Genomic DNA, 60948 nt, shown 5'->3' on the forward strand with positions numbered 1-60948 from the left:
TCAGCTTTCTGATATCGGCTTGATAGCAACGCTCGTGATCCCTCCACTTTATCGCGTTTTCTCTTGCCTCCGCTTTCTCTTGTTCTGCTCGATGATGATAAGCTCTCCCGATGGCGTTGGATATCACCAACCCCTGAACCCCCTGGGTGCAAGCAATGTATTAGAAGACCAACAACCAAGTCAGACGGCAAATACAACATATAGGCACAATAAAGGCATCCTACCTCAATAATCTTTTGCTCAGGAGAGTTGGCAACGCTAGGCCAATTGCCAAAAAAATTCTGCTCATCTTGAGGGAGCACGGTAGCATACATCATCCTGGCGCCCACCCCCGGGTCCCTTATAGAGTCTGAATCAATCAGCCCGGGCTGCACCTGGAAGTGGTCACCCCTCACTCTAGTGCTGTTAGGAATTGGCACGGAATTCCGTCTAGGTTCAGCAATGGGAGGAAGAATAGGCCTAAAGTCTGGGAGCTCAGCCTTTAGCTTTCGTCGTTCCCTACGAAAAGGGACAAAAGGTTGGCGACTCTCCTCCCTGATTCTATCAAGCTCGCTGCCAAAAGAAGAGCGAGAGCTGCCGGTCCCCTTCCTTCGTGAGCCAGAGGCATCGGTTAGATGTGGTTCCCCGAGGGCGACTTCGGGGACAGAAAGGTCTGACATGGAAAGGCCTGAAGTGGGAACCGAGGGTTCAGGACAAGAAAGGCTGGGCAAGACACTCACCTCGGACCTCTTCACTTTTAGACGCCTTCGAGACGAGCTAGGAACTGGCGGAGGAAGAAGGCTAGGATCGGGAATGTCAGACGGAGGCCCCTGCGACAAGTCATGGAGCGCTTGAGGAGGAGGTTGTTGATCTTGCTCACCAGCCTGTTGAGAATTCCTACCACGTCGTCTGAGCGTCTGTTCCTTGAATATGTTCATATCGTCTACAAAACAAGAGATAAAAGTCAACCACTTGCATGGATAATCTCTACAATTTCGGGGGTCTACCCTCAGAAGAAGAATAACCAAGAAAGACCATACTCCCTAGAGATCTTCCCTCTTCCTCGGGGCCCTCGTCCTCTTCCTCGCCGCCCTCTTCCTCCTCAACTTGTAAGGCGTCCTCGGGCATAGCCAGTGGTGGCACAAAAGCGAGAGTGGAGGTCCCGGGCATGTCTTCAAGCCGAACACCCCACCCTGTGGCAGCAATATTTTCTGAGGTAAGCAGGTCGGGTAGATTACAAGTGCCAAGGGCACATAATCTCTCAATTACTCGGCGATAGACAGCCCGAGAAATCCCGATGTCATCAAGCTTCTCCGACCAAAAGTCCCGCTCGTTATCCCAACACCAACGAAGCGGTGCTTTCCAGCTAGGAGGAGGCTCGACCACAATCCATCGGGACTCGAAGTCCACCTTATTTTGGAGCTTTTGAAAGAGAGGAGATAAACCCACAATCCTTTGAAGTGTGAAAAAGACGCCCCTCCGTTCGACCCTCCTCAACCTATAGAAGCAACCGAACAACTCTACGGAAGGAGGCACTTGGATCATATGGCAAAGGATGGTGAATCCTACTAACTGACCCCAACCGTTAGGATGAAGTTGAGCAGGGACAATGCAATGATAATCGAGCCACTCCATGCCAAAGCTAGACAAGGGGAAACGAAGACCTGCTCTTAAAGAAGCTAAATATACCCCGAAGCCATGACCCCCTACCATAGCGGTACTTGTCTCCTCAGGCGTAGGAAGTCTAATATGATGATCAATTGGGATATGGAAACGAGACTGTATCCCAGCTAATTCTCTCCCCTTCACCGAAGACCGTCGTCCCAAAGATATATATACATTGGGAGCAGGAGGTGGAGGTGGTAAAGCATTCTTAAAACGGCCCATGTTGAGTGCTTAAATCCTAAGGCGCGGCTGCGAAAAGCAAATTTTTCGAGCTAGTTATGACTCCTGGGGGTCACAAAAGACTAAGGGCAGGACCCATGGGTGAGGGTCACGCCCAGATGGTAAAGAGACCCATGAGAAGACTCGCGCATGGTTAAGGCCAATAATTAAACCTATGGGTGAGGTCACGAAAGACTAAGGGCAAGACCCATGGGTGAGGGTCACGCTTAGATGGTAAAGAGACCCATGAGAAGACTCGCGCATGGATAAGGCCAATAATTAAACCTATGGGTGAGGTCACATAAGACTAAAGGCAAGACCCATGGGTGAGGGTCACGCTTAGATAATGAAGAAAACCACGAGTAGACTCACGCATGGATGAGGTAAATAACAAGACCCATGGATGAGGGTTACGAGAAGCTACGACCAGCAATTGGACCCATGGATGAAGAAGTATACCGTGAAGAAGCTTGGGACGCTGAGAGGATCCTTATGAGACAGTAGTTGAACAATGAAAAAAGTGAAAGACCAAGTCATCCTTTTATAGTGGTCCTGAGAAGGCATTGTAGAAAGAATAAAGCCGAAAGACTTAGAAGAGGCGGATACGGAAGAGAGCCTCCTCCTCAAAATGAAATGAAAGTGGTCTCTTGTAAGAAGAGTTGCAGCATAAGCAAAATACTCTTTCTCCTGAGATTTTCTACAGAAAGAGTAGGGAGCAATTGTTATGCGTAAAGATACTGAAGAGCAATGCAAGCATGGCAGCCTGAAAAAAATGCCACGTGGCGGCTTGAGGAAGCGCCACGTGGCGGCCTGAGGAAGCGCCACGTGGCGGCCTGAGGAACCAAAGAAGGCCACCCAGGGGCGCGGGCGCGCCTAGCGCCGCCCTCCGCGCTTGCGCAACCTCGCGCTCGCCCGGCCAAGCAGCGCGCGGCTGGGCGGGCGCACGGCTGCGGGCGCGCCCCTGCACAAAGACGACCGCGCGCATTTGCGTGCGGTCCTCCCTCGAGAGAGGGTCACTCGGGGGTGAGGTACCCCCGAGTGCCCCCGCCCGGGGGCGCCCAGCTGCGCGGGCGCAGCTGGGCGTGCGCGCGCGCGCAGCCGCGCGCGCCCTTGCACAAGGGCGGCCGCGCGCATTTGCGCGCGGTCCTCCCCCCCGAGAGAGGGTCACTCGGGGGTGAAGTACCCCCGAGTGCCCCCACCCGGGGGCGCCCAGCTGCGCGGGCGCAGCTGGGCGTGCGCACGGTCGCGCACACCCTGCTTGCGGCCGCCCGCGCACGCAGCCGCCCACTCGCACAACCTCCGGCACACGCCCCCCTTTCGCACCCGGTCCCGTGCACTTGCGCGCATGACCCCTCGTGCTCTCCTTGCCTGCACTCGTGCAAACCCCCGGGTGAGGGTCACCCAAGGCGCCGCACTGACAACCACGTGCCACGTGCCCCCTATCCTTGCACCACCGCCTCCAAGAAACTCGGCCTAAGACTATTCTCGCGAGACTTGGTCAAAGCCTCTCCGAGATTCTTGCCACAAAACTCGGAACACGCGACACATGGATGCCCCCCTTTGTTGTTATAAATAGGAGGTCACTTTCCCTCATTCGGTATGCAATCTCTGGTTCTCGCATTTACTCTCTTACTTTCGAATACTCAATTTCTATGGTGATCTAACTTAAGCATCGGAGGGTCCGCGCGGGGACTTTCGCCCGCGCTCCTAACCGATTCTTTCTCTAATAGGTCATCCATTGCTCGGAAACACCTCCGGAGACTCATCCATCGCTCAGAAACGCCCTACGAGACTCACCCATCGCTGCCACATTACCCCGGGAGACTCACTCATCGCTCAGATACGCCATACGAGGGTCATCCATCGGTGGTTTCCCATTTTATAAATTTTATTGTTGTAATCGTGTAACAACAATATATATTTTTTAAATTTCAATACCGATGATCTGTTTGGTTTTGTTTTTTTTTAAGATTTAAATTGGGTTTGTGAAAATAAATAGTGTATTCTCAATTGAAAAAAATGATTTAATAGACATAAAATGAATCTAGTAAAGTTATGCTATGTGTGTGCGTGTGTGTTTTTTTAATTAGTTTTTAGTATAGTACCATTGTTATTTTAATTATGCACCATTCAATGTTTTCATAATAAATGGATGTGTATAATTAAGGTGTGATTATTGACATGCCTTTTGTTGATAAATGTTAAAATTTAAAGATTTATTATGTTTAGATAGTGAGAAATTGAAAATATCATATTTGAATGTCACAATTGGTTTATTTTATTATTAATTTTATTTTAAAAAATAGTTTAATGAAAAAATTGACTTAATTTACTTTTTCTTTTTACCAAATCAATGGATATTTGCATTCTTTGTTGCAACCATTGCATATGATGCACTATTATTGAGCATCAACTTCTTGCTACAAATATTGCATAAAATATAACACCAGACAAAAAAATATTTTAACATTCGTTACTTTTACTTGGACTGTGAAGATATATTCTTGGTAATAAAGATAATAATAAAATTAGAATTATTTGAAATAGTGTTTTGAATCCTAGCAATTAATTTGTCTACTTCATCTACAAATTTAAAGTATTATATTCAATAATTTTTTTACATGTTCTTCAGTAGTCTATTCCATTGTCAAACATTTGCTCATTTAATGGAACTTAGAGGTTTTTCTTATTTTCAATAACTTGAATTTCAACGCTAGTTGTAAAAAATCTGTGATTTAAATATAATGCAACTTCTTAAGTTATTTAAGTAAGTCCATAAGAAAATGAAATTATAATGTGGTAAAAGATTAGTCTATAATATAATTACCATAGGTAAAATATATGAAATTGGCATTTCAGTCATTGCTTTGACTTGTGGCACTTCTAGATTGATATAATTTTTTTTTTGTTGCACCTAGTCAAGGAGAATATGAGGTCTCCTATTGATAGCAGAAAGTTAATAATGCTCTTTGTATAGTAAATTTTAAAAGTATTTAAATGTAAGGCATCAATTTTAAAAAAAAATTAATAGTAAAATATAATATTTTTTTACTCATAATATTATCCATCTTAGAATTTTTTAATTGTTGTAGAAACTGAAATAAAAGGTTTATGTAGTTTTTTCTATAATGTCACTTTTATTGTAGTTATCCTAATACCATAAAATTTGCATGATACTAAATTAGTTATATACAAATATCTTTATAGGAAAAGAAATATAGTACAACCATATGTTTGCAATATTCTAAAACTTAATTTTTGAAAGGTTTGGAACATGAAAATGTTGCTCATATCCAAGTACATGAAGTTCATTTTTTGTAATGTTTCTTGCTATGCTAACGTTGTCAATGTTATTAACTCCCAGCAAACAGGCAATGATATTTATAATTTGTGTATTTATTTTTATTATTTTTTCATACTTGTTAGTGTTGTGTTGTTATTGATCTTCGTATACATGCTTTCTTGAGTCATGAATTGTAATACATGTATTAGGATTTGAATAGTTTTATAATGTAATTTTCTCACAAATGTTATAACCTTGAAATAAATCATGTATTCATTAGAAAGTGATTGATATTGTTCTATTGTTACAACAACTTTGAAGTTTTTATTATAGATATATAAAGTCTTCAATCATAGATGCATGTATTTGTCGATTTGATTTTTACGGATTGTAGCGTATATTCTATTTTCTTGAAATTTAAAAAAAAAAAAACACTTTAGTTTTTGTTTGTAAACATTTTACGGTTCTTACGACAGACCCAAAATTATATGATTGGTAATTGTTAACTTATCTTTTTATCGATAAAAATCATGTCCAAGCTAAGTAAATTATTGTTATTTTTTAGATTAATTGATTCTCACATTCTTAATATTATAATCCTTATTATCCATTCATCTCTTGTTGGCTTCAAATCTTGAAGTAGTGTATATAGCATATTTACTTGTACAAAATTTAGGTTAGTACAATGGCCAATATATAATCATGAATATAGTAATTGCTCTATATAGATGAGTATGTATATTAGTCATGTAAGGGTGTGTTGGATGGATATATAGAATTAAGAGTTAAAATTTATAAAGATAAAGTTTGGAATGAAATCATTTATCCAGTTTTTGTTCTATAATAAATAAACATAGATTTAGTTAATTATGTTTGGTTTATGAGCATTTGAACAAAGAATGAAATAAGAAATTATCGGATGATAGAGTGTGTGTCTTAAAGCCACTTATGTTTTATTGTTAAAGTTTCGTTGTACCACTGCAAATGATGAAATAAATATTAGCATAAATATAAAGTATTACTTGAATGTGTAAAGTTCAAGTACATCATCTCTATTTTGTTGTTAGGTTCATTATATTAGATTAATAGACAATTAAATGTATATTTTATATTAACATTTTAAATGGTTATATAGGTACAGCTTACTTTAATAGTAATAAATATTTATGAATACGAAATGTTACTTAAATATGTAAAGTTCAAGTTGAATAAAAAATTATTAGAATTAATAATATTATTAGATTAGATTAGATAGATTCAATGTATGCACCTACCTATATTTAAGAAAATACATATAGTTAATTAATAAAATAATTATAATTAAATTACAAATAATTTAAAATTTTAAAAATCTAGAAATCATCACAAAATTAGAAAAGTCTAATACTAATTCAGGAAAAATCTAAAATATTCTCTTATTATTATAAAATTAAAAAAAATAAAATATTCATAAAAAATGTTAGATTCAACTTTAATATATATATATAGAATATAAATAGATAGATATAGATATAGATATTGTCACGAGACAAACTTTTAGAGCAACTCCAATGGAAATTGCCATTCGGAGTGCCATCCCCATAATTGTCGAAATGGCATATCGGATGGCATTATTTTCCACTTTAACGAGAGAGGCATCTAGGATTGCAAAATGACAACAATTTTCTTGCGGTGCTATTTTTCCAATCTCTGGAGAGAGAAAAGGAGAGAGTGTCATTTCCAACCTTAAAATCTAACGATTATATTACTTAAAATAGAGGTTTTTAGGTGAGGCGAACAACGGAGCAAGAAAGAGCTAGAAAGGCAACGAGCGACGGAAGGCCGAAGGGGCGAGTCAACGAGAGAAGGAGCGAGAAGAGTCGAGAGAGATAGCAAGAGAGAGCGAGGTGAGCGACCGAAGGGAGAGCCAACGAGGGCAAGGCATGAGCGACTACTGGCAAGGGGAATGACGCACAGAGAGAGGCAACCAACGATTGGAAGGATGCACAAAAAGAAAGGCGCAGAAGAAATTGGAACTTTATGAAGGAGGGGAGCAAGGTATATAAATATATATATATATATATATTTGATTTTAATTTAAAATAAGTGTTTTTATTTTAGTTAATTATTAGAATTTAAATTGATTATTTTATGTTAGAATTATATATTTTGATTTTAATTTAAAAGAAGTATTTTAGTTAATTGTTAGTGTGACGATCCGAAAATTCCTTCAATTTTTTATTAAATTACAACTCGCTAGTAACCTAAATACATGGGCTGGGGTTTTGCCCCAAAGTGATACAACAGTGAAGTCATACGACACACCACAACAACGGAAGCAAAATGAATACAAAACACACCACTCAGGGGCTTAATCATACATAACAACATAACAACCAATCAAATTCGACAAACCACGATATTTGAGCCCTTGATCACATCTCGCACCTTACGAATCTTTTGGTCGGGATTGCTCTATACACACAGCTAACAACAACTGACATGCTAAACGGCCTGGCCACAGCATCGGCTTCCACACCTGGAATGATGATGAAAACAAGATGAGCCACAAGGCTCAGCAAGCATAACAAACGAATATAGGTAAGGCTGGGTATAGACCTTCCACACTAGAGTACATCCCACTAAACATAGGTGAGACGGACTAAAACAAAAAATAACCATACTCGACATATGCCTCACTAAACAAAAATAATCCAGAAATAAACCACAATCGAAGTACACCTCGCAACATAACAATGACAATGTTGGGAGTACATCCCTCACCCAGAAAACACCTGTACAAAGTGTAATGTAGCAAATAAACATGCCATGCCATGCCATACCGTGCAACAGAAAATCCAGTACTTAGCATAAATATAACAATGCAAATAGGGCTCACATAGGAAATGCACATCCTGGCACCCAAGTCCTAGCATACAAACTTGCCACAGCCATGAACTGGCTAGCATAAAGCTAATGAGCCAGAAGCTCCCACAACACGATCCATATGAGCCCAAGGCTCCCATCACACTCACATACCGGAGTTCTCGAATCATAGTTATATGGAGCCCATCTCATACTCATAGCTATCGAGGGTCAACTCCATACCATGATCCACAATCACATACTAAATCAAACGGTAACCATGCAATGTAACAAATAATAAATGTAATGGCTCTTGCAGCATTAACGTGATGACAAAACTCTCATAAGCCAAGTATCAGGCTATGCTACGCCACTTAGGAACCCACACAGGCAAAATGCTCTAAATTAAATGCATATGCTCACCTAACATACCCAAGTCAGCACTCAACAAGCTAATCGGGTGATACCAATGTGCACACTTCCCCATACATACAAAGCATGACCCCTAGTGAATGTAAACCTAAACCCATGCACTGTAATGTCATACGATATGCCACATAATGGCAGAGCTGATCAATAGTGACCAAGTATCGGTCAACAATCCGTGACCAGGAATAACCAGTCAACAGCTGCCCTCGGCTCGATAAAGATTTGCCCCAATGTCACCAAATAGTCAACACATTACCTCACTAGACGACAGCTCACGCCGCCTGTTATTACCACTCACACCCACATCATGAAACACACAACACCAACAGTGGGTGTCCGGCGATACCAGCTTACCCGACTCGTCTATTGTAGTGGCCCACTACCGGATAGTCCCGCTAGCATAAGATATTCGAAAGGAGGTCATCACAAGTGTGATATAGAACAATAACATACAACACCATAATACTATCCTTAGATAAACTCAGCGGAAGCTAACATAAAGGTTTACAACATCTTAGACCATAGTCTAAACAAAATAAAATACAAGGGCACTAACAAATTTTACAACATAAAATTTCCTCACACTTGCCCTCATCACAAATGCTAACATAGACCATCTAATTTGGAAGGTCTCTGTACACTTCTAACCCTGGGCTTTAGCCCCACTGGGCTCGCCCCTCAACCACTGCTCTACTTGTACCTGGAATGACATGAGAGTAAACAAGGTGAGCCACAAGGCTCAGCAAGTGTATTTATAAAGCATGGAGATATAGAATCAAAGGCAGGGATAATCAAGATAGAATAAACAACTCTATGAGGAGATATTAGTATAACGCGACTCATAAGTTCTCCGTTTACATTAATTTCCCATGCCGTGATTATTACATATATTATGCACTCGTTCCCATGCTCATGCATATGCACCAATAGTAGGGAATTTTTTCGCATAATTCTCAAGGCTCTCACGGCCTATATATATATATATATATCCATTCATGAATATATATGCATCATGAAAATACATCAACAAATGATAATAATTTGAGCCACGCCTTCTGGGTTGATGGCCACCTCACCCGCGTCAAGCGCTCATAGGATATCCTTTCTCATCCACGGACTTAGCCGTCGCGCAAAATAATAGGTGCGCAAATCAGTATAATCATGCATCACATATGCATATCCCCATTTCATATCAATCCTCAATGATTAAGAAAAATCTCAAATCATGCTTAACATGCACAATTACATAAATTAAAGTGTGCACTATCTTATGATCACAGGGTAAATTTTAATACATTTATTGACTCATACTTATAGAAATGCCCAAACCAATATTTACGGTATATTTTTACCCCAATAATAATCGCAAGGAATTAAAATTTATACATGTAAGAAACACTAAATCTTGCATGACACTAGACCCTAATGATAAATGTCATTCCTTAAGAAATGTAGGGTGACACAAAACCCTATTTAGATTTTTGCAATGTTCAACAAGAAAACGAATTAATATTGTAAGATTTATCTAAATAAGGAAAATAAAACCCTTTTATCCAACAATGAGGGTTATCAAGAATAATTCAAAAAAATAATGGAAGAACTATACAAAAATCATAATTTTAAACGTAGGAAGGATAGACTACATAGGAAGAGTTGAATAACAACATATTTCAGAAATTTTCAGATTTCAAGCATATTTTCAAAAATCCAATCTGGGCTCAATATTTGGTCAAATACCACAAACGATATACCAAATCAAAGCCTAATGAGTCTAGTTTCTGGAACATCAACTGGATTTGAAATCGGAAATAACCACAAGGAGATATTCCACAAAAACCGAAACAAGGCAGAATTTGTAACAGTAATTTACAGAATTCTACATAGAATTCAACAAGGTTGTTATGGGTACAAATCATAACCAAAAATTTCAAATCTTATACCGAATCGAAGCCCATGAAATCTATTTTATAGAAAAAATAAATGGATCACAATTTGGATATAACCACAGAGCATTATACCCCAAAAATCGAAGCAAGAACAGATTATTCAAAAACAGAGTAGAAAATTTCCAGATTCTGGGCAAGAATTTACAAGGATACTGTAGACTCAAAACACAGCTAAAAATTCTAAAAAAATTACCAAATGAATATTATCAAGTCTAGTTTATATAGAAACAAACGGATCTTAAATCGGATATAACCACAGAGAGTTATACCCTAAAGAGTACAACAAGGTCAGTTTACTCGAAAGCAGTAAAATTTCCAGATCTTAGCAGGGATTTACAAGGCTATAACATGATCAAATCTTAGTCAAAAAATTCGATTCTTGTGTCTAAAATGAAGCTTAAGATGTCTAGTTTACAACCCAACAAACGGATCTCAATTTGGATATAAACACAAGGAGTTATAGACCAAAAAACATAACATGGTCAGTGAATCCGAGAATAAGAATTTAAGAGCAACAACTTAAAAATGAAGGAAACAAGCCTTCTAAGATGGAAACAAGGTTGAAGAACTTGCATCAAAAGATAAACAAGAGAAGAAAAACTTACACAATCATAAGGAGAAGAAGAAGAAGAAGAAGAAGAAGAAGATCTTGCGTATGAAACAAGAAGGAAGAGAACTTGCCTTAGATGGTTGCAAATTCAAAGAGATGAAGACACCCCTTGAAATTGAAAATTCCATAGTCTCCACTTAAAGCTTCAATGAAGAAGAACAATGGAGGAAGAAGAGACAATCGGGAGAGGGAGAAGAAGAAGGGAACAAGAAAGTAAGAAGAAAGAAAAGGAGGGAAAAAATGTGGGAGACTTGTCTCCCAACTCCTTTCAATCCATCTCCCTTTTAATTTTCTCTAATTTGCCCTTCATACTAACACACACAATTCACATATCTCTTACCCATTTTGGTCATTTTATCATTTTCTTAATCTTTTTTTCTTTTTAATTAAGATACCATTCTCTATGCCCATAGCCCAAGCCCAAGTCAAAATATATATATAGCCCAATCCAACTAAGGCCCAATGGACTTTTCTTGAGATTTGGGTTCAACCCAATTCATTTACACTTAAGATTTAATTATTTATCAATGGTCTAATTCAAATAAGGCCCAAACCCATTTAGCCCACAACTTTGAGACTTTTTCACACCAAATATTATTTTCATTAATTTACCCCCATTACCAACTCATATAATATTTTTAACAATTAATTAATAAAGGCAACAACTCTAATGTGCAAACTAAAATACCCATAACACCTAGACCCACTAACGGGTGGTTACATCTATAGTCTATCATAACAGCTGATAACTGGCACTCATACATCCAGCCATCAACTGCCACGACCCAACAAACGATGGTTAGTGGCTGTGTATCCCACACCCTATGACTCATACCAGCAAATCTCGAGACTCCCGGTTACATTAACTCACCCTAGAAGGTACCCACAACCACAACTGACTCACTAAGAATTTATCCCAACCAGGTTCGGCATCATTCCCAAGGAAATAGGGGCGATACAATACCCTATAAGCACTTATCAAATTAAACCCCAGAAGTCCTTTATTTAATTTAATTTAAAAAAAATCACACAATAAACGATTATAACGAACATAACTAATTTATGAAACCAAATCGAGTTAAGAGAGGATACAAAGTTCATAGATCAAATGAAAATCATGAAGAGAATAAAGAGTTTATCTTTAATTAGTTGATTTTAGTGTTTATATGCCCACACATAGCTAAATTACTTCACATTGCAAAATAATTTAATTAAACTAAAATTAATAAAATTACACCTTAAATTAAATTTTAAACCATATAAATTTATTTATATAATTTACTCATCTTACCTGAATATTTAAATCTTCAATTATACTAAATTTTTCTCCAATTTCCTCTAAATTTCATCCCTTCATCGCGAGCTTCTTCTATGTAATTTTCCCCATTGTTTGCTGTTAAAATCCTCTTAATTACACGCTGTTCTCGGCCTTTAAAAGGCAAAAAGAAGAGGCGTCAGAAGCTGCCGCGTGGCAGCCATCAGCACCGCCTCCACCCCCTCCAAAACAACACCGTTTTAGGTGCCTCATTGCTGGAAAATTCCAGACTAATTCCAGAACCAGCCGCACGCCTGCTCCCTCTGGTTATATTTTAATTAATTATTTTATGCTCATTCTTTAAATTCATTATAATTTTTGTGAAATTAAAATATAACTTGAAATTGAAATTAGAATTAAAAATATAAAAAAATATTAAAATAACACTCCTATTTTGACACTTGTCATTAGAGTAAATGTATAATTCGGAGGTGTCATAATACTGTTTAATAAATAAATGATTTAATACCTCAAAATAACAACTCTGCTCTTAGTTTTGGGAAATGTATTTTTTTGATGAATTCTCTTTTCTCTAACCCTATGGCTTGGGCCTCCCATTGGATCTTCCACCCCTAACCCCTTGAAGCTTCAATCCCCTTTTGCTCTACTGTCCCTAACCCTCTGATCTGAAGCTTCCATCCCCCTTTTGCTCTACTGTCCTTGAAGCTTCAATCCCTTCCCCAACCCTAGGTGTTCCTCCCTTGATGGTTTTCCTTTCACTCATCCATTTCCATGGTTACTTTGCCTCTGCCTAAGTCTATTTCTCGTTTCGTCCCTAAGCGGACGAGTGTTCTCATCGAGAAGACTTTATTTGTTGGTCTTTCATTGTCCCTGCCGCAGTGTTTGAAGGCTTTCTCCCTATTTATGATGGTGTACGGAAATTTTTTGGGACGTCGATTTTGTGTTTTTAAAATATTTTTATTTTTGAAATATTAAAAAATATTCTTGGACTATTTTTATAATTTTAAAATATTTTGTGATTATTTTATAATATTAAAAAATATCAAAAACTTGTTTTTCATTTAAAAATGCATTTTCATCCATAAATAGACATGAAAAATTTTCATCTCTGACTCAAAATTTTTAATTTTTTTTAAAATAATGTTTGAATGTATTATGAAATTTATGCTTATTTTTAGATTGAATAACTATTTTTTATATTAAAAATTATATTTATAAAAAAATTATATTTTTTATTTACGTATTTTATCTGTGTTTTTATTTTTTATTTTTTTAAAAAATAATATTTTTTATTTTTATTTCTATTTCTATTTTATGTGGTACACATTTTTCATTTCCCTTTATTCTAGAAGGTAACTCCCTATAATCTCTTATATCAACCAATTGAAGTGTCCTTATTTGCAGAGTAATAATTCAAGCTCAAGCTTGAAGCTCATGATGGGGCCTCAAGAGAGATTCCAGAGCTGGCCTTCCATTGATGCTGGTTTGTCCTTTGCTCGTTGAGGACTTAATTTGCTTTACAGAAGATGACATCCATCTCTAGTTGGGACTTTGCGTATTTGTCTCCATCCAACTCTATAATGCCAGTTTTTGTGGAGGATGCGTAGCCTGAGGCTCCGTAATCTTTTGGCTTGTTTTCTTTTGAGAAATGAATTTTTTTATATTAAAAATTATATTTATAAAAAAATCTCTATATTTTTTATTTACATAGTTTATCCATGTTTTTATTTTTATTTTTATTTCTATTTTATATCATACACATTTTTCATTTTCCTTTATTCTAGAAGGTAGCTCCCTTAATCTCTTATCAACCAACTGAAGTGTCCTTATTTGCCGAGTAATAATTCAAGCTCAAATCATGGGGCCTCAGAGAGATCCCAGGGCTGGCCTTCCATTGATGCTGGTTCGTCCTTTGGTCGTTGAGGCCTTAATTTGCTTTACAGAAGATGACATCCATCTCTAGTTGGGACTTTGCGCATTTGTCTCTAACTCTATGATGCCAGTTGTTGTGGTGGATGCGTAGCTAGCTTGAGGCTCGGTAATCTTTTGGCTTGTTTTCTTATGAGAAATGTAATATCTAAAAATAAATTTCACAAATAATTTTTAGGCTTAATCCATATTATAATTTCTTAATAATTAAAAAATATGATATTTATTTCCTAATATATAAAATATTAAAATTCAGTATGTTAACTATTAAAAATTATTACTTTAAATACTTATCGTGACAGAATATTAACGGGTGCATAAAAACGAGTGAACATTATGTCAGAGAGACATATTAGATTATACTTAATTGTTGAAGGGACTATTATATGTATTAAGGCTAATTTTTAAAAATTAGCATGATCATATAAATTCATAATAATTTTATCTAAAATTAATAATAAGTCATAATAGTAAATAAGTTTATTATTAATTTTAGATAAAACTATTTGAATTTGAGTAGAAGTTATGAATTATTTTCCCTTGTCCTAGTGGTTAGTTTTGGTTGATGTGTCTTTAGCATGTTCTTTTGGTTATTTTTGTTGCTTCGCATTGGTTTGTGTTAGGTTTGTTGAATTGTGCTCTCTTGAGCCCTTATGGTTTGATTTTTTTTTTTTTCACTTCTTCTTACTAAGGGATGATAACAGGTTTTTATAATCCTTTTTTATGGTAAGTTATATATATTTGTTGCTATTTTATTTCTTATTAAATAAAAAATATAGATCATTTAATTTGAAATTTTTTTTTGCAAAGTTTTCAAAAAGTATTCTTCTTAAAAATTAAAAAAAAATTCAATTGTGAAAACAAAGAAAATGGAGACACCAATGATTTATCAAACATGTCAGTATCTACTATATATAGACCTACTGATTAATTTAGAATAAAGAAACGAAAATGGTATTATTACAAATTTATTCACTTACACCACTCATAATTACTGTCACATCATAACATATATATATATACATATACTATGATAAAAGATGAGATTATCCATTATTAACCAATAATTATCAAACATGTCATTATCTACTATATAGACCTACTGATTAATTTACTATAAAGAAAGGAGAATGGTATTATTACAAATTTATTGACTCGACACCACTCAGATCAACTGTCACATCACCATATATATATATATACATATACAATGATAAAAGATGAGATTATCCATTAATTATTGCCAGACTTTCCCACCATCAGTTTTCATCAAGTTGCCTAAGCATCTTTGCTTGTACAAAGAGACAGAAAGGAAATAAACACACACATGCTAGTCAATTATTGCTTCATTTGATTGTACGTAGGGCTCCACCCACCCAATTTGGTATCAATGATTAATGCTTAATGTGTTTTGGTGCTTGCTAGGGCAGCATCCTTAATGAGCTTTAGGGACACTTCAATGTCATCCCACATCTGGTGTGGGTCAGGAATCGTTTCTTCTGCTGCTGATATTACGAAGATCAACTTGTCCACGTAGCTTACCACATTGATCATCAACCCCTTCAATTTAGTGGATGTATATATAATAGTTAGTTGACTAAGAATATCTTGAATCAACATTATTTTAATTATTTGAAAGAGAAATACTTACATTAGGCTGTCCGAAACAAGTTGGAGCATAGTAGGAGACTTCATACCCACAATATGTGATTCTATCACTGGTTCCGGGCACATTGGAGAACCATAATGTGCAATTCGTGAAAATGTTAAAGTTGACAAGGCCTGCAACCTAAGTAACACCAAATTCAACTCAACTTTAACTCATGATCATTAGTCAACAATCATGCATGCGTATATATATATATATTATATACCTTAGTGCCGAAAAGTTTACTGATCAACTTAGCGAAGAAATAAACGCAGGGAGCCTCAAGAGAGGCCTTCTTCCGATCCACAGAAGCTTTGGCTTGGCGAATGTAATCCAAAGGGTCTTCTCGAAGTTGAATGGCTAAGGGCAGGACAGCATAGCCAATGTTGTTTCCCCATGTTGATGCTGTTGGATTCTTACACTTGTCCACCATCTCCATCAGCTCCTATTATTGTATACAAATCAAATTTATCAAATAAGCAAATTATTAAGCTCATCTCAATCCACACACACAAAATCAGAAGGCCATAAAGAGAAAAACTTGATTACTTGGATGCCTGGAACTGGTCTTATGTTGACCCATAATTGTGTCCTAAGGCGAATATGTTTAGGAAGATGATTTTTCTCCATGATTGGCCCCCTTTCACTCTTTCTTTCATTGCCTGCCATAACCAGAAGAAGTGACTGGAGTAAGGTTTGATGGCATTGCTATAAAATTTTTATACATAAAATATAATAAGACATGTCTTATCTGTTGAAAAATATAAAGTCATTTGGAGTTGCTTATAATTAAAAAAAATTATTAACTTTTTATATCATTAATTCTTATTAGACTGTTTTTCTAAATATATATATATATAAAAGTATCAATTTTTCTAACGTTAATTGGCAATCCTTTTGTGCCTCTTCCTGTTGTTGGCTCCCAAGAGCTTTCACTCTTTCTTAATAAAAAAGAAAGAGTGATATTCACCTTTACTTAATAAAAAAGATAAATAATATATCTCGAAACTCACCATATCGCCTGTTTAAATATCGAGAGAGCCCAGCTACTGAGATTCCAAGCACTATATCATTAATCGTCTGCATCCAATAACCCAAATATATATCAAATTTAGTACTTATAAATCAAAAGTTAAACATTACTGTGATACTATGACAATTCTTTAAAGTTTTGCAAGTAATTAACGGAAAAAGTAATTAAGCTTAATATTTTCTATCATGTTTAATAGTAATTAACTAACTCAAAATTAAACACAATACTTAGCAAGAAAATAAAAATAAAAAAAATACAACACAATTAGGATATGAATACTAATACTTACAGCATCCACGGCTTTCTTCACCAACTTTACATCATCTAGGCTCATATACCCCTTGACAAGAACCCTCCGTTTGTACCCAATGTTAGGGCCAGCTTTCAGAGGTGTTTCTGTATCCTTTAAAAACAATACAGTCGCTAGAAACAAGATCAAATCTATTATGGTGTTCCATACCAACTTCACTTGATGCCATAACCCTAATTTTACGCTAGATGATCTCTTTACTACCGGGACGGTTGGCAACATCTGAGGATCTGAAATTTTCCGAGAGCTGGCGAGCATCAAAGACATGATAGATACGCCATCTCCGATCGAGTGGTGGACTCGGAAGATCATGACACCTTCAGACTCGGAGGTTTTGATGTTGAGAAGGTGGAGGTCCCATAGAGGCCTGGAATCCGGGACGCCGGTTGTGGTGAGGTCGGCGATGTAGTCCTCCACAATTTTGTCTGGCGACTCCATGTTGTCTAATTTCAACTCTGGAATTACGATATGATCATCCAAGTTCACTTCTGTCGGGGTCCAGTTCCATTTTCCACTTTTTGGGTCCAAAACCTACGACATTTTTAAGGGGTTAGTGCACGCATGTACGTACGTACTCCAAAAACTAGGGAAATAATTAAGCTGGTGTTCTTTTACCACGAACGCATTAATTGTAGATAATAAATGTGCATGCCTTTATATGTCAAGTGCCAACATATATATTTTAGGATACATACATATATATATATGCTCAAAGTGAAACACTATTACGATAAACTATACGTACAGTCAGACAATTTTACCTGTGAGCTAGAGAATCGGGGGAGTTTTAGCAAAACCTCTGCTAGTTTTTCTTTGACCACGTCAGGATCAATTTTGGCTTTAACGCCAACTACGCCGAGGATGTAAACATCAGTGCCAGGCTCATGAAACATCTGAGCTATAGGACTCAATGGCTCCCCTAACCCGTCCTCATGATCAGACCTATAGCTCCCCGACTCGTTCAGAGAGTCACAACACAACCCTCTTCCCTCCCGGCCGGTCTTCACGGACCTGAGAGATATATTCGGTGGTAGAGATGCGTCCATGAGAGAATTATGTATCTGCAGAAGTTTTCAGCACCAACTAACCATATATGTGTGTGTGTGTAAGTGTTGCAATTGCATGCAGTGGATTCAAGGTTTGTGTAAAGGATGGTGGTATATATAATGAAAAACACGAGCACTGCTCGACTGGATTGTGAATGTGCCAGCACTTTCACGAGACACGACAATTAATGATCCATCCACTTGGAGAAGGCAGTAATTTCCTTAATTTTACGTCAGTGAACAGTAGTACTAGCTAGCTGGTGAAGTAAGCATGAGCACAAATTCCACATGCGTGCTAGAAATTTAATGCCGGAGGGGGGACGCAGCCATTGATGACCACACACGCACCCATCAAGTTCAAGGTCAAGGTCATTCATCGAATCATCTCAACGGGGAAGTTCATGAACAATAGCGACAAGAAACACTGCTTCAATTAAAAAACATAAAACGTTGAATTAAAGGACAAACCTAATTAATTAGCAGAAAACTAAGGTGAATGCAATTAATAAAAAAGTGACGTGCATGTTTGTTGAAATGTGTTACCACTCGGAGACAGTCATTGGAGCCAGCATTTGAGGGAAGTGGTAGAGGTGTGCAAACTTCATATTCTTCAGAACCCGAATACCAGACTTGCACAAAGAACGAATAGAAACCCAGCACCTCAATTCGATTTCTGGGTTAGTAGATTATTTTTTACATCTTTTCAAGAAATATCAACTTCTAGCCCCGCGTCTATTTCGAGTTGAGATTTGTTGTCCTATTGCTTGTCTTCTAGGGGCAGTTCGGATAGACAGTTTGACCGTTTATAAGTTGGTATTTAATTTTTAAGTTATTTAACTTATTTAATTAAAATATTTGATAAATCATAAGAGCGTTTAAGTTATCTAGCTTAAATGCTCTTATACTAACGTTTTGTAAAAACTAGTTGGAGATAGTTTTTACAAAAAATTGTTATAAAATAAGCTGTGTTGACTAACGATTTTACCATATTACTTTTATATATTTTGCTAATTTTCAGCCATGCCCTTCCTTTTTCTTCATCTTCTTCAACCTCTACCTCTCTGCCTTCAGCTGCCAGTCGCCCCAGCCTTCTTAGTCGCCACCGTCGACTATCGTCGTCACTTCGATCGACCATCTCTTCCTCATCGCTGTCCCCACATGCATCAACTACTATCGGCAACCTCGGCCTATTGCGTCGCTGGCTGCTGCTCCTATCGTATCGTTCACCGTCCATCGCCCTCATCTCCTCCATCCGTGCTTCTTCTCTGCATTGTCATGGTCAATCGAACTATATATATGCTATTATATATATAACAGTAATAAAGATATATGTAATACATAATAATATATATTATTGTTATATAACATATATAATACATATAATAATTTATATTAATATATTTTTAATAATTATATAAAATTTATCAACATTTAATGATAAAATTTTACATTATTCAATAACATGTCTATTTTCATTTTTTTATCAAGTTGCAATAATTTATCAACTCTTTCAAACCAAACACATAACTATTAACTGATAGTTTAAAAGTATATTTATCCAAACACATATTAGCTTAAACGGTAAACAATTTAAACACTACCTAACTTAAAAGTTTTTTAAAAAAAAACCTAGCCAAACTAAGCATTAATTGTCCCTCCAATGAAATTAAGTCACTTCATTAAATTAATATACACTTATGTATATTAATAATATCTGAAAACTCAATGTTTTTTTTAAATTCATTCTGTAATCACTACAACAAATTTTGGATTAAGAGGCATTTAAAAATTCCTTAATAGATAGTTTATTGGGGCATTTTAACTATTAGGGTATTAATAATAATGCCTTATGTAACTGTGCCCCCAAAACATATTGAGACACTTACAAATGCCTAAAAAATAACTATAAATTTAAGTTTGTTGCGATATTTAAAAATGGCTCAAAAATCATTATAAATTTATTTTTCATATCCCCCACAAGGCCCTCTCTTAACTCTAACTTACTTCTCCCTCAGCTCGAACTCTGAACCTTTCATTCTTCTTACACACGCGTGACCACCTAATCTACACATTATCTTATTAATATATATGCCTATGTTTATCTTATAGTATATCTAAATTTCATTAGAATTATTCTATTGGGGCACTTAAGATTTGTCTATTAGGGCACTTTATTAGAGTGTCTTGTTAGAATTATTTTAATGGGGCATTTAAAATTATTTTAATGAGACATTTCAAAAATTCTGCCCTATTAGATTTATCTATTAAGACACTTATATTTGTCTATTAGGGCATTTCATTGTCGTGCCTTATTAGAGTTGTTTTATTGGGGCACCTTTTTAAATTGTGCCTTAAAATGATATTTTATAGGGCACTTAATTGTTGTGCCTCATTAAAGTTATTGTATTGAGGTACTTTTTTAAATTATGCCTTAAAATGGTATTTTAGATGACACTTTCTAAAAAATACCCTAAAAAAGATGTCTCAACAAATCATTTTTGTTATAGTGAATTAATAAAAAAAATTATCTCTTCAAATTAAAAGATAAATTTTTTTCAGACAGAATATTTTTATTTCTGTCTGACTAAAATTATCCTGTCTGAAAAAAATATAATTCTTTATTTGAAAGAGATGAGTTTTTGAATGAATTTAAAAATAAATAAATTTTCTCACATTATCAATATATATCAAGACTACTGGGATAGCAGATCTCGGCTCGTCTTTTTCCAGCGGAAGAAGCTCAATAATATCACTTGTTCTAGAGATCTGTGCAATCCCATTCCCATGTGACTGGGTATTCTGTCTTCTTCGTACCTGTACATAGCTGATGCAATTTCTTGCCGTTGAAAAAAATTAGGATATATTACAAAGGACACCCCTATGATATTGTGAAATTATAAGAATCACTTCTAACATTTTGAAAAATAACAATAATTTCCCTTATTATTAAATAAAGAATTGAATAATTATTTTATCCTTTATTTAATTTCCTTTTCTCTCCTTTAATTTATAAAAAATTAAGAAAAAAAACAACTAATGATCTCCAATCACTAACAAATTAAACCACTAATTAAGATTGAACTTATAAATGATTTGGGTTCAGTTGAACCTTACTGAATATTTGTCAAAACCTAAGTCCCAAAAATTTGGATTCGATAAATCTTAGATTTATGATTTGCCAAACCTAAATGAACCCTACCTTAGATTTATGGGTAAAAGTTTGATAAAATTTAGTCTCGTGCGAATCTAGATCTCGTTGAATTTTTAAATTCTTTGAAAATTGAAAAAAAGAAAGAAAATGAGAAAGAGAAAGAGAGAGTTGCACTTTCTTTAACATCTTTGACCAAATTCCCGATTCATTGTTGCATCTTATTCATCCATCCAATTAGATTTTTTGACAAAAAATATGGATTTTATAAAAATTCAGATCATATAGGTATCATTTAGTGGGTTCGATAAATCAAACACATTTGGGTTCTTGATTGAGAATGAGATGGTTCAATCAAAACCCTAATAAGATGAAAAGAAAAAAGAAAAGAAATATTATTTATAAAAATGATATATAGTGATTCGATCATTAAAAAATTAATAAAATAAAAAAAGAGAGAATTGATGGCAACAATGTTAAAAAGAAAGAGTCGGTGGTGATAAAGATTTCAACCAAGCTAAAGAATGGATAAAGAGAGATGATGAGGAAAATATTTTTAAATACAAAGATATTTTAATTATTTATAAATATTTAATTACAGTTAATTAATAATAGTAGAGAAATTATAATATGATATTAAATCTAAAGGATAAATATTATATTTTTCAAAGATGAAGGATGCATGATTCTTATAATAATTTTATGAAAGCGAAACAGTCTTCTTTGACAATTCAACCAAAAAAAAACAAAAAAAGGTCCCCACGTTTGTTGAAAAGATTTCAATATGCTGTCATCAAGGTGATAAGATTGAAAATAGCTTGAAAGGTTCAAGATAGCCCACCACGCTCAGAGTCCAGATCCGCTTTCTCTTCCTCCAGTCTCATTGGCTGTCCCTCCAATTAAATTATCCCTCCTTATCAAATTAATACATATCATCAAATAATAATATATATATTAATAACAACAAAAAAATTTAATATTCTTTCTTCTAAAATTTATCCTATAATTAATTAAAAAAAAAACTCACCCCTTCTAAATAAAAAAAATATTTTATTTCCAGATAGAATACTTGTCTGAAAAAAAAAACTCATTTCTTCATAAATAAATTTTTTCTTGTTAATTACAGAAAAAATTTTAGGAGTAGAATATTAAATTTTTTATTATTATTAATATATAATATTATTTAATAATGTATATTAATTTAATAAGATAACATAATTTAATTGAAAAGAAAGTTAAAGGGGACAGGGGGAAGGAACCGCTGATCTCTCGGAGGCTAAGGGTTGGATATTTTTAATGAGTTGATTGATTGATGGTACAATCTACACGAAACCAAAATGTAAATGAAAAATGGAAGCATTTTAAGTCAAATTTTAGGGTTTTAAATAATGTCAACTATGAATTAAACAATTAACATAAATCAGAAATGAAAATAAAATATATATATCGAAAGCGCATACGATAAGAAACTCACAATTATGATCAAATAATTCATTAATTTATATTATATGTTCAGCCCTTTGAGTGGTAATTTGTACACCCTTGTCCTGTGGGGTATCTTTCTAGATTTCCCTGTGGGTCATCTTTTTTTCTCTTTGATCAAATTCTCTATTTGTTTCATAAAGTCATGGCATCTGTTGGTGAATTGTTTGTGAGTACCGTGGAATTAACAGAAAGCTTCACTTTAGGTTTGCCCATCTTTTTGGGGAATCGATGAGACTTGATCTTTTGACCGTTACTAAGATGGAGACCATTGCTTTGCTTTAGTAAGTGGAATATAATTTCTGAATTGAAATCCAAGAGGATCATCAATATTTTTGGATTTTTCTTCCATTCCATTTGTCCTTTCATTGGAATCTCTTACTCTCTCTTTTTTATCCTTTTCTTCATTTCCTTTAACCATCCACATTACCTTAGCTTTTAAAAGAATATTTGTTAGCTCGAACAAACATGTTAGCCAAATAGAAGAAATTATTGTAGTGGTATTGACTTTATTTCTTGGAGGATAACATCAAGTGTCACACTCATATGCAAGTCTTGAATCCCAAGTTTGCATTTTTGAACCTTTCAACATATTATTTGAATGCTTTCTTTCCTCTTTGTTGGATCCTATAAACAAATGTGTAAATCTTTTGTTTCTTTAGATAATAAAGGCATTAATGAACTATCTTCTTAATTGCTCGAAAGATGAGATAGAATTTTTGACCAAATTATTAAATCACATGCATGCATAGCCATTCAAAGCAAAAGAGAAAGCTATAGGCATGTGATAATGTCATCTCAACCATATAGTAACGTATTAGACTCGTAGTTTTGAATGTGATAGAGGGGATCATTTTTTTCTAGAGTAAGTAATAAGTTGAGACATCTTAAATTTAGAGAGAAAATGATTTATGCATGATTTCAATAGTAAATAGAATATTCTTTTCATGCTGGTCCTCTTTTAAGGTACTAACTTTTTTTTGTTTCAATATTTGTTCAATTATTTTTTCATGTCGACAGCTTCGTGACTAGTGAAAATAGATTGATTATTTGTTTCAGATTGATGTCTTGGTAGGACTACAATTGTGCTTCCTACGATTTTCTAAGATTTTTCTCCACAGGGTGAGCCATCCCAACTTTATTTCAAACTAGGGCTTTGCATGATTTTTCTTATCATTCCGAGAGACTCTCCCGCGTCTTTCTTTTTCAGCCCGCCAAGGGAGGGCTTTGTGAGAGACTCCCTCATAGGATTTTTGGTAATGGCCCACCTTTTACATAATTTTAGAGAGTAGGTGAAAGTGGAGTTTACGAGACTGCATTCCAGAGGAAAATTACCTTATCCCAAAAAGCCTTGGTGCTTTCTTTGTGTTGTCATTTCAATACTTCATGCTTACTAAGATAAATAATTTGAGGAACTATCCAGGAGTCTTCAGAAGCCTATGCTAGAAGGGTTTCCCAAGGTCTCTGATTAGGAGAACTATTGACGTCGTGACCCTCTTTGTTGTTTCTATTTCTGACGGCCTAATAAGATCTTGTACAAACTATTTTTAATATTTTAGATTTTATGATCGATTTTCCATAAATAGCTCTAATTATTGTTGCCTGCATACAATAATAGAATTTAGATGGTAGGTAATCATTCTCAAGCCATCAAGACTTTGCAAAAAAAGAAAAAAAGGCCGTCAAAGGGTGCAAAGCATTTCCTTCGCAAATATTTTAATGTTTAAGTCATATCTGGTAAAAAATTTGTAGAACACTTGAATCAATAATAGAATCTTACATTTTTTTTAATGTGAATTTACCTATTTACAGGGGAGTTTAGAGGTTTGGGATAAATATTTTCAATATTCCAATATCGACTAAAATTTAGACTCTTATGAATAAGACAATATTTGTGTAATTCTTAGAGGTATTTTTTGGATTATTTGTTCACGTTTGGAGTTATCTGTTTGTAATTTTTCATTGGGAATATCTCAAGTGAGCAAGTCTTCTGGTTTTTTCTTTCAATTTTTTTTTGCGACAACCTCTTTGATTGACCTTTAGGTCTCCCAAGCCTTCTTTTGATAGTCTTCATGGTCTTTCGGAGCTTCATTTTCTTAGGTTTTAGATTTTTGCTTATTGGGATTTGGTCCGTGATAAATCAAGTGTATTATTTTATAGACAATAATATATTTAAAATTTATTTTGTTTTTATTAAAATAATAGATAAATTTTTAAAGAAAAGTTGTTTTTATAATACATCAATCCGGCTTAATTGCGAGGGTTAATTAAAAAAGCACTTCAATCGGGAAAAAATTGGGGGAAGGATTTGATTTTGTCACAACTTGGGCAAGGCCTAGTAGGATTTTGGTGCATTTTTATTTTAGTCACTAAATTTTAATTTTTTTGTAATGTGATCATAGAATTTTCAAAAATTTTACAATGTGGTCATCCAATCTATAGTTAGAGTGACTGACAAACAATAAAAATTATTATACAACGACAACCAATTAAAATATGTCACGTGCAAAAAATAAAAATTATTTACCACATTAGCACCACATCACCCACTCTATCTATAAAGTGGCTGAAAAATTTTATATGTGACCACATTGTAAAATTTTTTAAAATTCTATGATCACATTGCAAAAAATTAAAGTTTAGTGATTAAAATAAAAATCACACCAAAATTTAGTGATATTTGATGTGATTTACCCCTTAACAGGAAGTTCAAATCTACAAGAAGTTACGGGTATTGATGACGTCACTTATGTCCATAATGTTTAAACAAAGATTAAAGTTAGCAAAGTAATAAAATTAAAATATTTTATATTTGTAAGGTTATGAAATTAAATTTTGTTGAATAAGATTTTTTATTTTTTAAACAAAAAATATAGAGTATTTTAAGAATTAATTCATTTTATTGACATGACTTTATAATATCAAAATGTCCCATTTGCCTGTATAATAATATAGATATATATATATATATTCAGAATTTTGGCAACTGGATGGTTTTTTTAATGTATTTTTGGATAAATGTTTTTTATATTTATTTATATCTCTGCATATTTTTTAATTGAATTGTGAGAACCACTAAAAATTATTGTAATTTTGGTTAAAAAAAAACAAAGATGCTTTGATTTTAAAATGGAGGGTAAAATTATATTTTTTAAATTTAGTAAAAAGAAAAGATATTTTTGACATTTAGAGAAATGACAATGATCTCCTCTTATTTTACGACTCTTAAGTCTTAACTATATTTCACCTCAGTTATTACTTCATAAATATTAATAATTTTAATATAACCAAAATATACTTATATTTTCTCTCCCTTTCATTTCTCTTCTTCTCATACAACAAACTAAATCGAATCCCGCCATTTATCAATCTCTTTCTCTCTTTCTTTGCTTAATCATGAACTTCAAGTGTCTGGATAGTAGAATGACACTATAAAATATCTTGTATTTAATTTTATCTGTTGTCTAATTAATGCAAGGATAGTTCAGGAAAATGTAAAAATAACCAAAATGCCCTTATTACAAATTTTTAAACCATTATACTTGAGGGCAAAATGATCATTTCACCCATCATTTTATCCCCTAGATAATGTATGTATCCTGATCCTCCTGAGATTATGTTATTTTTTGGGATTATCGTCCTTGCGCAGACTTCTGTCGCTCGCGCTCTTAATTTTGACTGAGAAAGTAAATCGCAAGTGAAAACTTTATTTCATTGCACAGGATAATGAATTGAACTCACGACCTATTGATGTAAATTCCAATTTATCATGCTCCAACCACTTAACTTGAACCCAAAGATCGAGGTTATGTTATTTCTTGTCTACCTAATTAGTAAACCCATCTCATTTATTATCTCACATAAATACATATCAAATCGGGAGAAATTCATAAATAACCTAAAAGAAATTTAGAAAAATATTTTTAACCACTTTCTAGTAAAAAACGTTTTTGACAAATCAAATAAACTAATTGCATTCTATAGCCACTTTTATGTGAGATGCCTAACATACCCTTAATGAGATTTTAAATTGGAAAGCCCATATTGTCCTTATTTTCATTTACCAAAATATCATTGTCTCTTTCCTATTGTCTTTCTCTTCTTTCTCATCTTCCAACGTTCACATTACTCTCTTTCTCTCCATTGTCAAATCATCCAAACTCAGTAATTCATTATACATTCAATTTTTTTGCTTGTTGGGTCATTTAATAATCTTCATCAATCACAGCGACCTCATTGAAATCTCAATCAATAAGATTTTTTCTTTCCAACAAACAATTTTACTGACTGAATCTCTAAGGATTGATTTCATTTCTATTTGTTTTGTTTTGTTATCACATTGCTTATAAATGTTGTGTAGTATGATTGTGGTTGTAAATAGAACCTATTTTGATATATATTATTCCAGATCTATACTGATTTTCATAAAAAAATAATTTTTCAAAACTACACAACGTCATCGGGTATTGTGGGGCCACAAAACTCGGCCCGGGTTTTGTCGGGCCACAAAACCTGATTTTTTTAATAAAAATGGATTTTTTGATTTTTTTTTTTGGGCCATGGGATTTTTCAAAATTACCCAATAAAAATTAATGTCTTTTTACATTTTTTGGCTTAATTGAATTTATAATTCAAAATAAACAACAATGGAATAATAATAAAACACAACCAATACATGATTAAGTGTTCTAACTATTAACAACATTGGATAAAATTAAGGTAATGATTATAAAATTTACCCAAAAATACAAGTATAATTTTTAAACAATAATTTATTTTTGGGACTATTGGATAACTTGAAAAAATCTCATGGCCAAGAAAAGAAAAAAAAAGGATCAAAAAAACCATTTTAATAAAAGAAATCAGGCTTTGTGGGGCCACAAAACTCGGCTCAAGTTTTATGGGGCCACAAAACCTAATTTTTTAATAAAAATTGATTTTTTGATCTTTTTTTTTTTTGCCATGAGATTTTTCAAAGTTACCCAATGATGTCTTTTTTTATTTTTTGACTTAATTAAATTTATAATTTAAAATAAACAACAATGGAATAATAATAAAACACAATCAATACATGATTAAGTGTGCTAACAACTAATAACATTGGATAAAATTAAGGTAATGATTATAAAATTTATCCAAAAATACAAGTATAATTTTTAAACAATAATTTATTTTTGAGACTACTGGATAATTTGGAAAAATCACATGGCCAAGAAAAGAAAAAAAAAAAAGGGATCAAAACAACTATTTTAATAAAAGAAATCAGGCTTTGTGGGGCCACAAAACTTGATTTTTTAATAAAAATAGATTTTTTTATTTTTTTTTTGGCCTGAGATTTTTCAAAGTTATCCAATAAAAAATGATGTCTTTTTACTTTTTTTTTGACTTAATTGAATTTATAATTCACAATAAACAACAATGGAATGATAATAAAACACAACTAATACATGATTAAGTGTTCTAACTATTAATAACATTGGATTAAATTCATGTAATGATTATAAAATTTACCCAAAAATACAAGTATAATTTTGAAACAATAATTTATTTTTGGGGTTATTAGATAACTTAAAAAAATTCCATGGTCAAGAAAAGAAAAAAAAAAGATAAGAAAAACCATTTTAATAAAAGAAATTGGCTTTTGTGGGGCCACAAAACCTAATTTTTTAATCTTTTTTTTTTTTTTTTGGCCATTGGTTTTTTCAAAGTTACCCAATAAAAAATGATGTCTTTTTACATTTTTTGGCTTAATTGAATTTATAATTCACAATAAACAACAATGGAATGATAATAAAACACAACCAATACATGATTAAGTGTTCTAACTACTAACAACATTTGATTAAATTGATGTAATGATTATTAAATTTATCAAAAAATATAAGTATAATTTTTAAACAGTAATTTATTTTTGGGACTATTGCATAACTTGAAAAAATCCCATGGCCAAGAAAAGAAAAAAAAGGATAAAAAAAATATTTTAATTAAAGAAATCCGACTTTGTGGGGCCACAAAACCCAACCTCAGTTTTGTGGGGTGTAAGCACCCTCGACCGGATATCCCCAACAACCCGGACTACTCGAACGAGAGCATTTACGGAAGGAGAAAGAATAGAACATACAAGACAAAAACCACCCTGGCATGCATACTCAAAAATGAGAGCAGCGGAAGCAAAGCTAAACACATGCATGCACTACGGGAACACCGCTGGCACTGCGGTCACAAGATCAATAAATAAAAACAGACTTCTTTGCCAACATATACCAAACTCGAGGAATGACCTGGCAGAGTACAAAATAATCGAGTAAATCCTACTCAGACATCAGAGTTGACAGGGATTAACGGGACTGCCTGTACACCATATCGACTCTGTTGCTAAAAGCTGACTCCCTTGCCCATGGCCTACGCTACCACTACCTGAAATGATGGAAAGTAAAGTGAGTCGAGAGACTCAGCAAGCATAAGGAAAGAAAGGCTGACGGCTATATAAATCCAATAAACTCTTCCCAGAATAAATCCACAGGTACACACAATCCATGAGACGTTACAACACAATAGTATAGTATAATAAAAGCACATATCGGTCATTGGGGCCCACACAAGACACAAGGCACCCAAGTCCCATACCAACCTGCCGCTGCCCTAGAAGGTAACATGTAACTCCAACAAACCTGCCTGCGCTGTCCCGGGTCGGTGCTCCCGTCACCCCTGTGTCCGTGTCGGTACTCCTGACACCCGAGCCATAGGCTCCCTCGGAACAGTCCTCCCGTCCGATAACTAAATATTACTAGTAACCATGCAATGCACATAAAAATGTAATGGCGTAATGAGCATCAACGTGATACACTGGCGCCCATATGATAGGGCGTAATTATATGCATATTTTTATCTAATTTTTATTTTAATCTTTTGTTATTTTTCCTACATAAAATGTGTTTATATGGATTTTATATTATTTTAATATTTTTTTGTAGGAATTCAGCAAAAGGAATAAATTCGAAAATTTGGGTATAAAAAGAAAAGAAACAAAAAAAAAATTATAAAATTAATTTCAAAATTAATATGGTAAATTAATACTATAATAAAAATAAAAAAATAAATATTATAAATAATTAGCATTATAATATAAATAAAGTTATAATATAATTAATAGTATATTAAATATTATATTATCTAGTATATTATTTATATATATTATTATATTATATATTTCATTACTTATATATTATATATTGAAGTGCCGTGAGTTGCATGGAATTAGGGCAGGCTTGTGTTTCATGTGTATATATATATTAATATGAGAGTTGGCAGGAGATGGTGTGGGGAAAAAAGCGGCACGGCATGGACGGAAAGCAAAAGAAAGATAGAGAATGAAAAATTGGAACCCGCGGCCATGCAAGCACAGGAAGAAGAATAGACAGCAGCGCATGGAAAAGAATTGAAGGAAACGGAAGCAAGGGAACGAGTGTGGCAGACGAGGCTGCAACAATCGGGCATTTTGATTCAACTCTAGTAACCCAGATCTGATATTCAGATTTGGAACTGGGGATTCCTTTTCTTATTTTTTCTAGTTGCCATTCTATTTTTCTTTGGTTGGTTTGGATTTCAATTATGCAGAAACTCTTGGTTAATGTTGAGAATATTTTATTTATTATGAGTGGCTAAATAACTGTTTAGGATTTTTAAAGGATCCTATGCATTGAAACTTTATTGGTTACTCAATTTTTGGTTGTGATTGTTACATCAACTATATTTATTTTGTTCTAAACTTAATGCTTGTAATTGTTTGATCGCCAATTACATGATTAGAGATTTCTTATAATGCTAGACATAGATAAATAAGAAATAGACTTTGGACAAAATAACATATGTTAATTGGGGAAGACATTCACTTGATTACATGTGCAATTTGTGATTATATTTGTAATGAATATTTTCATATAATGAATACCTATGTTTAATGTGTTCTCTAATTCTAATTCATATAGACATATAGTGAGTTATGTTAGTTGAATAAACTTGTTAGACCTAGACATAGGCTAACAAATAAATTAGAGTGCTCCATTGACATAGTTCGTAATTTAATCAACCAAAAATTAAGGTAATTTGATAAAGTGGATTTACTAGGTGAATTTAGAAAACCCTAGGTCTTAACCAATTGATTTTTAATTTTTAGTTAATTATTAGTTATATATTAATTAATTTTCTTAATTAATCAACTGTCCAAATATAGTTAATTGTGAATAATTTTAGTATTTAACAGGGTAGTAACCAATCTCCGTGGGAACGATATCTTATTCATCACTTTACTTGTCTTGACCGCGTATACTTGCGTGTTATTCGTGGGTTATATAAAATCACGAACAAGTTTTTGGCGCCGTTGCCGGGGATTGTGTTTACTATTTCTTTTAATATTAATACCAATTGCAATTAATTATAATTTGGACATTTTATTTATTTATATTTTATTTATTTATGTATTTATTTTTTACTCATGCATGGAAATGGGCTAGTACATGAACACAAGATCCAAGGGCATTGAATCTATTCCACTTGACTTGGAAATTGAGCAAACTATTTCTCATTTAAGAAAAGCAAAGAGGGGTGAATCTAGCCATTTAGATCAAGTCAAATTATCAAGTGAAGGCGAAAAGGAACCAATGGCTCAGCAGGAAGAACAAAAAAAATTGAGAGAGTATGCTATGCCTAAGGTGGATGGGATTAGCTCGAGCATTCAGAGACCAACAGTGCAGGCAAATAATTTTGAGATCAAACCATCCATAATTCAGATGATTCAGACATCCGTTCAATTTGGAGGTTTTCCAAATGATGATCCCAACCAACACCTCAGTAATTTTCTAGAGATATGTGACACTTTCAGGTTCAATGGGGTGTCCGATGATGCAGTGAGATTAAGGCTCTTTCCTTTCTCTTTTCGAGATAAGACTAAGAGTTGGTTGAGTTCGTTGCCACAGGGATCCATTACTACTTGGACTGATTTGGCACAGAAATTTTTGGCAAAATTTTTCCCACCTGCAAAGACTGCAAAGATGAGAAATGACATTACCTCATTCATGCAGCAAGATTCAGAGACTTTGTATGAGGCTTGGGAGAGGTACAAGGAGCTATTACTACGATGTCCACATCATGGTATTCCTGATTGGTTACAAGTACAGACATTTTATAATGGTTTATTGGGACACACGAGAACAATCATAGATGCTACTGCAGGTGGAGCACTTATGGATAAGTCATTTGATGATGCTTACACCTTACTTGAAGACATGGCTGCCAATAATTATCAATGGAATCCTGATAGGACTCCTCAAAGAAGGACTGCAGGTGTCTATGAAATTGATGCAATATTCGCCTTGACTGCTCAGGTACATGCTTTAACTAAGCAGTTAGCTCAAAATGGAATTCATACACCTCAAGAAACTGTGGCATCATGTGATTTATGTGGAGGAAATCATCTCAGGGAGAGGTGTGGATTGAACACGGAGTTTTCACAATATGTCGGCAATTATACCAGGTAACAAAATAATCCCAACTCGAATTTCTATAATCCTAGTTGGAGAAATCATCCAAATCTTTCATGGAGCAACAATCAGAATGTTCAACAGCCTATTCAAAGGCCGAATAATGGTCCTTCAGGATTCCATAACAATCCAGTGCAAGACAAGGTTAAATCAGTTGAGGAGTCTTTGAATCAGTTCATGGAGCAAACTGCAAATCTTTTTTAGAATCAATCTGTGCAAATTCAGAGTCAAGGAATTGCAATAAAAAATATAGAGAATCAATTGGGGCAACTGGCAAATTCCATGAATTTTCGACCACAAGGTGCCTTACCGAGCAACACTGAGCAAAACCCAAAGCGAGAGGACAAAGAACAATGCAAAGCAATTTCAAGCCACCTACCGAGCAACACTGAGCAAAACCCAAAGCAAGAGGACAAAGAACAATGCAAAGCAATTTCAAGCCACCAAACTCACGAGCATACCAGCTTATATGCTCCACAATCAGTTCCAAAGGAGATAAGTAAACAGTTAGTGGAAGGCCAGTCAGATTTTGAGCAATTTGTAGAAATGGGTGATGAGTTGAATGAGCAGGGAGTGCCTTCAGTTAATCAAAATAAGGCTAAATCTGATGCATACGAAGAAAATTCTAGGAGGCAAAAGAAGAAGAAAGAGGAGAACTATCCAACTAAATATAACCCCAAATCTGGATACCCACCTCCTCCATTTCCTCAGTGTTTACAAAAACAAAAACAAGAGCAAAATTTTTCTAAATTTCTTGAGGTTTTTAAGAAACTGAATATTAATATTCCTTTTGCAGATGCATTGGAGCAGATGCCGAGTTATGCTAAATTCATGAAGGACATACTCTCGAGAAAAAGAAGGCTAGAAGACTACAAGACAATTGCTTTGACTGAAGAGTGCAGTGCTATTCTTTAAAACAAACTTCCTCCAAAGCTCAAGGACCCAGGGAGTTTTACTATCCCTTGTACTATTGGTAATCAGTATTTAGGTCGAGCTTTGTGTGACTTAGGAGCTAGTATCAATTTGATGCCTTTTTCTATTTTTAAGAGATTGGGATTAGGAGAGGCTAAACCCACAACAGTATCCTTACAACTAGCTGATAGGTCAATTAAGTATCCATATGGAGTCATTGAGGATGTTTTGGTTAAAGTTGAAAAACTGATTTTGCCTGCTGATTTTCTTGTTCTAGATATGGAAGAAGACAAGGATATTCCCATTATCCTTGGAAGACCCTTCTTAGCTACAGGCAGAACTTTGATTGATGTTCAAAAAAGAGAACTTACCATGAGAGTTCAAGACCAAGAAGTCACATTTAATGTCTTTAAAGCTATGAAATTTCCTAATGGTGCTGATGATTGTTTCAGGTTGGATGCATTGGACACTTTGATGTTTGCTTCCCCCAGTCCTAAAGAAGATGATCTGCTTCAAGCTACCTTGACAAATTTGGAGGCTTTTGATGATGAAGTCGAGGAGTGCTACAGGTTACTTGATGCTACACCAAAAATTCTGGCCAAGAAGACAAAAATTGATCCTTTACCATGTAAAAGTTCAGAATTTTCTAATTCCTCCCATAAGCAATGTAAGGATGTAAGTGAAGCCATTCCTACTTTTGAATTGAAACCTTTGCCTTCTCATCTCAGGTATGTCTTTCTAGGTAAATCTTCTACTTTTCCTGTGATTATATCTGCTGATTTGAATGAGGAACAAGTAGAGAAATTGCTTAGGATCCTTAGAGAGCATAGGAAGGCTATAGGGTGGACGTTATCTGATATTAAAGGAATTAGCCCTTCAATTTGCATGCATAAGATTAATTTGGAGGAAAATAGTAAACCAACTGTTGATGCACAAAGACGATTAAACCCTATCATGAAAGAAGTGGTAAAGAAAGAGATAATTAAATGGTTGGACAATGGCATAATTTACCCCATTTCTGATAGTTCATGGGTTAGTCCTGTTCAATGTGTTCCTAAGAAAGGTGGGATGACTGTAGTGCAAAATGAGAACAATGAATTAATTTCCACCAGGACTGTAACCGGTTGGAGGATTTGCATGGGTTATAGGAAACTTAATAAGGCCACAAGGAAAGATCACTTTCCTCTACCTTTCATTGATCAAATGTTGGATAAATTAGCTGGTCATGAGTTTTATTGCTTCCTAGATGGTTATTCTGGCTATAATCAAATTGCTATTGCCCCTAAGGACCAAGAAAAGACCACTTTTACTTGCCCTTATGGGACTTTTGCTTTTAGACGAATGCCATTTGGTTTATGTAATGCGCCTACTACTTTCCAACGATGCATGATGGCCATATTTTCTGACATGATTGAAAAGTTCATTGAGGTGTTTATGGATGATTTTTCTGTGTTTGGTGATTCATTTGATTTATGCTTGGCTAACTTAAAACTTGTTTTGCAGAGATGTGAAGACACTAACCTTGTGCTAAATTGGGAAAAATGCCACTTTATGGTTAGAGAGGGTGTGGTACTTGGCCATAAAATTTCTTCGAGAGGTATTAAAGCTGATCGTGCCAAAATTGACATAATTGCCAAGTTACCACCTCCTACATCTATTAAAGGAGTAAGAAGTTTTCTAAGCCATGCAGGTTTCTACAGGAGGTTCATCAAAGATTTTTCTAAGATCTCTAAACCCTTGTGCAACTTGCTTGAAAAAGATGTGCCATTTGTTTTCGATACTGCATGCATGAATGCCTTTCTAGTTCTTAAAGAAAAATTAACTTCTGCACCTATTATTGCTACTCCTAATTGGAACTTACCTTTTGAATTGATGTGTGATGCTAGCGATCATGCCATAGGTGCAGTGTTAGGTCAACGGAAAGGTAAGTTGTTTCATACTATTTATTATGCTAGTAAAACTCTTAATGATGCTCAATTGAATTATGGTACTACTGAGAAAGAGTTACTAGTCGTTGTTTTTGCCTTTGATAAATTTAGATCATACTTGATTGGTTCTAAAGTTGTTGTTTTTACTGATCATTCTGCAATCAAGTATCTTCTTTCTAAACAGGATGCAAAGCCAAGACTTATTAGGTGGGTATTGTTGTTGCAGGAATTCGACTTGGAAATCAAAGATAAAAAGGGTGCTGAGAATCTTGTAGCTGACCACCTAAGTAGATTGGAGAAACATGGAAACAATGAGCCAGCACATGATGAGATTAGAGAGGAGTTTCCCGATGAAAAAGTACTAGCTATTCAGACCCCTCAAATTGCTTGGTATGCTGAGTTTGTCAACTTTATTGTAAGTAAAGTCCTTCCCCCTGATTTGAATGCTTATCAAAAGAAGAAATTCTTGCACGATGTTAAGTATTACATTTGGGATGAACCTTACTTGTTCAAAATTTGTAATGACCAAATGCTTAGGAGATGTGTGCCTAGTGAAGAATATAATGACATTTTGATGCATTGTCATGCCTCAGAATATGGTGGTCATTTTTTAGAGAATAAGACTGCTGCAAAAGTCTTACAGTCAGGTTTTTATTGGCCTACTCTTTTTAAGGATGCCTTTAACTTTGTTAAAAATTGTGATAGATGTCAGAGAGTAGGTAACATATCTAGCAGACATGAGATGCCATTAAACATAATGCTTGAAGTTGAATTGTTTGATGTTTGGGGTATTGATTTCATGGGACCATTTGTTTCTTCATTTGGAAATAAATACATCTTAGTTGCTGTGAACTATGTTTCCAAATGGGTAGAAGCGGTGGCATTGCCTAAGAATGATGCTAGAGTGGTGACTAGATTTCTGAAAAAGTACATTTTTACTAAGTTTGGCACTCCTAGGGCAATTATCAGTGATGGAGGTTCACACTTTTGTAACAAACAGTTTGATGCTTTGCTTGCCAAATATGGGGTTAGCCATAAAGTTGCCACTGCTTATCATCCACAAACTAGTGGACAGGTTGAAATTTCTAATAAGGAGATTAAAAGAATATTGGAAAAGACAGTGATTGGGTCTAGGAAAGATTGGTCTCAAAAGCTCGATGATGCATTGTGGGCCTATAGAACTGCATTTAAATCTCCTATTGGAATGTCCCCTTATAGACTTGTATTTGGTAAAGCATGTCATTTGCCTGTTGAACTTGAACACCATGCATATTGGGCTATCAAGCATTTAAATTTTGATATGCAAGCTGCAGGTGAGAAGAGACTTTTGCAATTAAATGAGATGGATGAATTCAGGTTAGATGCATATGAGAATGCCAAATTGTACAAAGAGAAAAGTAAGATGTGGCATGATAAAAAGATATTGAATAGGAAATTTGAACCTGGCCAATTGGTGTTATTGTTCAATTCTAGGTTAAAGCTTTTTCCTGGTAAATTAAAGTCTAGATGGTCAGGTCCATTTGAGGTTATTAATGTTTCTCCTTATGGAGCAATGGAAATTCGAGATTTGGGTACTAATATGACTTTCAAGGTTAATGGACAACGGTTGAAGCATTATTTTGGTGAACCTATTGATCGTCAAGTGTCCACAATTACACTTTCCAGTCCCCAGTGAAGGTGGTCAAGTCAAGCTAAAGACTCAAAATTAAAACTATCATTTCCCTTTTCCTTAACTTTTTAGTTTCGTGATTTATTTATTTATTTATTTATTTTTAACTATTTTTTTTCTTTCTTTTCGAGTGCTTCTGTGTTTCTTGTGTTCTCTAGTGTCTGCAGGTTTCTTGGATGATGGTTGTGAGTCAAATTCATGGCTGTTCTTCAAGAAGTTCAACACCTACACCTTTTTATGTGCACCATTATCTTTCCCCCTTAGCACGTGAGCCGTATGTTTCAAATTCGCAATCAGGGAAGTATTGTTTTTCTTTTCCTCTTCTCTCATTTTTAAACATTGAGGACAATATTTAATTTAAGTGTGGGGGTGGAAAATCTTTTATTTTCTTGATTGTTTGTTTGAAATTTAAAAAAAAAAATAGAAATAGATTGTTTGTTTGAAACTTAAAAAAAAAAAAGAGAGAGAGAAAAATATGTGTGAATGATGATTCCTTTAAAAACAAAATGTTTTATTTTCATGTGTGGGCCGAATTCATGTTTCCTATTTAACTTTGGTCGATGCATAGTTAGTTCAAGATTGGGAATTGTTCTATTTGATTATCGATTCTAAATTTAGCAGTGTTAAGGAAAATGAATTGATTATGCCAGATTATCATGATTGTTGAAATATATACTTCTTGACAAAATTCATGAGATTTTGTGATCATGCATGATTGATTATGTGAGAATAATATTGCGATTATTTCTCGAAACTAGGCCTAAACAGTGTTGAAGTAAAATGGGATGATGAAAATAAAAAAAAAGAGGAAAAGTTGTTGCTATTTATCTACTCCTATGTTTTGAGCTGCTTAATAGTAACTGGGGGTTGACAGTATGCTCCTGCATCATCTTTCACGTCAAACGATGGTTCAAAATATGAGTATGCAAATGCATTCTAAGCAATTATTTAGGGGAGTAATCGGGTGTCTTCATCACAAAATGTCGACATTCGCGTCACAAACCAAGTAATGCTTAGGAAAGATTAAAAAAAAAAACAAAACAAAAAATAAAAACATCCTTGTTACTCCTTATGTTTGTAGTAGTGGAGAGAAGTGATTACAAGAAAATTATTGCATGATTTAATTATGTTAGTTGTAAGGTTTCATGAATTAATTTTGAAGTATGCATGGCATCAAAAGTGATGATTTTGCATATTTAATTCTTTCAATTAATGCTTTTGGATTTAGAATTGATACGATAATATGAATAGTAACCAAGGTTGTGATTAATTATGCATTGATAGGTTGTTGGATTTCTTGTTTTTGGCCTAACGTGAAAATAAAATATTTATATTTATTTATTTTTTTTAATATTTTCTTTGCTTTGCTTGAGGACAAGCAAAAAGTTAAGTGTGGGGTTATATATATTATTATATTATATATTTCATTACTTATATATTATATATTATATATTATATATTGAAGTGCCGTGAGTTGCATGGAATTAGGGCAGGCTTGTGTTTCATGTGTATATATATATATATATATTAATATGAGAGTTGGCAGGAGATGGTGTGGGGAAAAAAGCGGCACGGCATGGACAGAAAGCAAAAGAAAGATAGAGAATGAAAAATTGGAACCGCGGCCATGCAAGCACAGGAAGAAGAATAGACAGCGGCGCATGGAAAAGAATTGAAGGAAACGGAAGCAAGGGAACGAGTGTGGCAGACGAGGCTGCAACAATCGGGCCTTTTGATTCAACTCTAGTAACCCAGATCTGATATTCAGATTTGGAACAGGGGATTCCTTTTCTTATTTTTTCTAGTTGCCATTCTATTTTTCTTTGGTTGGTTTGGATTTCAATTATGCAGAAACTCTTGGTTAATGTTGAGAATATTTTATTTATTATAAGTGGCTAAATAATTGTTTAGGATTTTTAAAGGATCCTATGCATTGAAACTTTATTGGTTACTCAATTTTTGGTTGTGATTGTTACATCAACTATATTTATTTTGTTCTAAACTTAATGCTTGTAATTGTTTGATCGCCAATTACATGATTAGAGATTTCTTATAATGCTAGACATAGATAAATAAGAAATAGATTTTGGACAAAATAACATATGTTAATTGGGGAAGACATTCACTTGATTACATGTGCAATTTGTGATTATATTTGTAATGAATATTTTCATATAATGAGTACCTATGCTTAATGTGTTCTCTAATTCTAATTCATATAGACATATAGTGAGTTATGTTAGTTGAATAAACTTGTTAGACCTAGACATAGGCTAACAAATAAATTAGAGTGCTCCATTGACATAGTTCGAAATTTAATCAACCAAAAATTGAGGTAATTTGATAAAGTGGATTTATTAGGTGAATTTAGAAAACCCTAGGTCTTAACCAATTGATTTTTAATTCTTAGTTAATTATTAGTTATATATTAATTAATTTTCTTAATTAATCAACTGTCCAAATATAGTTAATTGTGAATAATTTTAGTATTTAACAGGGTAGTAACCAATCTCCGTGGGAACGATATCTTATTCATCATTTTACTTGTCTTGACCGCGTATACTTGCGTGTTATTCGTGGGTTATATAAAATCACGAACACCATACATCCAAGCATCAGGCCATGCTCCGTCCACATAGTAAACCACACACGATGCATATGCCTGTGCTGGATGCAACCTAACCAAGCTAGAATGTCTGTGTCCAAGCATACTCAACAAATGAATATCCCAACATGCAACCCATACTCATGTGCATATCAAATCATGAATAGTAATACAATGAATCTAAACGTGCAGTAAATCACATACTGGTAGAGCTAGTCAGCAGTGCCCAGCACTGGTCAACGGCCAGTCAGTAGGAGTGTCCACCCGACAGTCCACATCAGGGCTGTACAATAGTCTACCCCAACGTCACCAACAACCGACCCCTACCCCATTGCTCGATAGCTCTAATCAAACCATAAATAAATCTGAGAAAAATCGTAAATAAACCCGCACATCTAGGAACATAGTCCCCAAGCTGGGTTCGACATCATTCGGAAAAGAATGAGGGCGGTACAAACCCCCGTAGATTCACAACAAATAAAGTTATAGAAGTCTCAGATTTAATTTAAATTAAAACAAATGAATAATAATTCAAAAAATAATGCTAAACGTCGAATTAAAGTAAATGAGAGAATAAAATACGAGAAACCACAGAGTCTCCCACGGGAATTAAAGAACAGGAGGAGGGGGTTAGGAGCTTGCCTTTTCGCAGTCATTTCTTGCTTTTCTTGCACTCCCGCTGCGAAATAAAACATTTAATAACGATTAATAAAACCGTGGCTTACATTAATTAAATCTAACCGTGTAATATAAATAATTTAACTGTCTAAAATCCCACGTAGGCGCACCGCAAATAAAATCCCAATGAGTCTCATATTTAATTTAAATTAAATCACGCTAATAAAATCCTTGTTTAGTAAAATTAATATGCGATACCGAAACGAATTAAGGGAAGGCGAGGGGTTCATAAAATGGAAAGAAATTGTAAGGGTAGATGAGAGCTTGCTTGTATCTAGTCGTTTACAACATTTTTACGCTTCAATGCCATCAAAATAATACACGCTGTAAAATAGAACAACCCTCAAAATTAATAAAATAGGATCCAAAATAAAATTTCAACCGTACAGAATGATTATTACATATTTATTTACTTACTTGATTAATTAAACTGCGATTAAACATAGTTTAATCTTCAATTTTTTTTCCAAAAATTGGCCCTTACGCGCGCTGCTTCTTCTTCATTTTTTTCCTTTGTTTGCTGGTTCGAAAATGACCGAAATTGGCCTTTAAATTGAACCAAAACGGAGGCTTCAAATGGGCGGCCCACAGCGCGCCACGTGGCGTGCCCCAGCAACCGCGCATGGCTACCACCGCCTTGCCCAAAACGACGCCGTTTTGGGAAGGGTTTTGGCTGAAAAGTCAGCCAAAATCCTCCAACGCGCGCGCCTCTCCCCATGCTCGAACTTGCGACCTTGCCTCAGCCTCCTCGCGCCCGAACTGCCTGCTCCAGACGCTTCCTCATTACATATAATGCACCCATTTAATTTTATAATGACTTTCGGCCAATTCCGTAAATCACTTTTCAGCACCCACAACTTTCCTTAAATTACTCATACGCCCCAACTTCCATTTACACTTATTTCCCTAACACCCCAAGTTTCCAGAAAATTCATTAAAATAATTTATTTTATTCTTTCATTAATTTCATAAATATCCCCAAATAATTTAATTAAATACCTAAATCTCCTATTTCCTCAAAATTACATAAATAAACATTTTTCTTAAATCTCCAAATACCAAATAAATTAATATTTTCTTTTAACTCACAAATATTCAATAATCACCACAAATACAATAATTGATAATTATTAACCATTTCTAAATAATTTAATTAATTACCTTTAATTCCTTATTTTCCTCAAAACTACATAAATAAATACTTTCTCTTAGATTCCCAAATATTCAATAATGTCCTCAAACACTGATTTGAATAATTATTATTTATTTTCAAATTTTGGGATATTACATGGGGCCACAAAACTTCATTTTTTAATAAAAATAGATTTTTTGATTTTTTTTTTAGGCCATTGGATTTTTCAAAGTTACCCAATAAAAAATAATATCTTTTTACATTTTTTGGCTTAATTGAATTAATAATTCAAAATAAACAACAATGGAATGATAATAAAACACAATCAATATATGATTAAGTGTTTTAACTACAAACAACATTGGATTAAATTGATGTAATGATTATAAAATTTACAAAAAAATACAAGTATAATTTTTAAACAATAATTTATTTTTGAGACTATTGGATAACTTGAAAAAATCATATGGCCAAGAAAAGAAAACAAAAAGGATAAAAAAAACAATTTTTATAAAAGAAATCGGGCTTTGTGGGGCCACAAAACCAGGCCCGGGTTTTGTGGGGCCACAAAACCTGATTTTTTAATAAAAATAGATTTTTTGATCTTTTTTTTTTGGACCATGGGATTTTTCAAAGTTATCTAATAAAAAAATGATATCTTTTTACATTTTTTGGCTTAATTTAATTTATAATTCACAATAAATAACAATGAAATGATAATAAAACACAACCAATACATGATTAAGTGTTCTAACAACTAACAACATTGGATTGAATTGATGTAATGATTATAAATTTTATCCAAAAATATAAGTATAATTTTTAAACAATAATTTATTTTTGAGACTATTGCATAACTTGAAAAAATCCCATGGCCAAGAAAAGAAAAAAAAAGAATAAAAAAATCATTTTAATTAAAGAAATTCGGCTTTGTGGGACCACAAAACCCGACCTCAATTTTGTGGGGCTACAAAACTTGATTTTTTAATAAAAATTGATTTTTTGATTTTTTTTTGGGGCCATTGGATTTTTTAAAGTTACCCAATAAAAAATGATATCTTTTTACAATTTTTGACTTAATTGAATTTATAATTCACATTAAACGACAATAGAATGATAATAAAACACAACCAATAAATGATTAAGTGTTCTAATTACTAACAACATTGGATTAAATTGATGTAATGATTATAAAATTTACCCAAAAATACAAGTATAATTTTGAAACAATAATTTATTTTTGAGACTATTGGATAACTTGAAAAATCCCATGATAAGAAAAGAAAAAAAAAAGGATAAAAAGACCGTTTTAATAAAAAAAATTGGGTTTTGTGTGGCCACAAAATCTGATTTTTAAATAAAAATAAATTTTTTAATTTTTTTTTTTTGGGCTATGGGATTTTTCAATGTTACCCAATAAAAAAATGATGTCTTTTTACATTTTTTGACTTAATTGAATTTATAATTCACAATAAACAACAATGGAATGATAATAAAACACAACCAATATATGATTAAGTGTTCTAACTACTAATAACATTTGATTAAATTGATGTAATGATTATAAAATTTATCCAAAAATACTAGTATAATTTTTAAACAATAATTTATTTTTGGGACTATTGGATAACTTAGAAAATCTCATGACCAAGAAAAGAAAAAAAAAGATAAAAAAATCCATTTTAATAATAATTGAAGAACAATTTTTTAATTATTTGATAATACATATATTTTTCAATTATTTTTACTTAATTCATTTTATTTATTATATATGTAATATTATTATATATATATATTTAATAATAAAAAATGATGGGAGCGAACCAGTGTGGGTTTGAGACCCAACTAGTTATTAAATTATTAAAAAGAATAATTATTAAAAATAATAGTATTTATTTGAAAATAATAATAATTTAATAGTTAAAAAATTATTATTATAATTAAGATTTGTAATTATTATTACAATTTAAAAATAATATAAGAATCATTGAATAACAATTTTTCAGTTATTTTTTTAATAATACATATATATTTAGAATTTTCAATTATTATTATTTAATTAATTTTATTTATATGTAACAATACATATATATTTAATAATAAAAAAGAGATGGGAACCATCGTGGGTTTAAGACCCACCCAGTCATTAAATTATTAAAACTAAGAATTAATATTGAGAAATAATAATAATACTTTAATAGTTAAAAATTTATTATTATAATTATGAGGGATTTTTCGAGTTTGTCTGTGGGGTAAAATAAAAATTCAATTCTTTTATTGTCTTTATTTCTATTCTTAATTTTTAATTAAAGTAGGAAGTTGAAAAGTCAAAGATTACGGTCAAAAGTGGTTGACTATTTTTTGCAATTATTTGTTTGTAGAGGTTAAAACGTTTTTTTTTTGTAAAAAGGGACTAAAAACGAATTTTGTATTTTTGGAGAGGTTATTTTTTGCAATCCAACCAACCAAACCAACCGAGTGTAATTTAACTCAATCCTCAAAGTTAGGAGAGAAAGAAACATACCCAATAAGATTGTTATACTACTATAACAATTATTTGCGGTCCAGTAGTAAATGGACCCCATTCATCCAAATGGGTTCCTGATTGCCCGGCCCAAACCATTTAGTTGGCCCAAATCCTTGAGATTACCCAATTTTTTGTACCATGCAATGGGTACTAAAATTCTTTATGCATAGGCATATACCATGAAATTACAAATTTAAAAATAAAATTGTAAATTTACATGGATAATTGATTTAAATACATGATAATATATAATTAAATTTCGATTCACTATTACAATCAAGTTAAATATTTTTTTCAACGTCCCATACTCCTGACTTCATGAAAATTTGAATGCAGATGGACGCCGTCTCAAGCATTAACAGTAACTTAATACTTACAATTTACAAACATGCTATACTGCCACAATTCTAACCACGTAAATCAAAAGTTGAATACTTCTCTAATAGGCTTACCCTAAAATTTTGAAAGAACACTGATATATCTAACTCCACTTGTGGATTCCTTCACACTCCTAGCTGTTCCTCTATTCACAACCAGTCCAAAATCCGAATAAAAAATAAATATTGTATTTAGTGACTTCAGATGAAATCCAGACTTAGAATTAGAATTAGATAGGCAGATGATGGTTAACCCACAAAGAATGAGAACTTGAGAATACAGTACAATACGAGAATCCTAGAGGTGCAAGCAAATGCTTTTGTGCTTGGAAACCACCAACATCACAAACTCACCTTATCAAGTACTTATAGCATCTGCAAAAATGCAGCTACACTTTGGTTTTGGTATTACACAACAAAACAATAGCAAAACTACAAAAGAATTCAGTTAATAAAAGTGAACTAGATTATTCATGTAACCTTGAACAAGTGTCCTAGCAAATAACAAACTCAGACAACAGAGAAAGGGGGAGGCAAAAAAAAAATAAAAATAAAACAAGGTCTTCCTTCACTCTCGGATCTACAACCACCTTTGTCTTTGAGTTGGTGAAGGTTCTAATCCAGCTTCACAGACGAGAACAAGTAATGCACAAACCAGAATGATGAGAGGAAGCCAACTGTGCCGGTTGACAGCATTATTGCTAAAACCATGAAGAGAGAGTATCCCAAGTAGAGAGTGGCCGAGACGGGTCCACTCAAACTCTTTAGATCGAATATGAGATAGTTTACGGAGTAGAGGAAGATGTAAATGGCAACCGAGCCGGAAGCAAAGAAGGACTTCCACCACCATCTCCAATCCTCCACGCAAAGATGCATGTAGGTCAGCACAAGGGAGACCTCAGCACAAACGACCACGAGGAGGATCAAAACGATGAAGAGGAAACCAAAGACATAATAAACTCGACCCATCCAAATACTGGACATGATGAAGAAGAGCTCGATGAAAAGTGTGCCAAACGGGAGAGTGCCAGCCCCGAGAACTAAAAGCCAAGATGGGTATTTTTGAGGTGGGATTTCACGAGGGATCTGGTTGGTTCGAACGGGGTACTCAATATGAGGTGCCTTTGCCCCAAAGTACCCACCTACGAAGGTCAGGGGAACCGAGATGCAAAACCAGAGGAGAATGAGGATTACAAACAGAGACAGTGGAATGGCTCCTGTGCTGTGACTACCCCATAATAAGAAATTCAAGACGAATAGAATCGTGAAAGCAATGCCAGGAAAGAAACAAGCAGCTTTCCAAGAGACTGAAACCCATCCTTTTTTGTCACCAAATCCAATTGTCCTCCAAAGACGAACAGCAACATAACCGGCTGCAATCCCAAGAATCATGTAGAAAAATAGCATACCTGTAAGTAGCGTGCCACGGGAAGCTGGTGACATGAATCCAAGTGCGGCAAATAAGATTGTCACAACAGCCATTCCTAGGATTTGAATCCCATTTCCAACCATTACGCAAAGAAGTGATGGATTGGTTGGAGCACGGAAAACATCTCCCACAACAAGTTTCCACCCTGATAACTCTTCGTTCATCTGGGCTTGAGCCTCCTTGTCAAGCTCCTCATAACGGGTTAGGTCACGCCTCACTGTCCTCAAGAAGATCACAAGGACAATTCCAGCCAAGAAAGTAATCACCATAAGAGAGTTAAGAATTGAGAACCAGTGGACTTTTGCTCCTTCCATTTTCAAATAGGCATCCCATCTGGATGGCCATTTGATATCACTCTCCACAAATGCAACTTCATAACTGAAGGCCACAGGCTCACCCTCCTTTATAGCCATAGCCACCACTGATGGATCGCACTTAACTGCAGACGGGTATTTTTCATACAGTTTCAAGTTCTCCAAAGATTTCAGATTGTGCTGGAAACTGCACGGGACCACCTCAAACCCAACGACCATGTAACCTGGCACCTCCGATCCAGAGTTCCCAACAGTTGGGATCACCTCAGCAGCATCCCCGGTACCCATAACACGGGCAACATTTGTCTCCTCATACTTGTGAACAAGGACAGTGAACCTCAAATGGTTAAACACATAATAAACATCTTGAACCTTAATTCCAACCGGATAACCAGTCCACCGCAGAACATAACCCTCTTTGTTGGTATACCGGATAGCCGGCAAATTATCGAGAATCAAGTTAACCTGATACATCTCATCAATCCTCTCCTTCAAGATCTTAAACTCATCACCTGACAAAGGTTTGGTCTTGCAGAGAAATATATCCGTCTCATTAGTGAACATTTTAAACTTATAAGGTGAATTCTCAATCCTATCACCCATAAGGAGCTCGCCGAGATTTTCGGCGCTATCCTTGACACCTTCCTGGGGCTTACAGAAGGGCAAACTGTAATAGCTAAAGGGCATTTCTGTATCAATTGAAGTGAGCGAATTCACCTTCACAGACAAGGTATCCCCAATTCCATACTTGTGAGGGTAACTCCCCGGGAGATAAAAGCCATAACCCAATTGAGATACCAAGCAAACAAACAAAACCCAGATCTTAAAGTTATCAAATGAGTCCATTTCGACCAATTTTGTGTCAGATCTGGATGACCCAGATCAGAACAAAAGCGAAGACAACAGGAATCAATTCAGTTTCAGCGTGGGTTTTGAGTTCCAGCAGAAACCTAATGTGAAAAACCGGAAATTTAGAGTTCTCAGGCTCAGATCAGATCAGATCAAAACGCATATATACTGATCAGTGACAATTACATAGAAACAGAGAAGTGACTGTTTGCATGAAAAAAACGTAAAGAACCACAAATCTAAACTGACCTTCACAGAGACTGAAAGATTCAGAGCATGTGAGAGGAGGAGCCCCCCAGTAACGGCACCGTAATTGCTCTTAGAATGAGAGAGAGAGAGAGAGAGATGTGGAGAGCACCATTGCCCAAGAATTTATACATCACAATTCGTCGGTGATCTCTAGATCTTTAATGACCACTATACCCCCAATCCAATGTACGTAGATGCCAATTCTCTGCCCCTTTACCTTGGTCTTTTAAGACAAAACACTTCGTTCTATCTTTCCTAATTTCAAGTTGATTGTCAATCACTCTGTTTCTGTTCTTCATTTAAAACAGTAATTCTATAACCCGCAAGTAAAAATTCTTAAAGAATAAAAGAAGCCCCAACCATCCTCTTGTGCAAAAAGGCCTAAAAATTAGGGTTTGGGAGCTCTCCAAAAAAGACTAATTGCTGGGTTTGGTACATTCCCAATTTCCCATTTACCCATATGGTTCATAAAAAGAATTCATTTCATTCACTCCTTATAAAAAAATAAAATATTATAGTAACTCATTTTTTTCCTTTTATAATTAATAATTGGGATGGGAATAGCAAAAGAGTCATTATAATCTCATTTATGCACTTACCCCATGATTAAAGTAGACATATATATATATATTTATAAATGAGAAAAATAATTAGGTGGTGGTAAGTTGAAAGCTACACAGTACTGCTTCAGATGGAAAGGGTTTACCAAATGATCATCAAACCAACAACATGAATGAAATCAACAGCTTTACTTATCATAGGAGTAATCATAATCAAACCCACAACGTCTCTGCTTTCAATAATTAATAATTATTTCTTGGGAAAGAAGGCAGAATTGCTAATTCTCTTAAGAATTACAAAAAAAAAAGGAAATTAATATAATTAAAATTAAAATATAATAACAATAAGGTTATAAATATAGAGATAAAAATAGTTCGAATTTAAGGATTTTAAATTAAAAAAATAAAATGGCAAGAAGAGACTACTGAAATACTCAAAGGTAGTTGGCCCCCGGTTTCGTGATGGAATCATCACCATGCACGTGCTGATCACGTGCACCGTTTATTTTTGTATTTTCTCGGGAAAATTGCCTGCAAGGTTTCCCTCTGGGCAAGCAGCCAAAAAGTCAAGAGGCTGGGAACGGCGTCATCCCCAACCCACGCTAAGGAAAGATAAGAGCTTGAGGATCCGTAAACGATGGCTATTTTAGTTCATTTGGATTGGTGTTTAGGCAAGGCACTGTGTGACTGCGATTGGGATGGATTTGGGAAATTCTCAATTATTTTTTAATCCGAGTATATATACATATATATATATTCATATATTACGTATTCTACTAAATATACAAAATATTATCTATTCTATATATTTTTGTATAATATAAACGTATAAATATTAGATGAACTTGTATATAAATATTATATATTTTATGTTATTTAAAATAAAACTTGTGCCAATATGATTTAAAATATATATTGCATGATATACTCAAAACTTTAAATTATTTAAAAAATTACTTAGAGACATGGTATTTTTATTTTTTTAAATAGTGTTTATTAAAATAAATAATATAAGATTACATCAAGATAATTTATTCAAAAATGGGAGAGATAAATTTATCTAGAAAGTTCAAGATAAGAAGTCACATGATTTTTTTTTTAGAAAAATTTAACAAACACAATAAAAATTACTTTTATTCTAAACATTTTTCATATTTTACTTTTTTTAATTTATATTTTATTTAACAAATACTAATTTAATAAAAAAGACATCGAGTGCGATAATCTCCAACTCTGTCAAGGTATTCTTGATCCCTTAGGGTAGGGGGTGAATTGAGTTATTAGAATTTTTTTTAATTTTAATAAATATTCTTGATTAATGATTTTATTAAAGAATATATATTTGATAAATATAATAAATTATGTTTAAGATTAATAATAAATACAAATTACAAGATTTGACAAGAATAAATAAAATGTGGCATAAGACAATTTATAGTGGTTCGATGTCTTCACGTACATATATTCCACTCTCCTAAGGTTTAACCGTCCTTGAAGTTCCACTAAATTAATTTCACTAAAACATTATTTGTTAATAATACATTAACAAATAATGACTACAATTTTCACTAATAGGAAATAATATTCTTTGATGCAATTTTTTTTTTCACAAAATATGTTTTCTTTTGCATAAATTATGCATTACTATATTTTTAACTTTGCACTTTATATTACTTAGTGATTGCACCTTAATTTTTATTATCATAACTATTAAATTTTAATTTTTTTATTATAATTCAATATCTCTTTCAAATTTATCGTCAACTTTAGTTAAAAAAAACACACAATATACATTAATACAAACTCAAAAACCACTTAATATTAAAATTAATGCAAACTCCACAGTTAAGTGATTTTAAGATTTTGTAGTAATATATATTATATTAATTTTTTCAACAAAATTTGACAAAATTAAAGAAAGTTCTTAATTTGTAATAAAAAATAAAATTTAGTGATTATGCTCACAAAAATTAAAATAAGTGACCAATTTATTATAAATATGAAGTTTAGATGCTAACAATATAATTTATTTATTTTACTTTTCATTTTTTTATTTTTAACTTCTAAAAGAAAACCCTTATCCCAAAAGACATTGAAAACAAGACACTAACAACCTCCGATCAGTTATTAAAAATATTTTAATTTATAATTTTAATAATTTATTAAATGACTGAACCTCCCACTAAAAATAAAAAAGTTCAATTTTAAATTTTTTTAACTTTATTCTATAAATTAAAAAAAATAAAAAATGTGTTCTAAATTTTTTAAAAATAAATGCTATTTAAAACACAAAATCCTAAAATAAAATTAGTTGTAAAATTACATTTTCTACAATTGAATCAGCCCTAGATATTTTAAATAAATATTAAAATGGCTTTCTATCATTTTGCATTTCAAATAATACAAAATATTTGAGATGCTACTCACATTCCCCCCCCCCCAATGGTTGCTTGCCAAGAAATTGACAAATAGAGTTCCAAAAATCAAATTACTTGTTCAATTCTGCTTCTTTCTATTAACAGGAGTATGATAAGAACAAGGTATCGAACATTAAAAATTTTCTCTTCTTCCCATCATCATTTTCCCACCCACCAAACAAGAAAGTCGGTCAAACGTTGCATAAATAGTGTAAGACTCTCTGCTTCCGAAAAGCCTAACAGGAATATTAAAGAGAGAGAGAGGGGAGAGCAGAAAGGAATATTAAAGAGAGATAAATGGAGATGTCACATAATCTAACTACAGCAGTAATAAGGTTTAATAACATAAATGCAAGGAAGAACCATCTTTTTAACTCTGAAAAGCCAACTAGAATATGAATATCTAACCTTTGGCACCCAAACCCCTGTTTTTAGGAAGCTTTACTGCAACTAATGGATTCACCATACCTTGAGAACCTTTTCCCAGGCCAGTGCCTTCCACAAAGCCCATCTTGGCCATCATTTTTGATCCAAATCCTTTGGTATGCCTCTCGAAAGCTGCAAAGTTTTGAGACTCTTTCTGCCCAGACTTCCTATCAGATTCAGTTTTCAACGAGTGACTACCCGCGCCATAGGCTTCTGCGCCCAAGCCAAGCGACTTGGGTCGTTGAATTGCCTCAATGGGCTCTGCGATACCTTGACCTTCCTTCCCCAACCCGCCACCCTCCACGAATCCCATCTTAGCCATCATCTTTGATCCAAAACCTGTAGTGTGCAACTCAAAGGCGCCATATTTGGATGAACTGCTCTCAACTTTGTTTTCTTGAATAGTGTAGTTCGTCCCCTTTGAATCGATTGCCAAGGTTTCCACGGTATCAGATTTCATGATACCGCTAGATACAAAAGAAACCGGCTGTGCAGCATTTAACCCTGTTTTCCCACTCCTTTTCTTCTTGCTTGTTTCATTATTGCGATGATAATTGGAGGAGTTCTTCAGTAAATTCAAGTCACTACCCTTTGCAGGCTTCTTGCCCCTGTTTCTATCTCCTTTACCTGATTTTGCATCAACCGTAAAATCAGCATTCTCATCGACAGCTCCTATCAGCTGAAAATTTGTTCATCACTACCACCTCAGTTGAAGTATAATGAAATTAATGGAGAAAAATGCAAGGCAACGTTAAAGCTTTCTGAGCATGATAAGCAAAGAACTTAATAAATGGAACACACAACTACATATACCATGCAGTTTTTGTAATGTAAATACCTTCTCTAGCCGAAGCTTTTCACTGGAAGATGGCATTCGTGTATGTTCAGTTCGCACCACTGTTACAAATCTGGAAAACGGTATGTCAGTGAGCTTGTGAATCCATCTTTGATAATTAGGAACAAATTTGAAAGTATAAATAAACAATTGACAGGCAATTTGTCTTCCTTGTAGTGTTGTTGCCTGTTATGGGCAGGCCGCAAGGTTTCAGCTACACCCATTAAACATGGAAACCTCTAGCATGGTTCAGGGAGGATACTTCCAAGATACAAACACCTTGGGTTTAGCAATGACTAGATAGAGGAATAACAACCCACAATAATCATGAGGTAGACTGAGCATCTTTTGCTTACCTTTTCTTACCATGCCCTTGACAACCACTTCGCAAGTGATAAATTGCTGCTAATCTTCGCACCTAAGGTTAACAAAGCATGTCAGTATCACTAAAGAATCACACATATTATATGGGTTTGTGCAACCAAAAAAAGAATAGCCTTTATTAAATTTAACAACACAGTCTAGGAAGCATGTGCAGAAGTCCTTTGTTTACATAAAGTTCTTCAGTTGAAAATACTTTATTTCTGAATATCAAGCTCACAGAAAAGAAAATGACTAGGGCAATTTGCAGTCATTTTGGCTGAATCAAAATGAAAATCTGGCAAGACTGAAATGCATATGGGGCCCTATGCTATAATTACATACAAAAGACTGACTGAGCTTGTCTAGAAGCAACCGAATGCAAATATGACCTTTCTTGGGTGGGCAACCAATATCACTTAGAAATGAGCATATATAACTTGTCTAAATAAGGTAAATGATGTAAACAGTAATCACCAAATATGTTCGTAGAGGTGTAAGACCTAAGAAATGTGAACATACTTAAACTAAATCATGCTTTGCAGATTCTAAAACCTCACAAATGAAAGCTATGTCTGGCATAATACCACCTCCTACAGCTTACTCTTTGATAAAATGATATGGAAAAACAATTGCGTGAAGATGATGGCGGGCTCTGAAAATCTGGCAAATAAAAGGTGTTTGCCATAACACCGAGAACCCAGGTCTTCAACAACCTTAAGTACCTGCTTCCCAAGCCCCTCCTCACATTGGGATGTGAGAGCCACTCCATTTTGAGATGGGCCCCACAGCTTGGTATGAGAATGGGAGGCAGATAATTGAGCTTTGAACCTACATAAAGTGACAAAAATATCTAGTTTAGGCTAAATTGCTTCTTAACTTGTACTCCTACGCTGTCTGATTTTCTGACCCTTGCTACTTGAGGGTAGGGTAGTTAAGTGGTGATACAGTCCCTAGTTTGTGATCTAGTTATGGGTCTATGAACACAGAAATCAAGTTGGGGATTAGAAGGTTTCTGCGATCTTCCTTTATGACCTATCTTGAAAGACTTGTTTGGGCTTGGTTGAGAGAACCCAACGATCTCTTTAAGTTTGGAGAGAAACTTTATTTTTCTGGATAAAAACCTGTACCTTCTCCTATGCAGAATAGTGCCATTTAAGTACATCAGGTAAACAAGAGAAACTACCCACTAAAAGATAGGTAACCACCCACATAAAAAAACTAACTAGCACAATCCAGGAAACTGAATATCTGAAATAACTGAAAAATAAAACTAACATAAACTGAGAAATAAAACTAATAGATCAGCTTATCATCAGGCTTCCCTTTTCTTGCAGCCATGTGTAAAATGCTGGTACACTTGGCCACAGAATGGGTTCACTCTGACTTGGCTATCATCACTGACATGTCCTACTGATGGAGAATTCATAACGAGTGGGTAAATGTTGAGGGGCAGAACAAAGCAAACAGACCAAAAAAACAGCAGAAAGCAGCAAACGCAGAGTGAAAAGAGGAACTGAAACTCCATACCTGGGCACAATCCCGAGAGTGCATGGGTTGAAATGATAAAATATCTACTCCATCCAAAACCATCTGCTCTAATTTCTGCAATTTCAGACCAGGAAGATGTTATTGTATTATTTTATCCTTGTCTTACAGAGTAGGAAAGAGAAAAAAAATGGAAATCTTTCAATCAAGAAAAAACACTAGTTTTTATAGACATACAAGATAAAAAAGGAGACACGGGTATGACAAACAGAATATATTAAAAAGACTAGTTAAGATTTAATTACCAGGACAACACAAGATCAAAAGTGTAGTAGTTATGCATGTCCTGTACTAGCCAGTACATACCATACCAGAATAAATCCAGAACAAAAATTTTCTCGGGTCACTTTGTTTAAATTACCACTCAATACTGGAGATACTAGGAGGTACCATCCAGTATTAGAGTAGTCTCATACATATCACCAATACCAATACCGCACTTTTTGTGTCCAAGACACAGAGAAAACTCTATCTTTTCTCTATTGAAAGACTTCTTAAAGTAGTTTGCATCCCCATTTTGAATAAGGAGGCAGAGGCCTACTTGATCTGTGTCCCCATTCAGAATTGGATTGCAGACCTCTGCTTGCCTACATCAATATTATCATGTATATTTTAAATTGAATTATGTTATTTTATTGACATGATAAAATTATTTTATTAGGTATTAATTGTTTGTAAATTGAAATTATTATATTATTTAACCTATAACTTATTTAGTACAGAATTTTTCATAGCTAAGACTTTTAATTTTATGAGTGTTGTAAAATTTTAACTCTGCTTATGAATTCTTATTTATAGCCAATCTCAAGCCCAAATAAAAAAGGAGGGTTGTATTAGGTAGCTGATTTCTAACATTAAAGCACGTCAAATCAAACATGAACTCTAAACAAAGGACAAATTGTTGGGGTGGACTACCCAAGTGATGCACTGCATTACTCAAGTGCAATGACAATGAGCTAGAGTCATCATATCAGCACCTGGATGTAGTGCTAAATCTGGAAAATATCTCAAATTTTCATGGATAAATGCGAGTAAAGAATTTAATCCAAAATCATAGTTTAAGAATTGGTTCATGGTATAACGAAACTTTGACAGGAAAATCTATGGTAGTGGTGGACATGATAATTAAGGGGAAAAGATTAGTATTTAATATTATGAGCCTCCAAGAGATGAGATGAGTTGGGGAAGAGGCTAAAATATTGACAGAATTTGAAAACAAAAAAGGCTCATCATAGAGGGCAAAGCTTTGTGTCACGACCCCAAGGATCCCCAAGGCTATAATTGTAAATATAATAGTAGTTAGTATAAATGCATTTACTATATTGTGCTCTAGGTTTCTGTTCATGTTTGTACCTTTCAGTAACAGCCTATAAACAGGCTAGATGAGTTAGAGAATAGAGATAGTTGAATGATATAGAATTCTGATTTCCCTCTCAATTGTTCTGATCTCTCTCTCTCTGTTCTGCCTGCATTTCCCTCTCAGCTCTGCTGAATATCTCCCTCTGTTCAGTCTGAATCTCCCTCCTTTTCTATTCGATCACTTCCAATTTCTACAAATTTCCTATCAAAACTCTAGGTAAACCCTAGGTTCATGACAAATGGTATCAGAGCCAAAGATTCTTAGGTGTGATTTTGGAAATTTTAGCAGTTAGATCAAGGTCTAGAATTGGACGGCGACTCTTAGCAGCAATTCAGGGTTGCTGATTTCTTGAATTCTGATTGAGTCTTGGCTGTGAATTTTTTTTGGCACTTCCTGTTTGGATTTGAAGGCAAATCAGAGTGAAGCGACTCTTGGTTTGAATCTTGAAGGTGAAACAGGAGGACGATTCTCAGCTGTCAATTTCCGACACTGATTCAGGTTGAGTTTTGAAGACAAAGCAGGAAGTTGCGATAAGAGAGTCGATTCTCAGAAAGCTCAACAGAGCAGATCAAGTCACGGAAATTTGTGGATATAGAGGCAATTCTAATCCAGGTAATACTCATAGGCTGTTTCTCAATCGAAGCAGAGCAAAGTGACTTCTGGCAAGCTGGCTGATACAGAAACGATTGATCCAGAGCAGCTGAACCTAGGCTACTGCAGTGTGACATAGGTGAATTTAGAAGTAATTTCAGAAGCAGATTCAGTAAGTTAATAGAGGCAAGTGTACAATCACTGGAGAAAACACTCGAGAAATTTTCTGTTCACATCAACCAAAAGTTCAACCAAATGGACGAAATGCTGATTCAGCTTTTAAAGAAGTATAAGGTCAGTATAACAGTGGATCCTTATTCAAGGTCCACTGCAGAAATGATTCCAGCAGGAGCTGGAATCCTACCTAAGACATCTGATCGGCAGGAAGTTGATGAAGTACCTGCAACAGATCAGGAAATTCAAGATGACTATCTCAGCAGCAGTTTTGATCATGAGATGGTTGATTCAGTTGCTGGAGACGATATTATTGGAGATATATTGGCAGCTGATGCTGCAGAGGAAGGCCTATTTGTAATTTTTCTACTGCAGCTGAGGATGCAGAGGAGAAATCTGCTGAAATGACTTTGGTTACAGTTGTAGAGAAACTAGAAGAAGATCTAATAAATCAAGATGTGCCTATTGAGAGGTTGCAGGAGTAAAATGAGGAGTTATTCGAAGGACTGACAGAGGAAGCAATGCCCATTGCATTACCCCTGGTGCCTAGTCCAATATCTGAAGAACCGGCTAATGCCCAGGAATGGTTCTGAGAGAGAAGATTCTAAGAGCACTGTTTCTTTGCCTTTGGTTTCAGAGAAAGATGAGGAGTCCATCGTATTGGTAAAAGCAGGCATCAAACAGCTTCTGGAGCTGGTTTTGGAAGAGAAGGTTGCTGCCAGAATGCTTACTGCTACCCTCACTGGCATAATTTCTTTATGAAGGTCAAGGAAATTACTAGAATTATTGGAGAAGAGAGCCTTGACATGGAGATCGTTAAGGAATACATTTTATATTCGTGGGAAAGGCAAAATAAAGAAGAGAAAAAGGGAAGTAGGGTAAACCAGATAGTTAAGGCAGGAATTGGATGAAGAAAACAGTGGTTGTGGCTGTAAGTTTTTGGGGACAAGAACTTTCTAAAGGAGGGGGGAATTGTGATGACCCCAGGCATCCCCAAGGCTATAATTGTAAATATAATAGTAATTAGTTTAAATGCATTTACTATATTGTACTCTAGGTTGCTGTTCATGTTTGCACCTTTCAGTAACAGCCTATAAATAGGCTAGATGAGCTAGAGAATAGAGAGAGTTGAATGATATTGAGTTCTGATTTCCCTCTCAATTGTTCTGATCTCTCTCGTTTTCTTCTAATCTCTCTCTTTCTCTGTTTTGTCTGCATTTCCCTCTCAATTCTGCTGAATATCTCCCTCTATTCTGTCTGAATCTCCCTCCCTTCCTATCTGATCTCTTCCAATTTCTATCAATTTCCTATCAAAACCCTAGCTTCATGACACCTTGGTACTCAGGAAAGAATTGAGCAAAGAATGAGGGTAAAGCTATTTAGGATTTTGCCACGGCATAGGAACTTATCATAGCCAACACTTACATTTTAATTATTTGACTTCAAAACCGTAAACTAACTAACAAACAAACCTAATTTAATCTACTTTTGAAAAAAAAATTATTCATCCTTAAATAATAGAATTATTACATATTAACCACTAAAACCCAGTTGCATCCATAAATACCGAAAAAAAGAACAAAAGCTTCTGAACAATCAAGTTCCAAACATTAACTCAGGTGCATAATGATCACATAAAAAATGATCTCATCTGCCAGTCATGAAACTCGGTTTCTTCTTACCAAATTTATTTGTTCAAGATCAACACCACGGTGTTTCATTCTCTCTCGCCTCTTCAAGGCTATCTTTTCCTTGCGATGTTTCTTTCTTTCACCTGAAATAGTAAACTAAAATATATGCAGTAGAGTTGAAGGTAGGTGGTTAATCAATCAGAAAGTGGAATATATAGATTGATGAAAATAAAAGTAACAAGCAAAAGCATAACTTGTTAAAATTTCATAAAAACAAGTTTCAACATTCCAAATATGCCCCATAAAATAATGGTCTCATCAAATGGCAGAACCAGAATTTTACGAGATAGGGCACAACACAGGCTGATATACATCTTTGAGATAAAATTTTAAAGTAAAGTAGGAAGGGAGAGAATAATGTGACACCATTCTTTTCTTTTTTTTCTTTTTTTAATTTTACCTTCAAACCAAAACTATTATTTTAAAACAAAAGCACTTGATAATGAGTATTCCTAGATAGCTGAAACTTTTCATTTGATCTTACGCAGTATGTTATACTATTGTTTAAGTGACATTCATATTTACATGTACAAAAAGCTAAGATGCATTGATATTAACATGTAAAAAACTAAAAAAACCAATTAATAAGAATCCCTGTATGTAATTAAAACTATAAAAGCCAACTACAATAAGCTAGTTGAGTAAATAAATCTTTTACATCTTTATGAAACTACTCTTAATACTGGCAACAATAGAATACAAAATGTGAATAAAAAAGGTGAAATATACCTAAAAAGAACTTGAGGCCTTTAGACACAAGTAATACTATTAATTGTGTCTACTAACAAACCTTTGTGATAATTGTGATCTTATTTTATCAATCTCCAGTATGATCAATTTAAGGACAGGTTTGCCAATTCTCCATTATTCTGTTATATGTGTGGATGTATATCAGGTTTAAATATATATTACTAAGTACATGTGCAAGACAAGGGACATGTGAATAGAAAATTTTGAGGCAATGCTGAGTTCTAAAGACTAGCATTAAAGAAAATTTTGAATAAAGTATAATTGTGATAGGAGGTTTCTCTAGAATCAACTGCTTTTACTATATTAAAACAAGGGTGTCCCAAATTCACATGGCTCTCTGCCTTTTGAGGATTGGGAGGGTCATCTTACATGCAACCTTCAGAAGCTGTTTTTACAACTTTTAACTTGTGACCTTCCAGTCATGAAGGAGCAATCTTATTGTTGCTACCAAAGCTCACAACTCAAAGGAGCAACCTCACCCTTGTTTATTTTCCAAAAATTCAAGGGGTGACTGCCCCCTATCTCCCCGCCATTGGTCTTCATTTATGTGACTGAATGACTAAACCAAATGAGAAACAAAATTCATCTCGGCCACCCATATTGTATCAGTGATGCTGTCATTAACCAAGCATTTATCTAGATTCCACAAATTGTATTGCTGGTAAAACTTCAACCCAAGTTTACTTTAATACTTCGTAAGAAAATAGAGTGATTGAAACAATGACACAAAATATCATCTTTCATCCCAATTACTTTGATGGCACCATCTTGAACAATACCTGAATGCCTTAGCATCCTAGAACAGTAAATCATGTCATGGAGATCAAAAGATAAGTAAGAAATGAAGCATACAATACTAAACAGAAAATCTCATAAGACACCATAAAGAAAAAGTTAATTCATGGGTCTAAATTTACCTCAGTTTGGAACAAGCCCCATACCAAAGTAACACTAAGGACATGACCGCAAACAAAAAGGTTATATATGATCTTCTTTACCTGGAAACTTCTTGAAATGTTTGTTTTTTTGGGACTCAAAAGGCCATGACTGCGGAAATCGAGCAATGTGCTTCTTTCTCACAGAAATGCTTCTGGGATCCTTCACAAGCATAAAATCATCCAAAGCAGATGACCGAGCATACAAAGAGTTTTCAGGTCTTGATACAACTGCACGATTCTTCCTTCCAGACTCCTGCTTCCTCATGCCATATTCCCTTGATGCTTCCTGAAGAGCTATGCCACCTAGCTTCTCCAAAGTATCATCAAAGCTACCAACAGAAGTATGATCATCATCTAAGCCTTCAATAGTCTGGGCTAAAAGTTGTTTGACATCTACAACTTCATTACTACCACCAATACCTTCAAAGTAATCTTCTGCAACCTCTCCATCAACACTTGAAATCGTATCCGATGTGTTCTCAGAGTAATCACTGTCAGACTCTGCAGAACCTTCTGACTCAGAAGTCTCTGAGCTTTCCTCATCACCTGACTCTAAACCATCATCCTCGTCACCTTCACTATCCAAAATGTCTTGGGTATATAATTTGAAGCCTCCAATAGATAGAAAACCTGAACTCTTCTCTGGAGACGGGGTCTGATCCAGTAAATCATCATCTACCTTTGTATCTATATCATGGATATAACTAACATTGGCATCCATTTCCTCCTCAGAAGATGACAAATCAACGCAAGGGCCTTCTTTCTCTTTGATTTGCAATGATGAACCTGTAAAGCTTGGAGTTGCTTCTAGTTCAGTGCAAAACCCCAATCCTCTGTGCGAGCCATCACTCAATGCAAAACTTGTACTATAGTCATAAGTAAATTCTGAACTTTGGGGTTCCATAACTGGCGTTTTGTCTACATAAGCAACAATTTTGGTCTCCTCGGAATCACCCAAAAAAATAGGCCCTGAGTCTTCCAGATTGTTTTCTCTACTGATACCCTCAGTTGAAACCAAATCTTCCTGCAAAAACATACAAGTCCTAACCAGTGAAATGCTCCCATAAGCACCCAAATTATCAAATTCAATTTGGCTTCGTTATCAAAGCAGCATATTTAATAACATGATAGGATCTATTTGACCAAATCAACTACATCAAGTGAAGTAATATAATAAACTTGTCCAGAATGACTTGATCGAAAGTTAGAACGGGCTAAACTACCTGATCCATTATGTAATAGCTTGTTCTTCTTTTCAACAACTAGAAGAATCAATTGGAAGCACTTACTGAAGTTTATCCTAGCCATGCCGATATTAACCTAAACTCTCCTTTAACAATGAATTTTTTAACTTTAGAGAACCCTCCCCCTTCTTGAATTAATAGTACAGAACTGAAACCCCAAAATCAATATTATTTCCACCAAAACACACCCATATGAATTGTGCAACATTAAACAGCTTAGTTAACCTTAACCCTAGGTCAACCTCATTCCAATCACCCAAAAAACACGTGGATATCAACACAAAAGGAAGTTTCAATTGTTACCACAAATCAGCAAATACCTGATAATCAAGGTGGGGGTAAACGTAACCAAATGGATTTCCTCTAGGTTTCCGAGGCCCAGAAACATTCCCTCGGTCAGAAGTCCCAGATCTGGACGCGGAATTCGAATTCCCACCACCGCCATTAGGATTCTTTCCTGAAAATTCAATCATCCAAAAAAGGAAAAAGAAAAACTCCCATCACTACTTTTGCCATGTCCATACACACGTATATATAATATGGTAGAGATAGCGAAAGACGTTTAGGTGTCTGAGAATTTGGGGACCAATCCGCCAAGACACCGCCGTGGACGAAGAGAGCCCCGCCGGAGGAACTCGGTGGTTTCCGGCTTCTAGCTTTGTGAGTCCTCTTATTGTTGCCTCCAGCCATGGCTAACCAGATGGAGCAAAGCCTCAACGGGCACATACAGACATAGACGTATATGTGTCGGTTAGTGTTCGGAGGGTAGAGGTGCAAAACGGGCGGGCCGGACCGGCCCACTGGTTGAGGGCTGTGCCATGCCGAGCCCAACATGGACTTGTATCGAATGTTCTTTAATTATTTTAGTAAAATCATTTATAAGATTACATAATATGATATGGAAAGAAAAATCAATAACAATACCTCAAATGATTATTAATCATTGGAGTTTTAGTATAATTAATATAAAATTAAAGTTCTAATGTAATTGTTTTTGTG

At 34.4% G+C, this 60948-nt stretch overlaps 5 protein-coding genes and 1 non-coding gene across 6 annotated transcripts; 2 read left to right on the forward strand and 4 right to left on the reverse strand.

The window, feature by feature from the left end:
• Window positions 1-15345: 15345 nt before the first annotated feature.
• LOC127806638 (wax ester synthase/diacylglycerol acyltransferase 5-like) lies at window positions 15346-18314 on the reverse strand. The gene is made up of 7 exons (XM_052344051.1): window positions 17933-18314; window positions 17151-17702; window positions 16842-16908; window positions 16378-16490; window positions 16055-16273; window positions 15832-15969; window positions 15346-15740 (listed from the first exon to the last, which is right to left on the reverse strand). Exons 1-7 carry the CDS (start codon window positions 18215-18217, stop codon window positions 15582-15584), a joined length of 1533 nt encoding a protein of 510 aa, XP_052200011.1. The 5' UTR covers window positions 18218-18314; the 3' UTR covers window positions 15346-15581.
• A 13049-nt stretch (window positions 18315-31363) lies between these two features.
• Window positions 31364-33301, forward strand: LOC127805673 (uncharacterized). The gene is made up of 3 exons (XM_052342428.1): window positions 31364-32230; window positions 32326-32379; window positions 32591-33301. The coding sequence occupies exons 1-3, from the start codon at window positions 31364-31366 to the stop codon at window positions 33299-33301; spliced, it is 1632 nt and encodes a 543-aa protein (XP_052198388.1).
• LOC127807033 (small nucleolar RNA R71) lies at window positions 31895-32001 on the reverse strand. The gene has a single exon (XR_008024570.1). It is a non-coding gene; the product is annotated as a small nucleolar RNA R71 (small nucleolar RNA).
• Window positions 33302-33412: 111 nt separating the features above from the next.
• Window positions 33413-36901, forward strand: LOC127805674 (uncharacterized). Its single transcript, XM_052342429.1, has 4 exons — window positions 33413-34874; window positions 34989-35701; window positions 35999-36493; window positions 36548-36901. Exons 1-4 carry the CDS (start codon window positions 33413-33415, stop codon window positions 36899-36901), a joined length of 3024 nt encoding a protein of 1007 aa, XP_052198389.1.
• A 7639-nt stretch (window positions 36902-44540) lies between these two features.
• Window positions 44541-47200, reverse strand: LOC127806023 (transmembrane 9 superfamily member 11). Its single transcript, XM_052342972.1, has 2 exons — window positions 47056-47200; window positions 44541-46907 (listed from the first exon to the last, which is right to left on the reverse strand). Exon 2 carries the CDS (start codon window positions 46801-46803, stop codon window positions 44830-44832), a length of 1974 nt encoding a protein of 657 aa, XP_052198932.1. The 5' UTR covers window positions 46804-46907; window positions 47056-47200; the 3' UTR covers window positions 44541-44829.
• A 3098-nt stretch (window positions 47201-50298) lies between these two features.
• LOC127806022 (uncharacterized) lies at window positions 50299-60677 on the reverse strand. Its single transcript, XM_052342971.1, has 8 exons — window positions 60510-60677; window positions 60270-60406; window positions 58766-59729; window positions 57009-57100; window positions 53184-53258; window positions 51650-51711; window positions 51297-51366; window positions 50299-51137 (listed from the first exon to the last, which is right to left on the reverse strand). Exons 1-8 carry the CDS (start codon window positions 60673-60675, stop codon window positions 50436-50438), a joined length of 2268 nt encoding a protein of 755 aa, XP_052198931.1. The 5' UTR covers window positions 60676-60677; the 3' UTR covers window positions 50299-50435.
• Window positions 60678-60948: the final 271 nt, after the last annotated feature.

Source organism: Diospyros lotus, chromosome 7 (assembly GCF_014633365.1).
Source record: "Diospyros lotus cultivar Yz01 chromosome 7, ASM1463336v1, whole genome shotgun sequence".
NCBI lineage: Eukaryota > Viridiplantae > Streptophyta > Magnoliopsida > Ericales > Ebenaceae > Diospyros > Diospyros lotus.

Coding starts and splice junctions, on each gene's coding strand:
- LOC127806638 (XM_052344051.1), bottom strand. CDS start 18,217: ATGGACGCATCTCTACCACCGAATATATCTCTCAGGTCCGTGAAGACC. Junction 17,703..17,932: donor CCCGATTCTCTAGCTCACAG/GTAAAATTGTCT, acceptor AAAATGTCGTAG/GTTTTGGACCCAAAAAGTGG. Junction 15,970..16,054: donor GTAAACTTTTCGGCACTAAG/GTATATAATATA, acceptor GGTGTTACTTAG/GTTGCAGGCCTTGTCAACTT.
- LOC127805673 (XM_052342428.1), top strand. CDS start 31,364: ATGAACACAAGATCCAAGGGCATTGAATCTATTCCACTTGACTTGGAA. Junction 32,231..32,325: donor TATTCGCCTTGACTGCTCAG/GTACATGCTTTA, acceptor AAATCATCTCAG/GGAGAGGTGTGGATTGAACA. Junction 32,380..32,590: donor TATGTCGGCAATTATACCAG/GTAACAAAATAA, acceptor AATCTTTTTTAG/AATCAATCTGTGCAAATTCA.
- LOC127805674 (XM_052342429.1), top strand. CDS start 33,413: ATGCCTTTTTCTATTTTTAAGAGATTGGGATTAGGAGAGGCTAAACCC. Junction 35,702..35,998: donor AGAAGAAATTCTTGCACGAT/GTTAAGTATTAC, acceptor CTTGAAGTTGAA/TTGTTTGATGTTTGGGGTAT. Junction 36,494..36,547: donor CTGTTGAACTTGAACACCAT/GCATATTGGGCT, acceptor GCAGGTGAGAAG/AGACTTTTGCAATTAAATGA.
- LOC127806023 (XM_052342972.1), bottom strand. CDS start 46,803: ATGGACTCATTTGATAACTTTAAGATCTGGGTTTTGTTTGTTTGCTTG.
- LOC127806022 (XM_052342971.1), bottom strand. CDS start 60,675: ATGTGCCCGTTGAGGCTTTGCTCCATCTGGTTAGCCATGGCTGGAGGC. Junction 57,101..58,765: donor ACATTTCAAGAAGTTTCCAG/GTAAAGAAGATC, acceptor TTACTATTTCAG/GTGAAAGAAAGAAACATCGC. Junction 51,138..51,296: donor AAAAGCTTCGGCTAGAGAAG/GTATTTACATTA, acceptor ACAAATTTTCAG/CTGATAGGAGCTGTCGATGA.